General features: G+C 46.5%; 1 protein-coding gene across 4 annotated transcripts; it reads left to right on the top strand.

Annotated features, from left to right (window-relative positions):
* Positions 1-3,594: 3,594 nt before the first annotated feature.
* KDM5C (lysine demethylase 5C) lies at positions 3,595-34,474 on the top strand. Of its 4 annotated transcripts, none has more exons than XM_037061645.1 (26): positions 3,595-4,290; positions 8,425-8,502; positions 11,111-11,233; positions 11,546-11,716; positions 12,249-12,380; positions 13,144-13,267; positions 13,375-13,556; positions 14,546-14,704; positions 16,469-16,588; positions 16,720-16,878; positions 17,474-17,655; positions 17,748-17,910; positions 23,842-23,961; positions 24,072-24,266; positions 27,563-27,744; positions 27,834-27,958; positions 28,087-28,234; positions 28,865-28,970; positions 29,658-30,016; positions 30,595-30,733; positions 31,215-31,394; positions 31,558-31,695; positions 31,867-32,466; positions 32,746-32,824; positions 32,956-33,155; positions 33,262-34,474. In XM_037061645.1, exons 1-26 carry the CDS (start codon positions 4,141-4,143, stop codon positions 33,625-33,627), a joined length of 4,680 nt encoding a protein of 1,559 aa, XP_036917540.1. In that variant the 5' UTR covers positions 3,595-4,140; the 3' UTR covers positions 33,628-34,474. The 4 variants fall into 4 exon arrangements, with proteins under 4 accessions (XP_036917540.1, XP_036917542.1, XP_036917541.1 ...); XM_037061647.1 differs by having other exon boundaries at positions 3,596-4,290; positions 32,746-32,815; XM_037061646.1 differs by having other exon boundaries at positions 3,596-4,290; positions 12,246-12,380; positions 32,746-32,815.
* Positions 34,475-60,948: the final 26,474 nt, after the last annotated feature.

The raw sequence follows: 60,948 nt of genomic DNA, 5'->3' as shown, positions 1-60,948 counted from the left end.
AATTGAACCGTGATCCTCTGGTTCCCAGGTCTGCACTCAATCCACTGAGCTACACCAGCCAGGGCTGGTCATTCTTTATTTTGATGTTCAGATGCCTTATATTTGGCCATCCAGAGGCGCTCCAAGCTGATGCCTGTGCCCTTTTGTCAGGTCCCCATCTTTGAACGCTTGTTTTCAGGCACCACGAGGTGCTCCAGGTCTATCTTGTACTTTCTCTGCCCCAGGCCTGGCATCAGCCAGTTGTTCCAAGAACTCCTGGTTCTTTTGGATTGAGAATGGGACTCAGGAACCAAGACTTGGGCACTAAGTGTTATAGCTACTTTAAGAGTTTGCTTGTTTACTTGAAAAATGTTTAGGCATCTATAGATGATTTCCTAACTCCATCCTTCCTTTTAAGAAAAAGCTTTCCCTTTCCCATCATTTATTTCAACGTGGAGACACGGATTTTTATTTTTTCAATGAGTTATAATCCACTAATAATTCATTTAGAATTATGATGATGAAGATGAATGTGTTTTATTGTTATTTGTATTAAGCACATTATATACATCTATATTTCTCTATCTCTCTCCATTATATGGTTCCTGGGTTCACACAGATACCTTGACACCTTGCGGAACCTCTTTCAATAAAGGCCACAAATACTAAACGGTGCTCACAGGGGTAGAAGATTAGAAAATGGCATGCCAGGAGGGGCTGGATTCCAGAACTCTCTACAAGTCCGAACTCACAGCTCACACCTCCTTCAGAACTGGAAGGGACCCTATTTTACAGACCCAAAAAGTGAGGCACAAAATCACACTCATCCAGTTCCCCCAAGAAACATGGACGGGGTGAGTGTAGTCAGGAGCCCACCAAACCTTCCAGTGACGGCTCTGTACCAGCTCCAGGCCAGACCCTCTTTCCTGGGGGCTTGCCAGCCCCTTGTCCAAGGTGAGCTCCCTGGTGCTTCCCAGTTCTTAACCCTGCAGTGCCCAGACTACGGCAAGACCTGAGGCTTGAAAAAGGAATTCATCTCCTGGGCACCTTACTGTGTGTTAGGGAAGGAGCACCATCTGAGACTTTTATGGGCAGAATTGTATGGCTGTCAGACAATGGGTGTGAATTCTGGCTCTGCTGCTTCCTAGCCCTGGGACTTGAGGAAGCTAATACTTCCCAGAGCTTCAGTCTCCTCATCTGTAAAACATGGATAAAAATACCTATTTCATAGCACCTGGCTGTTTATTGAATGTCAGTCATTATTATCTCTAATCTTCATAACCATCCTCTCAGGAAGAGATTATAGTGCCTCATTGGATAAACGAGAAAAATCAAGGCTCAGGGAAGAGAGGTGAGGTAGTTGGCAGATGTCAGTAGATGAGTATCAGCTTCAGGAAAGCAGGAACAGTGACTGTCCTGGTCACCATCATATTCTCAGAGCCCAGAAAAATGCCTGGTGCATAGTATGAATTTAATAAATATTTGTCAATGAATGAACTGGATCAAACCTGGTCTCCCAACTCCTGATTCACGCATGCGCTTTGTCCTTCCCTGAGTTGCCTCCAGATGGAAATGCCCAGCTTCCCTCAGCCTAGGTTTTGGCATATTCCCCCACCTTCTTCATCCTCCTGCCCACTTGTATTCCCGATGAGAGCAAATGACAAGGAAGAGCATTTGACCAAGAGTCAGCAACTTCCTGTGTAACAGGAAGTTTTTCCTGTGTAGGCAAATTGTTTAATCTTTCTGGAACATGGTTCCTCATCTCAAAAATGGGTAAATTAACCTACATCTTTTCCAAGACTGTTGCAAAGATTAAGGCAGATAATTGGTATGAAAGAGCTGTGTGGACTGTCCGATTCTTACACATATGGGAGGCTAGTGATTTTGCTGTTATTAGCATCACCTCACCTAGCTTTCTGTTTCCCATCCAGACAGTTGTTCAATTGGTTCATTCACCTGTGTTCCTGGTGGAAAGGCACTGAGGTTTCTCCTGACACTTAGAAAACTAGAAAGAACTAGAAAGATGTCACTTACTATTTCTATTACTCGGGACAAGTTTCTTCACAAATGAAGTGAGGATAAAGATTCCAAGCATTTAAGGTAATATAAGGATTCAGGTGATAAAAAGTACAAAATCACAAGGCACAATCCCTAGAACAAAGGAGATTCTCAATGAGATTTGATATATTGGTTGTTGACTCTCCGAAATAAAGTAACGGTTAACATATACCAAGGTCCTTCTATGTGCCAGATAGCATATAGCAGTCCTGCGAGGTAGGTATTATAACCCGCACTTGTTTCAGAGGTTAGCGCTTGCCCAAGGTCGTATAATTAGAAAACTGCAGAGAGCTGGTGAAACTAGAAGTTGGGCCTCTCTGACCCCAGAGTGTAAGCTCCCACCAGTGTGCCCTGCTCCCGCAGACAGGTAGCCTTAGCTCAGTCCTGAAGCAGGCAAAATGATGTGCCGAACTACAACACAATATGTGATTAGGAGCAATTAACTGAATGAAGGAATAACACTCCATATCCCCTTCAAGCGTGTTCAAGCATATAGCAGATGCTTAATACAGTATACACAGAAAATGTTTGCAAAGAGTTTATATTCTTTTCAGTCAATATATACTAAGGCTGCTCAAAAATACACATTCATTTCTCTTTTATTTACTCAACATTAATTTACCATGCCAAAGTGTTAAGGATGTATAAAGCCACATTGTCCCCGCCTTAAAGAATATAATCTGATAAGTGAACACAAAATAAGCACTTAATCAGCGTGTATACAAGTATTGTAATATGTGCACAGTAGGTGTTCAAACTGTATGCAGTAAGCCCACAACTATTGAATAACAAAGACGATCCACAAATGCAGTAGATGCCTAATGTGTGGGCAAAGTACTGGTTTGATTCTTGAAGTAGTTGCGATAAACCTATACTCAATGAATACGTATATAATAGGAGTAGATGTACACATGGTAGGTACTCAAAAGCATATGATGGGCTATACACAATAAATATAACGCATGCACACAGATGTTCGTAAGTTCACTGTAGGCTCATAGATGCACAAATAGTGTTTCATATGGCAGGGACTAGTAGGCGATAGATAAATAAGATGTTGCTAAACATCCGATAGTTTTAAAAATATATACACTCAGGCTTATTTTGTAGGAGTATGTGCCACAAATGTGCATATAGAACAGTTGAAAGTGTTTATTAAAATGCTGATTCACAATGACACTTTGGGGGTAAGAATGGAAGCCCCATCTTTGAGAGGCCTGTACACATAACCTTGGACGAAATAAATACTTTCTTCCTTTCATTGGATCCCAGAATTCTAAAAATCCATAATCTCCTGGGAGTGAGCAGCCTCTTGCCTTCCTTCTTTCAAAGCTCCAGAGCAGAAAGGTTGGCTCGCAATTTCCCACAACGAAAAGACCCCAGGGCTAAGAATGTTGGGGCGGGGCTCCAGCCAGGGCTGAGGTCATCAGGGGAGGGAGGGGCGTCAGTTTCTCTGAACGCCCACCAACCCCTGCTTCTCTTCCGGTCTGCCTTCATAGCGCGCATGCGCACCACTGGCCTTTAAACGTGCACCGCTGGTCCATCCGGAAAAAGGATCCGGCGGGTTAAGTACAATTTTGCTCCTCCGCAGCTGAAGAGAACTATTTGATTTCTGTCTGGGAAGTACTTTTGAGTTCCACCTCCCAAACAGGGAACCCACACCTGCCAATTCTGCTCGCTCCTCAGGGGGTGAAAGCTTCCTAGGGCTTGACCTCACACAAGATACACGAGGCTCAGAGGAACAACCCGCGGAGGGATCCGGTTTGTTGTGGTGTGGGAAGGGGGAGGACGCTGACAAACCAAGATGGCGGCGGCGGCGGCGATGAAGGCCGTGGCGGTTGGGAGGTAACTGTGGTGGTGAAGGCTGCAGGAGTTGGGAGGCAGCGGCAGAGTTTGGAAGGAACGGAGCAGGGTTAAGAGACAGCAGCACTAGCGTCAGTCTGAGCCTTTCAGAGCGCGGCACTCAACACGCCCCCTTAGCCCTCGGCGGGTGGCGGCCGCCCCGCTTAGGGCCTAGTCTCCGAGCGGTGCCTCGGTTTCACACGGTGGTATCCGCCATGAGTTCTTAAGGGCTGTCTGAGCCCTCCAGTCCTAGGGTCCACCATGGAGCCGGGGTCTGACGACTTCCTACCGCCGCCGGAGTGCCCGGTGTTTGAACCTAGCTGGGCCGAGTTCCGAGACCCTCTTGGCTACATCGCGAAAATCAGGCCCATCGCCGAGAAGTCCGGCATTTGCAAGATCCGCCCACCCGCGGTAAGGCTGGGCGGCGAGGCCGGGAATGAGAAACTAGGGTAGCCGGTGGGGGAGTCTCGGGCGCAGGGCATCTCGAGATGTGGGGAAATGGGGTGTCTGGGGCCGTAGTGGGTGCGACGCGGGTGGGAGAAAGGATACTGGGGCCAGGGGTCTTCGTGATGTGAGGGCCCCAAGTGACCTGGGCTCAGAACCACCCCCCCACCACACACACACACACACACACTCACTCACTCACTCACACACACTCCCACCTCGCCTTTCAGGATCATCCCTGGTAAGGGTCCAGGCAGGGATGCCTAGTGGGCCAGGGAGAGTTCACAGATATGGACACGCATATCTCTTAGTTACCCCGGACCACCCAGGTCAAGGCTGAACTAAATAAGGCCTTTCTACCCTGTACTGTCATCACTTCTCTTAAGGCAGGCGGTGTGTTGTGCTGGGCGATCACAGCTCTCAAGGGAGACAGACCTGAGTTCAAAACCCCACTTTGCAGCTTCCCAGCTGTGTGACCTTGGACAAGTAACATAATCTGACCAAGCCTGTGAAATGAGTCCCCTGAGTAGTTATTTCAAAAATTCGATTAAACTAGGTAGCGCCTATGTGTAATAGGCACTAGATCAGTGGTAATTATTGTGACTGTGAAGGTGTTTGATGTAGTCATTGGTTTGCTCCTATGTGAGTTGACTCATTTACTCACACCCTGCCAGGCCAATCCATCTACGATAATATCCTAGCCCGGTAGATCAGATAGGAAAACAGTCGTACGGGGAATGCTCTATCTGGCTCCTCTGAGATGGGTTCAGGGAATTGTGCCCTTTTCTTTTTAAAGAAAATTTATTGTTACTCTGTTACAGTTGTCTCAATTTTTCCCCCTTTCCCTCCTCTGCCCAGGCGCCCCCGCCCCCACGTGTCCCGTTCTTTTCCTAGTTGAAGGCAGTATCTGGGCCTTTCCTGCACGTCACCCCTCCCCAGACTTGACTTCTGCGGAGAGGCTTGGACCACTTGGCTTGGGGGTGGGGTATGGGTCCTCAGAGGATTTCTACTCTGCCCTGTGTCCCAGGATGCAGGAGGTCCCAGAGGACAGTGTATTCTTGCACTCTAAAACAGAATGGAACTATGGAAGTCTGCCTTCTTTAGAACAATTGATTCCCAGAGGTCAACAACAAAGGGCATATCTTTATTCCTAGGCCTGGCTTCAGGCCAGGAGAAGTCCCCCAAGGGCTAGGGTAGGCTGGCATGGAGCAGAAATGATGGTCTGTGTGTTCACTCACCACTTGGAATTCGAAGGGCAGGAATTGAGTTTGTATGGAATAGGGTTTTTTTGAGTAGGTGTCGCTGGCTGAAATGGGTTGGGAAGCCTCACTGCCACCTGAGGAGGGCACCACAGGCCTTCTTATTCAACTTGGTGCTTTCTGGTGCTCTGCCACAGATCTAGGCTGGTTTCAAATGGATCCTCTGGGAGGTGTTGGGTAAGCTAATTTCTTCCTTGTTGGAGCCTGGCCACAGATCTCCGAGGTATCCTTGTCCGTGGTGAGGGAGTGGCAGTGGGTAGGGAAAGGTCAGGAAGGCAAGTAGAAAGGAGAAGCGGGAGTCCTGGGCAGCCTCAATGGAGGCAGCATCTGACACAGGATATAGTTTAGGTGTGAATTTTCATTTTTTTTGTCTTGGATTTATCTGGGCGGCCTGGCCTTGTGCAAGTGTTGTCACTCTTCCTTGGGGGAGGAGGACCAGGGAGGGGGAAAGTGACATGTCTCTAGTGTGTATGTGGGGGGGCTGTCCCTTGTTACCCGTCTCTTCTCTACCTCAACAGTGTACTTCTTCCAGTTCAGGAGATGTGGCTCTCTGATTTCATTCTGTTTTTCCCTCCTGTGGGGCTGTTCCTAGGCCGTCTTGGCAGCCAAGCCTTCTGGCTGGAATTTGAAGCACTCACCCAAGTGGTGCTTGGCCCAAGGTGGGAACCTGTGTGCGGGTGGGTGCTTGGAAATAGAAGTTTGCCCAAGGAAGGACGATTTGGGTTCTGAATTGCTAGACAGGAAACTACTACTCCTGGGGAAGATAGGTTGGAGGCGAGCGGTGGCACCCTGGAGTAGACCCAGGGAGCTTGAAAGGGCCTTGCTTTTTGCCTCAGGTAGCCAACCTTTTTAGCATCATCCTGATAACACTGACACCCTGAGGGTTTGGCATACAGGAGCACAGGAGCGAGGTGGTAGCATGAGGGGGCTCATAGGTCCCAGGAACAGCCAGGCAAGGCGGTTTGCTGGACCTCCCCCAGCTATCTGTTGCACCCACAGCTCCTGCTCTAGGATTTTGGTTCTGCCATTTCCTGTCAGTTTGCTTGATGTTGTGCTTATTCTTATCTAGAACTTGATTCAGCAGAAAAGAAGGGTGCCTGGAGTTTGGGGTCTGAGCACCTTTCTACCTGGGTTACCTGCGCTGAGGAAAATGCTCTACTAATGTGAGGCAAGAGGGTATAGGGAGTTTGTCTAGGCTTCAGGCATAAGGTTTTCTTCCCCCCCCCCCTTGCTTCGCTGAGTCCCAGGTGTTTCAACCTGCTTGGGGAATGGAGGGATTGTGTGTGGATGCAAGTGTGAGTGCTCTGGCCCCTTTTCCAAAAATGTGCATGTAGGAGAGACCAACATCCCTTTCTTTTACTGACCCCTCCCCCTTCCACATGTGTGCATGTGTGCGTGAACACTGGTAGCCTGGTGGAGTGCAGAAGCCTTGAGCTAACAATCAGAAGACATGGGTTCTAGTCTTGGGTCTCCTGCTAACTCAGCATGTGATTTTGGAGAAATCACATTTCTTTCCCATTTGTAAAATGAGGGCACTGGTCTAGGCTGCTGTAGATTCTTTTCACCACTGCAGCAGGACCCAGGGCTTTGGGGAGTGGAGGACTGCATGGGAGGGCACTGGGGAGCAGGTTCTTCACAGCCATTCTTTGCACAGGACACAACAAGCTCCAACTTGGCAGGACAGAGCCTTCCTCACTTTTATTACCTTTCTTTGACTTCCCTTCCCCTCCCCAAAACCTCCCGTTCTCAGCCACCAAGTTGGACATCCCTGCACTTACAGGGGCTTTCTCCCCTGCCTCTCCCTCTACTAGACAGGTGTTTGAGAGAGGGCCCAAGGAACCTGCTGGGTCAGTGATGTAGATTCTCGTTCCCTGTTCCTTGCAGTGTGCGTCCCGGGCCCTTTGAACTGAGAGAACAGACATGAAGGCCCAAACCTTTAAATCCTGCCAGAATTAGACCTGATCTACCCTGCATGTGTATGGGCCCCATGTCACATGGTGGGGTCAGCCTTAGGTGTCTTTTTTTTTAAAATCTTTACCTGAGGGTACATGTATTGATTTTAGAGGAAGGGGGGTGGGGGAGAGAGATGTCAATGTGAGAAACATCAATCAGGTACCTCCCGTATATGCCCTGATGGGGGGGGGCGCGAACTTGCAACCTAGCTATGTCCCCTGACTGGGAATTGATCCTGTGACCTTTCAGTATACAGGACGATGTGCTAACTGAGCCACACTGGCCAGGGCTAGAAGTTAAGTCTTAATGATGGCACCTTTGAAAAACATTTTAATTTGAAAGCCAGTTTAATTTTCCATATCTGTCTTGCGATGAAGCCAGGGCAAGAGTTCATATTCCTGCCTTATAGGGGCGAAAACAGATGCAGAAAGGCAAGATCCTATAGCCAGTAAGTAGTGGAGCTGGAACGTGAGCCTAGGTCTTCTGACCCCTACCCTGTGTGCTGTCCAGTACTTTCAGACCGTGCCCTACAGCACGTGCCTGGGGGCGAAGGGTTAATGTGGCTGTAGGGAAAGTTTGGGGCCAAATATTTTGGGCCCCATCTCTATTTCTTGAAATCCTAGCATACCATACTTTTGGGAGGGACTTAGGAGAAGCTTCCCAGGACCTGTCCATGGGGCACTCACTGGGTGTGGACTTGAGGGGCTGCTAAGGCCCTGTTGTGAGTTCTGCATGTGGCGTAGTGGGTTGGGTGTGTGCCAGGTTAAAAGGTCTGGGGTGGCTAAAGGTATGGGAAGGTGTAAAGAGGGTGCTGAGCTGCTTTGGGTGTCCTTTGGTCTTGCACTATGCTGGAATAACCCAACTCCCTTTCCCCTTTGTACCCCCTCAGGACTGGCAGCCGCCTTTTGCTGTGGAAGTGGACAACTTCAGATTTACTCCCCGAATCCAGAGGCTGAATGAACTAGAGGTGAGAAGACTGATAGCTGGTGGTGGGGTCTGGAGAATGGATACCTGAGCTCTGACCCCTCTTCCCTCATACCTTCTCTGGCTAAGGTACTTGACTGACTCGGCCCTTATTCTCTCTTCTGCAAAGTTGCGTGGAAGGCTTGGAGGAAACTTCAGGGCTCTGAATATAACCAAGAACATGGGCGTGTAGCATTTCTGATCTGGTAGCTGAAAGGCTGGGGGTATCCCTTTCTCATAAAAGTTTGCTACTTCTGAAGATCCCTTGTCAACTAACCTACCCTAGCTGGCCCAACAAAATGAAAGTCTGGGGCTGGCTGAGACCCTGTTGTGCTTGGCCGGCTGAATGTGGCCTCATTATGCAGTTCATCCACACAGTGCTCTGCTTCCTATCTCCGTTCCGTGGTACTTGATGAGGTAAATGGGCGGGAACAGTACAGAAACTTATCTGTGTGGAGGCTGGAATGTGGTTCCAAATTTGGGCAGAGGGTCAGGCAGGTAGACTTTTCCCTCTCCCTTTTGTTCTGTGCACGAAGTCCAGATCCTTCGCGTGGTAGCTGAGGGTTTCCACCAAGGGCTTTATGCTGTCCTGGGGTTCATGAGAATGGGTGCTCTGAAGCCAGTTCCAGGTAACATCCTGGAGTTTCCCATGGAACATGTAGGTTAGAAATATGCTACTACCTCTCTCCCTCATTATTATATGCCCACAGCCTCATCAGATGTCCTGGGGGGATATTAGACTCAACTGAATACCCACAACCTAAAAGCTTACTCGTCTCCTAGACCATGGTGTCTCCACCTTGGCACTATTGACATTTTGGACCAGATAATATTTTGTCATGGAGGGCTGTCTTGGGCTTTGCAAGATGTTTATCAGCATCCCTGGTGCCTACCCATTGACACCAGTAGTACCCTTTCCTAGTTATGGCAACCAAAATTATCTCCAGGCACTGCTGTATGTCCCTGGGGGCAAAATTGTCTCTCATTGAGAACTGCTGTTCTAGGGTCAGTCTAGGTTGTGTTTGAATTGGGACAAAAATCATCTTCTGTAAGGAGTACAAGTTTCTTAGAGAAATGGATCTGACCAGATCTGTAGGGTACAACTAGGGCAAAGTGTCACCTAATATGGGACAGGGACAGGTTTTCTAGAAAGATAGTGCTGTCTAATGAGGGGGAGGAACAGGGATGAGGCCAGGGTTGGAAATCTAAAAGGCTGAGGTGAGGGAGTAGAGTTCTCGGACCCTTAGGGGTGCTGACATCTAAGGAGCCATAGGTTGTTTCTTTCCACAAATAGATCTCAGTGTTCCTCGTCTATGAAGCAGGCCTGTCCCTGCTTCCCCTGATAGGGTCAGAGCAGGATAGTAAATGGTAGTGACTTATCTAGGTCTCCCTAGAATCATGCCCTCTGACCAGGGTGAGGTGGTCATAGACTTGGGCCACTGAGAGTTCAGGGAAGTGTGATACATGCTTTATTCCTAGAACCTTTGGCCCACGTTTGGCCCTGGGTTAGCCAGGTGCCAGCGCTGCTTTAGTACACCGTCTCTTAGTTCTTTAGGCCATTCTGTCATGCACTTTCACCCTTCAGCTGCCGAGGAACAAGTTTTGTGAAGCCTAAGAAGAGATGAATGAGGTCTCTCAGAGCCTTCATTCTCTGAAACATTCATAGAGCTTAGATGAAGTTCTGGAGTTTCTAGAGGGCCTTCATTGTCCCTCTCATAAGTCCACCCTTCTGGGGGAGGTGGACTGGACACTTATTTTATTTCCCTTTTATAATTAGAAAGTGAGAATCCAGAGAGTAAAACTGATTTGCTCAAGGCTGTTCAGCAGATGAGTAGCAGACAAAAAGCTGAAACTTACTTGACATTGAGATCCTGCTCTGTTTTTTTTTTAGATGATTTAAAAAAAATTTTATTTTATTTATTTATCTTTAGAGGGGAAGGGAAAGAGAGAGGGAGAGAAATATCAATGTATAGTTGCCTCTGGTGTGTCTCCTGCTGGGAACTGGCCTGCAACCCAGGCATGTGCCCTGACTGGGAATCGAACCGCAATCCTCTGGTTCACAGGCCTGCGCTCAATCCACTGAGCTACACCAGCCAGGGCCGCTCTGTTTTTTAATTGAATAAATTTGCCATGTAACCTTTTGTAAGTTTGTGTGTATACAGCATGGTGCACTTTACTTATACATTGTAATGTGATTGCTGATGTGGCAGCATTTATCACATTGTATTTTATAGTATTATATAACTGTATCATTATACTGACATTCAGATCTCTTGGTACCTGCTGTGTGACTTGAGGAAACAGAAGCTCTCTGTAAAAGACATAATGATACTCATCCAGCCCTGTCGGGGAAACTGAGAAAGGGTACAAGTAAAGCTTTGGCTGTTGTGACCTGACCCTCTCTGTTTTGGGACCTTGGGCTTATCCTATTGACTAGAAGGTGGCAGAGATCAGAGTGAGGGGGGCTCACCATTGCCTAGAGTTTGAGATCGGTTCACTGGGAGAGGCCCTGGATAGTGGTACACTCTGTACCCTTCCTCCTCCCCTAAGATTAGGCCAGAAGACCGGAGCCAAGTGGAAGGGTCAGCCTCTTTGAACTGTTTCTTTTCCAGGCCCAGACGAGAGTGAAACTGAACTACTTGGACCAGATTGCCAAATTCTGGGAAATCCAGGGCTCCTCCTTAAAGATTCCCAATGTTGAACGGCGGATCTTGGACCTCTACAGCCTCAGCAAAGTAAGAACAGGTTTTTCTCAAACTCCTTCCAACCCCACGCCTTAATAGCCTTGGTGTTCTGGAGGTTCCCTTGGCTTGGACGCTGGCTCTCTAGGCTGCGGTGGAAGGGGCACAGCCTGGTAGCACACAAGCCGTCATCAGAACTTCTGGGCGTCTCTTGCTGCAGTTTGCACCTTCGTGCTGGTGGTAGGAGGAGGGGCACCCCCCAGTGCAGTGAGGGGCTGGACTTGTCCTCATCGTGCTCTCTTCAGGCCTACTCCCTCATGTACATACACACAGCACATCCACGTCCCTTCCTGCTTGTCCTTGCAGATCGTGGTGGAGGAAGGTGGCTATGAAGCCATCTGCAAGGACCGTCGGTGGGCCCGGGTGGCCCAGCGCCTCAACTATCCACCAGGCAAAAACATTGGCTCCCTGCTACGCTCCCACTATGAACGCATCGTTTACCCCTATGAGATGTACCAGTCTGGAGCCAACCTGGTGGTAAGGATGCCAGGCCGGGGTGGAAGGAGGCTTCCTCTCCCAGACACAGATTTTCACACTTGCTCTTGTTGAGTCTGGTTCAGTGGACTGGAGGCCTGCGAGCTAGATTCCATTGTTTTCTAGCAGTGCTCATTCTCTTCCCACACTGCCCAGCGTCACTGATCCTGGAGTTACCAGCATGGCCAGCTGACCATCTGTTACGTGACAAGTTTTTAACCGGTAGAAGAATTCAGAGGAGGGAGAGGCCTTTGGGGCTGGAGAGGTCTGGGAAGAGATGGAATCTGATTTAGTTGGGGAAATCAGTGTAGGGGGAAGGTTGAAAGGAGGAATGGCATAAACAAAGGAATGAGAAGAATTCCCGAAGTATACGCTGGTGTCAGCGGTACAAACCAGTTGAGCAGGACCTGTCGGTGTAGGTCAGGAAGGCGCGACCACAGCTTTGGTTGCCACTGGGTGAGGGGAGACGGAAGTCCTTGCTGTTGGGGGCTGGGACCCCATGCCCTGACCTCTACCCCTTGTTTGTCCTCAGCAGTGCAACACACGTCCATTTGATAATGAGGAGAAGGACAAAGAGTACAAACCCCACAGCATCCCCCTTCGGCAGTCTGTGCAGCCTTCCAAGTTCAACAGCTATGGCCGGCGGGCCAAAAGACTGCAGCCCGATGTGAGTACTTCCCTTCTCCTGACTTAGGGCTGTAGGGTAGAGAGAGTGCACTCCCTCCCTCTGGCCAAGGCTCTGTTACCTGCTCTGCTCTCCTTTCTCCCAGTTCTCTAGTTCTGAACAGGAGTGGGCCTCTCTGAGTTCACTCTCGTTCTTCCCTCCACTCTCCACTGAGCTTCTGAGCTGGGTCTTGATCTGTCCATACAGTATCTTTTGTACGTGTTCCCTTTTTGCCTGCCTTGTTCTTTTCCTGACTCGCTCTGCTTATAGGGGCAGAACTCTTCTTTCTCTTTACATCTATATCCAAGCTTCAGGCAGAAAAGCTTACGTGCCAGGCATTCTTCTAGGCACTGGGAGTACAACAGGGAACAAGACAGACACTGTCCCTGGACTCACCAAAGCATGTCATTTAGCACATTGTATAAGTCACTGCCATTTATCGGTAGTGCCAGATACTGTTCGATTTCTTTTATTTATGTAATCACCAAACCCCCTAGTAACTTTAAGGTAGGAGTTAATATTCTCAATATCAGAGTTGGGGAAATGGGGATATTGTCTTAATTCATTTCTAAGAAAGGGCTGAGGAGGGAGTTCACTTACCCCCAGTATCCAAAAAGCAGCTCTGAATTCTTGCCCTGGCCCATCCATGCCTCGGCCCCTGGCGTAAGCTCAGGTGATACAGACTCTAAGCCATTGTCCTTTTAGGAGGGGAGGGGGCAGTCTGCCCAAGGTAGCGGTTTTGATTAATTTCTTTCTTTTTTTCCAGCCGGAACCCACGGAGGAAGACATAGAAAAGAATCCAGAGCTGAAGAAGCTACAGATCTATGGGGCAGGCCCCAAGATGATGGGCCTGGGCCTCATGGCCAAGGATAAGACTCTGCGGAAGAAAGGTGAGGCCTGCAAGGCTGGAGCAGCGTGAAGGATGGCCTCGCCTGGGGAGAGGAGGCGGGACCCTGATTGTTGGCCTGTATCTTAGCGCTCTGCTGCTCTCGCCCAGATAAGGAAGGGCCCGAGTGCCCCCCCACTGTAGTGGTGAAGGAGGAGACAAGCGGGGACATGAAGATGGAGTCAACCTCCCCCAAGACCTTCCTGGACAGCAAGGAGGAGCTGAGTCACAGCCCAGAGCCCTGCACCAAGATGACCATGAGGCTGCGGAGGAACCACAGCAATGCCCAGTTTGTAAGGACCCAGCCCTGACTTCCTCGTGCTTTGCTGCTTTTCCTTTCATCAGGCATTTCCCTAGCATGGCACTGGTTGCATTAAGTGCAAAAGTGGGCCTGGTGTGCCCTACCCTCAGGCCAACTCACACAGAAAAAAGAGCGAGAAAGGGTGGTCAAATACTGTCAACGTGAAGTGCAGAAAGGGTCCAGAGAAGACCAAGGGTCTAAAGAAGGAGACTACCTCTCTGTTGTTTCAGGATGAAGGCCAAGCTGCTTGTTACCATGCATGACGCAGCCCCTGCTGACCTCTAGCCTCATTCTCAGCACTGCCCCCTTCACTTCTCTGCCGTAGCCACACCGAACTACTCGTAGGTGTGTTCGTTGTTTCCTCGACACACCGTGCTCTTTGCTTCCCCATCCTTCGCACATGCGGTTTCTGCCCTGTGCACTCTGCCCCATTGCGTTTGCTTTCAGGTTTCAGTTTCAGGTGCTACCTTTTCAGTGGAATCCTTCCTTCCAGCTCTCCCTCTTCTCCAGCTGATTTGAGTGCTTTCTTTTCTAGGGCCCCATAGTACCCTTTATGGGCCACTGTTGGTAGTTTCTACCCTGCCTGATAATTTTTACAAACCCATGTCTCTGGTGTACTTGTGCCTTTAGAAGGCAGATGCCGTGTCACGTTCATCACTGTCCTGCAGAGTCCGTTACACTGTAGAACACATAAGTGTTCGGTAAGTGTTTATCGAACAAATAAAAATGGGAGATTCAAGATTGAATGCTAAAGACTCTGCTTTCACAACTCTACCAGTTCATTTGGGGAGACGGTGCGTGCATGCAGGTAAACTCCCGAGCTAGCATGAGCAGCCTACCCAGGGCTGAGAGTGATGGAGCTAGCAAGCACTGCAGGTTCCCAGTGGAAAGCTCTGCGGACCTGGGTCCTTTCCAGAGGGTCTGCTGTGTGAAGGCTGCATGGGGACTTGATGGGTAACTGCTGCCTCCCTCCCCTGGCAGATCGAGTCGTATGTATGTCGGATGTGTTCCCGAGGGGACGAGGATGACAAACTCCTGCTGTGTGATGGCTGTGATGACAATTACCATATCTTTTGCCTGCTGCCTCCTCTGCCTGAGATTCCCAAGGGTGTCTGGCGGTGCCCAAAGTGTGTCATGGCGGTAAGGCCTTCCCTAACCACAGTCTGTGTCTGCCTCATAGGGTGTCCTTGCCCTCCTTCATTTGGCATTACTGAGGGCAGCCACCCAGCTCAGCCACAGTTGTATGTTTCGGGCCCCTGGGATGGGGCTAGTCTGGGTAGAGCTTTGGGAAAAGGAGGAGGAAGAGGAGACTCAGCCTTTGCTGTGTCCTGTGGGAGCTCCCAGACTACCTGGGGAGGTGAGAGCCCCGATTAGACAGACTCTGTACTGAAATGCTGAATTGTGTGTTTGAAACTCAAAAATGTAGAAGTTCTGAGGAGAGAAAAATGACTAAGGGTAGGTGTCAGGATTGAGGTTTAGAGGATAGGAATAAGAAGAAAAAAATTGTTCTTTTGATTTCCGAGTTTTTTATTCTTTGTTTTTTTTAGAAAGCTTGGAAAATAGACAAATAATCTATCATCTCACCACCTAGAGACAACCATTGTTAATAGTCTGGTATATTTTCTTTTCATCTTTTTGTTGTCGCATATATACATATACATATATATATATCTTTAACAAGTTTGGAGTCTTACTACCTATTTTCATTTGTTATTTTATAATCATTTTCTATATTTTGAAGTTTATTCATGGGTATGGTTTTTCTTATAGGGGGTCCATCGTATGGGTAAAATATTTATTTGCTTTCCTTCTGTTGTGATAATTTAGTTGGTTTGCAGTGATGCAGTATCTTACTAGAAAAGGTAGGCAGGAGTTCTAGGCTGGGGAACAGTGGGACTGCGGAAGCAAGGGTATGTGGGGAGGGTGTTCCTAGTGCAAAGGGGGGCCGTAAGGAGAGGAGCTGAAGCAGCAGTGGGGGCTGAGAGGCCTGGAAGGTCTGCCAGGTCTGTTCCATGAGCTTCCAGCCTTCATCCAAATGCTCAGTGCGCATCTCTTTTTCTCTCTGGGTTTCTGGGAAACAGGTGTTGAGAGTCTCTCTAGCCTTAGGGATGCAGCGGTGGTTGTAGAGACCAGGTGTGCATGTGCACACACAGGCACGTGCACACAGATGAGGGAAGAGAGCAGGGCAGTGTGTAATGAATGGGCTCTGGATGGTGGAGATTCTTTTGGGGAAGTGTTTGAATAGCAACAGTATTGTGAGCAGCAAAGACTGTCACTTGTGCTTGGCTCTATAAGTAGTTGCGGGCCAGTGGACCAGTTAACATTTTCAGGCACGAGGAGAGTGTGTGTCTGACTCTGGGGCACATAACAGCTGTCATCTAAAACCATGAATGTAGGTACCAAGTTAGGTCAACCCACATCCAGTCTTCTGAGACAATCTGCAAAACAGTGTAGGGTTTGGCACCGTAAAAGCTAGTGCCTATGTTTCCCCTACTTCCAGATAGTACAGTATTCACTGCCCATTTCCCAGGCCCGTCATTCCAGTCTGAGCATAAAAGAGCTTTCCTAAACACCCTGTGTAAACTCATATTTTAGCTCAAGAGCAAAAATGGTGGCAGAAGACCATAGGGTAGTATATGTAAGTCAGAGCCCACGGTTTAGATAGTAAAGTCCTAAAGGAAGAGAAGAGCAAACGCATGGTAGCAAGCATGTGGGAAATGAAAAAACTAAGCTGAAGTCCTAGGAGAAAAGGTGGAGCTATTAAATGAGGCCTGCCTCAGGAGCCTTGAGTGCAGACCTAGGGCTATTTTCCCTCCCTGCTCCTACCCATATTCCAGCTCTGCTTTTGAGGCTTCTCCACCTCTTTGCCTCTGCCTTGGTGACATGTTCTCCTTTGGGTTTCAGGAGTGTAAGCGCCCCCCCGAAGCCTTTGGCTTTGAGCAGGCTACCCGGGAATACACTCTGCAGAGCTTTGGCGAGATGGCTGACTCCTTTAAAGCCGATTACTTCAACATGCCCGTGCACGTAGGTGATGGAGGGCTGGGGTAGTGTCAGGGCTAGGGTCGTAGGTGTTGGCGTCTTCTGGTCGTAGCTCTCCTGGGTCAGTGGGGCTAGGATATGATGGGCCACAGTCATTCGCTACCCCTGTTCCCCAGATGGTGCCCACAGAACTTGTGGAGAAGGAGTTCTGGCGGCTGGTGAATAGCATTGAGGAAGATGTGACGGTCGAGTATGGGGCTGACATCCATTCCAAAGAATTTGGCAGCGGTTTCCCTGTGAGCGACAGTAAGCGGCACCTAACCCCTGAGGAAGAGGTGAGTGGATAATTCAGGGTTATACGTCAGCCCTGCGAACCTAGGCAAGTCATTGAGTGTCTGGAGGACCCAGTGGCTCTGTTGGATGCAGATCATTATGCCTACCATTTGTGGTTGCGGAGGGGTTTAGGTGGGATGATGTGTGCGGAAAGAACACAGCATAGGACTGGCAGGGCATCTCCTGTCATGAGGTTGGCTGTTTGCTTGCCTGGAAAATGGGGATAGTATCTACCTTACACATTTGTTACATGGATGCAGTGAGAAGGTGTGTGAAATGCCTAGTAGCAGGGTGCTTGGCTTGTTCACAAGAGGTTCAGGGACTGAGATTGAGTGTGCAGGACAGAGTGGGAGCCTGGGCCTGCCTGAAGAGAATGGTGCCTTCTGGGCAAAGCAGGGTCTTTTAACTTGCCAGTAGTTTGGTGGGCAGGTATCTGCCAACCTCCCCGAAATTGAATTGAACTGAAATTTTGTGGGGAGAAGAATCCTTAGATGTTTCAGAAAGATCCGTGACCTCAAAATTAAGGTTTCCTGGGCTAAAGACCTCAGCTCCTTATCGAAAGCCTCATCTCCTTTCCGCAAATGCTTGGCTCGGCAGGAGTACGCTACCAGTGGCTGGAACCTGAATGTGATGCCGGTGTTGGAGCAGTCCGTGCTGTGCCACATCAACGCGGACATCTCCGGCATGAAGGTGCCCTGGCTCTATGTGGGCATGGTCTTCTCGGCCTTTTGCTGGCACATTGAGGATCACTGGAGTTACTCCATCAACTACCTCCACTGGTGAGTGGGACCCTGGGGAGCCAGGAAGCAGGGTGGACTCCTCCAGGACCACGGGTGTGACCACTCTATATGTCCCCTTTCCACTTGGACAGGGGTGAACCAAAGACTTGGTATGGGGTACCCTCGCTTGCAGCAGAACATTTGGAGGAGGTGATGAAGAAGTTGACACCTGAGCTCTTTGATAGCCAGCCTGACCTCCTGCACCAACTTGTCACCCTCATGAATCCCAATACCCTCATGTCCCATGGTGTGCCGGTGAGTGCCCAGGAAACAGGGACAAGGGGTAGGAATGATGTTAGTGACGTCCTTTGTAGTGGTGGTAGTGGTCCTTGTCTGGAACCCACCCCTCCCCGCTTTCTCATCCCCATTGTATCCTAACCGGGCTGTCAGTTTGACAACTCAAACAGAGACCCAAAATAACAGCAGTTAGAGGTGCAGCATGATGGTGAGCTGTCGGTCGTATGTTTGAAGGCCACACCTTAGGAACGGCTTCTTATCACATCTGCATTCCAGCCAGGGCAAGAGGGACATGACGGAAGGACAGAGCGAGACAGGTCTCCTTACTTGGAAGGGCAGACATCATTTCCAGTCATTTCCTGTTAGTCACAACTTACTCACATGGCCACATTTAGCTGCAGGGAAGATTGGAAAATGTCACTTTTGTTCTGGATGGTTACGTATCAGCTACAGATCGGAGGTCTTGTTGTTATGAAAGAAGGTGAGAGAATATTGGGATAACTAGCAGTCTCTGCCAGACTCCTCATACTGTAACCTCGGAGCAGTGGGTAGGTCTTTTTACTTAACAGGTCAGCAGTTGGTGGTAATTATTTTGCAGTGTGTAAGTCTGTCAAATCAAAATGTTGTATGCCTTAAACTTAACAATGCTTTATATCTCAGTAAAGCCACGGGGAGGAAAAAGTAACCTTTAAAAAAGTGCTAATATCTTTCAACGTTTAAAAAGAGTTGAACCCAGAGTCCTGGCTCATACTATCCTCCTCTGTGGCCCTCTCTTACCCTATAAAATGTTTTGGTGAGTGTATAACCTGGCTTACCTGTAAGATGCTTTATATTCCTGGGAATTTCCAGCATTGATTAGCATCAGCTAGTTTTCTAGGGTGAATCTTAAAATAGCCCAGTCAGCAGTCCTGTGGGAACAGGGATTAGTACATTCACCACCTCTGCTTTGAGTCTTATTCTGTACTCCACCCCCACCCTCACCTGCCCTGCCACTTAGTCTTATGCAGGGGCTATGATCGGCGGTGAGTACATGTGAACTGATGTCTCCTTGAGATCTCGGGACTTCTGTACAGTAAGGCTTTGGACTGGGTCAGTGGTTCTCACCTGAACGTTTTCTTGCCTTAACCTTCTTTTGATATACTGTATACTCTTTTGAGTAATATTTTTATTATGCATTTTAGTGGTATTTAACCAGGGGTTGAGATATTGAGGGAATTAGAGGAAACATTTTACACATTTTACAGCAGTTTGGGCAACCTTGTTCCACTTAGAGGTGGAGTGTCGTTTTCCATGGCCACCTCGTTCCATTTATGAGTTCCGGGAGTTGAGGTGTCGAGATGATCAAGGGCCCTTCCACTTCTCTGCTCAACTAGACATTGGGTCTGGCCTTTCCTTAAACCTGGCCTACAGTGTCAAGGTAAAGTGTGAGAGTAGAGGAGGGTTCTCCCTAAGGATTCAGGCAGCTAGGATGCATATATAGGTAGCTGTTTACTCTTGACCTCTTTTTGAAAAAACTTTATCATAGACTTTTAAACGTGTGCTCTTTGCTTCCACAGCATTTGTCTTGCTTGTGGCAGTATCCCTCAATGCAAGACATCTGTGATTTTCATAGTTTTGTGTTGGCAGGCTGCAGTTTAGCCAGTTGGAGGTCTCCCAGAGCTATCTTTAGCCTGGCCCCCCCTTCCTCTTTGGTGAGAAGAAGGCCATTTCTTTTTATAGATATATAGTATAAGTATTATTTTCGTTGTAAAAGAAACATGCCCCCTTCTCAAAAAATGGAAATAGGTATTTATTTCCTTCACATTTTATGTTTTGACCTGTTGTTTTTCTGTGTAAATTTTGACATAGCAATAATCAGTGTGTGGTCTAGAACAGCACTGCCCAGGTTGGTGGCCACCGAGCACGTGAAGCATGGCTGGTCCTAACTGAAATGCTAAAAGTGAAAGCACACGTTGAATTTCAAGACTTAGTACAAAACAAACAGAATAAAATACCTCACTAATACTTTTGTGTATCAAATACACATTGAAATGATAATATGCTATATTAAGTTAAATAAGATATGTTGGAATTAATTATACCTGTTTTACTTTTTAAATGTGGTTACTAAAGAATTTTAAAGAGCCTATGTGGCTGGCAGTATTGGAGAGTGCTAGTCTAGAATGATTTTCACTTTTTTGCTACTAACTATTTATAATCACCTTTAAAAAAAATACCAAGTCAGCCCTGGCTGGTGTAGCCCAGTGGGTTGAGCGCCGACCTGCAAACCAAGAGGTTGCCGGTTCATTTCCCAGCCTGGGTTGCGGGCCAGGTCCCCGGGGGTGGCTCACAAGAGGCAAACACACATTGATTTATCTCTCCCTCTCTTTCTCCTTCTCCTTGCTCTAAAAATAAATAGATAAAATCTTTTTAAAAAAGTCTTTTAAAATACAGCTTCATTGCAGTATAATTTACATACTGTAGACTTCACACATTTTAAATGTACAGTTCAGCAAATTTACAGAGTTGTGCTACCAGGGTCCAGTTTTAAAACATTTCCATAACCCCAAAAGTTACTTCATACCTTTTTGCAGTCACTCTCCATTCCAACCCCCTAGTTTCAGGCAACCACTAATTTGCCTTCTCTCTGTACAGATCTGCCTTTTGTAGATAGTTCGTATAAATGGAGTAACATGTGGTCTTTTGTGTCTGGCTTCTTTCACTTTGGTTACAGTTATCGAAGTTGGTCCATGTGTATCCTGCGTCAGAATTTCATTCCTTTTTATAATGGAATAATTTCCCATTGGATGGGTATACCAGATTTCGTTTATCCCGTCACTAATGGACATTTGAGTCATTTTTTTTGAACAGCTGCAGAAAGTGAGGAGAGCTTTTTAAAATGACTACATAGGAAACAGTAAAGGGACATTGCCAAATGAAGGGGCAGGTTGAGATAAAGAATCAGCAGCATTAGGTTCTGTTTCTGGCTCTGCTACTTGAGGCTTCTCTGGGACTTAGTTTTCACATCTATAAAATTAAGGCTAGAACTAGATCATTCAACAAGTATTTCTGGAACTCTGTCTATGTGCTGCAAGGCCTCTGGTCATCACCCTGAAGGTGAATAAACCAGCCCCTGCCTACGGGCGTGCACTGATGGGTGGAGGACAGAGGAGAGGCAGTGGGATAAAAGTCACCTCACCTCTTCTGCTAGAGGTGCTGCAGAAGAACAGGTTGGGTCGTTAGGAAGGGAGGTGAGGTGGTCGAGCGAGCCTTTGTAGCAGTGACTCTGGGAGGAAGAGGAAGAATTTGTTTGTCTGGCCATGGCTTCATCATGTGGCCATGGGGTTCAAGCGAGGGCTTCTCGATAGGGTCAGATTTGCAAACTAATTCTAGTGGTTGGTAATGGGGCCCAGTGCAATAATACAGGCAAGAAATGCTAATGTTAAAAAAAAAAAAGAAAGAAAGAAATGCTGATGTTGTCTCCAAGTAAGGATGTATTTGAGGAGAAAATGTATTGGAGGTGGGAATTGATGCATGAGCCAAATAAATGTTTAGAGGTTTTCACCAATGGAAAGATGCGGTATTGTTAGGATGTTCATGCTCTCCACATTAATCTAGAATCCTAGCAGGGGAATCATTGAGTTGAAGGGTATAAACATCTTAGGTTCTTGATAGGTATTGGCAGTTTTGTCTTCTAGAGAGTAAAGGTTATTGGTCCCCTTATTGACACTTGAACCTATTTCACTTTGTCTTTATCAGCATAGAATATTCGTCTTAGGAAACTTTGTGAGACTTCTTGGTAAAGATGGCGAATTAAACATATGCATGGATAGTTCCATTCTGTAGTGAAACTCCACTAAAATGGCACAAAAGGTTTTTTTAAGGTCAAAGAACAGAGATGGATAAATAAGAGAGAAGACAATGATAAACAAAATGCTCAGAATTAGAAAACAGATAAGAAAACTCATTGTTAAACCAGTACTGGTACATCTGAGGACCCACCTGATTTAAACCTCAGAATCCCCTCAGGGTTTAGTAGTTGGTGGCACCAGGCATTCTGGGGGTGAAGAAGAATGAGTGAAAATAAGGAGTGGTTCGTATCTATATAAGAAGCTGTGAGATACCCTCCCATGCTGGGCAGCTGGAAAGGTGACCCTCACTCTAGCAAAAGACTAGAAATTTACTTTTGAAGAGGTTAAAGTAGATCTCTGGGTTGAGGTCTTCTAGGTACAGTGGAAGGTGGGGGTACAGTGAAGATAGTGGAACTCGTTACTGTGTACATACGAGATGCTGAGGTTCCCAGCTGTATTCTTCCACTTGGCTCTCAGAACACTGACAGACCTTTTTCCTTCAGGCAAAAAATGGGAGATTTGGGGGAACCTGGCCCAAAAGGAAAGATCTAGAGTTTCCCACACTACATGGCTCAGCCAGATCGCCCTACAGTGAAGCTCACAGTTGACAGACTTCACCTATATATATTCAGAGTTTCTATTCCTTTTTTTTGTTTCTTAAATATAAGTAGCCACAAATTAACATAACCAAGAAAACTAGAAAATAGAACCAAACAGGGAAAGAAGCAACTTTGAGAAACAGCATAGGCAGGGAGAAGTAAACTTTAAAAAGTAAAGGAAAAGAAACCTCATTAATATATCTTCAGAGATGAATATATATTGTAAACATGAAGTAAGAACAAATACTATTTTCAAAGACCAGAGAGAAAAAGCTCTTGGAAATTAAAATTATGCTAACAAAACTAAAAAAAAGTTTTTTAGAAAGGTTAGAAGATGAATAATTAAGGAACTCCCCCCCCAAAAAAAAATAGAATAAAAAGATAAAAATGAGAAAATGCAGAAAAAAGGGAATTTGTTTAGGAGGCTTAATATTCAAATAGTAGGAGTTCTGAAAAGAAGATAGATAAAAACTGAAAGGATCAAATCATTAATGAAATTATTCAAGAAAATTTCCCAGAATTGACAGACTGTGTTTCTAGAAGCAAAGGGCCTACCCAGGACACGAATGAAAATAGATTCACACCAAGGTATATTCAGTGGATTTTTCATATCAAACACTGGGACCAGCAAACTCTACAAGCTTCCTGAGAGAGAAGACAGGTTTAATTCAAAGCATTAGAAATCAGAATGGCTTTAGACTTTGCCAAAGCAACACTGGAATCTAGAAGATTAGAGCCATGCTTTCAAAACTATTTTCAACTTAAAATTCTAAATGCAATCAAAAGGGGAAAAACAAGCTGTGTGCTCAAGCACAGCAAATGGATAAACAAGGGAGGAAAAACACGGGGTCTGGAACACAGGAGGTGCTTCGTGGGGGAGCAATGGTCCCGGGAGGACAGCTGGGCCAGACCAGGACAGATTGTAAGGCTGTATGACAGTCTGTTACAGAAAGGTGAAAACTGACAGTAGAGTTGGACACTTGTCCAAAAAGTGGGGGTTACATTACTAATACATGCATAGAAAAGCAAATTGAGAGGTAGGCTGTTACTACGGAGACATGTTATTTATTCAGTGTTAAGGTAAATGCCAAAATAATGGGAAGAGGTGAAAGTGATCGGCTCCGGGGAGTGGCAGGCCCTGCTGACTTTGTAACAAACCTTGTAGAGAACCCTTTGGCTTTCCAAATTTACATACAACTGATAAAAAAATAGTTATTAATGAAAAAAACCTTGGCTAGATTAATGAAAGCCGATATTCTAAATCTTTATAAAAATTACTAGTGAAGTTGAAATAGTTTGGTATGTGTGTTTTTTACTCAAATTTTCCTGTCACCTGTCAACTCAAAACTTTGACAGCAGAGACCAGTGGTACTTCCTTTCAGAGTTTGAGGGTCTGGGAATCTATTGTCAGACTGCGTTCCCTGGGGCTTTCTCTTGTCTCCTTAAGAACCCTGCACTTGCATCAGGTTTCTGCAGACTGGAAACCCTCTGTCTCAGTGACTTTGGCCTTCCTTCCTCAGGTGGTCCGCACAAACCAGTGCGCAGGAGAATTCGTCATCACCTTCCCTCGTGCTTACCACAGTGGCTTCAACCAAGGCTACAATTTTGCCGAGGCTGTCAACTTTTGCACTGCTGACTGGGTGAGTGTGGAGTGGGGTGGGCTGGAAGGGAAAGAGCAGGAGGGCTACAGGGGAGCTGAGGCACCGTGGCCTCCAAACTTGGCCCCACTCAACTTTGAACCTGTCCACAGTTGCCAGCTGGGCGCCAGTGCATAGAGCACTACCGCCGTCTCCGTAGATATTGCGTCTTCTCCCATGAGGAGCTCATATGCAAGATGGCTGCTTGCCCAGAGAAGCTGGACCTGAACCTGGCGGCAGCTGTGCATAAGGAGATGTTCATCATGGTGCAGGAGGAGCGGCGTCTCCGAAAGGCTCTGCTGGAGAAGGTGAGTGGTGGGGAAGGTGCCCTGGGTCAGGCACCCTAGCATGGCGGAGGTGGGGGAGGAAGGGGCCGCCTCAAGAAGTAGATGTAGCGTCTATTCTTGGGAAATAACTAAAATGACTAGATGCATTTGAATGGGGAACCACATTCCATTCTGCTCCACCACTTACCGACACCCGCAAGCAAGTTAATTTACTTCACTGAATGTCAGTATCCCTGCCTGAAAAATTGGGATTATAATAGTGCTTATGTTTTGAATAGTTGAGTGGATTTAGATGTTCATTAAGTAGTGGAGCTATAACAGGTGCTAGTATACTTGCTGTTATTATTTAAATAACCCAACAAAGCCAACTGACTTGTGGATTAACTGGACAACCTTTTCAAGTTACTTAACCTCTCGTGGTCTCATTTTCCCACTCTGTGAAATGGAAATAAATACTTAACTTGCAAGGCAGTAAAGCTTAAATAAGGTGATTTATGTCAAAGCATCTGTTACTGCACTAGCAGTGTAGCAGCCGCTGTTACTGGGAATGTTAGTATAGGAAGAAAATGAAGCGTGGAACATTTCCTTGGAAATGCCATTTTATTACATTCAGATGATGTAGCAGCTCGCACTAAGGGACTGTTACCAAGTAGAAGGCAGTCCTCCTTGAATAGATTTCTCATAAGCAGGTGTCCGTTGTGTGTGCAGATGAATGTAGTTCAGCTGCCTTCTTAAAGCTCCCCGCTTGCCCAGTTAGGGAATTATGTAAGTTAGAGCCCTCCATAGGATTACAAAGGAATGCTAGTCCTGAGGGATCCCTTGCTGCCCATTTAGGGAAACACTTTCTTATTTTAAAGCTCGGTTACAACTCTCCTATGAGCATGGGCTGTAATGAGAATTGCAGTAAGAATAAGTGTTGGAAGGCTGGGGCCTGTCAGTCTGTGGCATTCATTGGTGAGCCCCTGAGCATTTCCAGGCATCATTTTCTCTCTCTTCAGTACTGTTACTAAATGATGGCCCTGGGGCCATGCCAGCCTATAGAAAAAAGCCAAAGCAAGGTGGGAAGACTAGCCACTCTCATCCTGTCATTCAGGTTTCTCTACACTGGCCTTTACCTTAGAGAATGGTTCTGGATCCCCAATCTTGAAATTCTGTAAAAGACTGTGTGTGTGTGTACATGTGTACACTTTTCTGGGGAGAGGGCTCATAGTTGGCATCCGATTCTCAGGGGAGTCCACGGTCCGAAAATACTTCGGGGACGTCCTTGGAGCATTCTCTGCCTTCAGTCACAATCGACTGCAGTCAGACTCTCACACTGGGCTAAGTTAGGAACCCTCTCTCTGAGACTTAGTGTCCTCCATCCTCCTTAGTGAAATGAGATAGGCCTGTGAAATGGGGATTTGTATCTGAAAATCACAGCTAATAACAGTAAATACTTGATGAGTGCTTTTTTCCCCCTGTAGTCACTATACTGTACATTAGAGCCCCAAAACTTACTAATCTTATAACTTTGACCTAACGTATCTCCTCATTTCCTGTTCCTCCCAGGCCCCTGGCAATCACCAGTCTACTCTGTTTCTATGAGTTAAGCTTCTTTAAATTCTTCAAATAAGTGATATCCTACTAGTATTTCTCTGCTACTTTCATTTCGTATACTGCTCTCAATATCTATGTTGTCACAAATGGCAGGATTTTCTTCTTTTGCATAGCCGAATAGTATTCTATTGTGTATGTATCATCTTTTTTTCTTTTTAACAATTTATTTTTATTTATTTAATATTTTATTTATTAATTTTCAGAGAGAGGGCAAGGGAAGGAGAAAGAGGGAGAGAAATATCTATCTTCTGCCTCTCATGTGCTCCCTACTGGGGACCTGGCCCGCAACCCAGGCATGTGCTCTACCTGACAGGGAATTGAACCAGCAACCATTAGGTTCATAGGCCGGCACTCAGTCCACCGAGCCACACCAACCAGGGCTCTTATTATTATTTTTTTAATTTTATTTTAAAAAATAGTTGACATAACACGATTATATTAGTTTCAGATGTCTAACATAGTAGCAGTCATTTATACCTACATGTTAGGAAGTGATCACCTCGGGCAGTCTAGTGCCCATCTGTCACCATACATAGTCGTGGTGTTATTGACTGTCCAGGGCGGCCGAAAGTAGGTTTACAGTTGTGAGTGTGCAGAACACAGACTTTTTTCTTATATTACTATTTATTAATTATTGCATTATTTACTTGTGTTACGACTGTAGACCTACTTTTGCCCACCCTGGCTTTCCCTGTGCTGGACAGTGCGTCCCTGTGACTTACTCTGTACTTGGCAGTTCGCGCCCGTCCCCCACACGCGCTCCCATCTGGCAACCATCGCTTTGTTTTCTGTAGCTATGAGTTTGTTTCTGTTTTGTTTTGTTGATTTGGTTTGTTTTTTAGATTCCGCGTGTAAGCGAAATCATGTGCTATTAGTTTTTCTCTAACTCATAACAACCCAATGAGGATGATACCATTATCTCCATTTTACAAGATGGGGAAACTGAAACCTGGAGAGGTTTAAATAATTTATTCAAGATCACACAGCTAATAAACGGCCAAGTGGGATTTGTAACGGCACTGGACTCATATCGTATGCAGAGGTTAGGTGTTAAAGTCAAAATAGAAGATAAAAACTGTTAAGAATCAAAATGTCCTTTTAAGACCCCTAAAATTGCCTATAGTGGTAGCATTGTCTTTCGATTGCTCCCGCAAGCCAGTTGGTCCTCCATTTTTGAAATGGATTGTTTTTTCTTCGTCTGAGCAACAGATGAAGTCATCGTTTAGGTTTAGAAGCCATGTTAAAAAAAAAAAATATATATATATATATATATATATATATACACATATATATATATATATATATATATATATATATAGTATCTTTAACAGTGGACATGGGCACATAGTTTTATTTCTGTAACTTACGTATGTGTACGCGGTGTGGCCTGCCTCTAGCTGCTCTCACACCTTGCCACCTCTCTGGTGCCTTGGTCCACCACTTTCCTTACCTTCTCCTAGGCAAAAGGCCCTTTCAGCTGATCTGAATGTTACCTAATTTTTCTTCTGCTCTGCCCACACTGATTTTTCCCCTGGGTCATCTGATTCCCTCTGCTGTGAAAGTCTGGACTTCCTAGCGTCCGTGTGCTTCTCGAAGCTTGGTCTCCCCCACGGCTCTCAGGACAGATTTGTTTCTAACGTGGGGCTCAGTAGTGGCTGAGGTGTGGGTTTCCGCGGCCCTGTTCTGGTTCCGTATAATGTGAGTGGGTCGAATGCCCCCAGGGCATCACGGAAGCTGAGCGAGAAGCTTTTGAGCTGCTCCCGGATGATGAGCGCCAGTGCATCAAGTGTAAGACCACATGCTTCCTCTCGGCCCTGGCCTGCTACGACTGCCCAGACGGCCTTGTCTGCCTTTCTCACATCAATGACCTCTGCAAGTGCTCCAGTAGCCGGCAGTACCTGCGGTGAGCAGGGGGCCTACCTGGAGGAAGTGGGCTGAGGAGGGAGATGCAGAGCTGGGCCAGAGGTGCTCTTCCCTGCCCTCTTCCTCCAGGTATCGGTACACCTTGGATGAGCTCCCTGCCATGCTACATAAGCTGAAGGTTCGGGCTGAGTCCTTTGACACCTGGGCCAACAAAGTGCGAGTGGCCCTGGAGGTGGAGGATGGGCGGAAGCGCAGTGAGTGATGGGGGGGACAGAGGGACTCCACAGGCAAGTTCTACTCCCTTTTCTTCTGTGCCCCCCACCCTCTTCCTCTGCATTTACTCAATGCTGCCTACTCCTTGCTGCTCTCGTTCTCTCTCCAGGCCTGGAAGAGCTGAGAGCACTCGAGTCTGAAGCTCGTGAGCGGAGGTTTCCTAACAGTGAGCTGCTGCAGCGACTGAAGAATTGCCTGAGTGAGGCAGAGGCTTGCGTGTCCCGGGCTCTGGGACTGGTCAGCGGCCAAGAGGCAGGGTATGGCAGCACGAAGTGTCAGGCACAGGTAGCCTGTTGAGACAGCACCTAGGGAAAGTACTACAAGAGCGGACTTTGAGCGCCATTGGGCAGACACCGTCAGTAGGAAGCTGATCAGTACGGAAGCGCGAGGTGGCCTCGGAGGTGTTGGGGAGGGCAGAGAAACCAGGCAACGAGAATGGAGCGGAGTGTTTCGGTCCTAAAAAAGCTAGAAATGTTTCTTTTTATCAGTACCTGGAGCAGGTTTCGGACAGGCTGAGGGATTTGTGGGCAGGGAGGAGTTGTGGAAGGTTTAGGAGCAAGAAGAGGACAGAGAAAGAAGCACACACCTGACCCCACAGAGTTCACAGCAGAGGATGGATTGAAAAATCCAGCTTCTCTTACCATCAGTTAATTTCTTAGCGCCCCCTTTCTGAAATATATCCTATATTCTTCTCTGCTAATTCTTTCCCCTCATCGTATGACTGCGCTTGCATCTTAGAACTTCCCTCTCCCTGGGCAGCTGTAGGGGAGCTGTCCGGCATGAGAGATCAAGGAGGAAAGGTGTGAGCAGAGTGGGTCTTAGCACAGACATGGAAGGAGGAGGGGGACTGGGTTCCAACCCAAAATTCCACCTGTGAAACTTCATAGTCCCCACAGGGTAGCTGGTCTGCAGATGACCCTGGCTGAGCTCCGGGCCTTTCTGGAGCAGATGAACAACCTGCCTTGTGCCATGCACCAGATCGGGGATGTTAAGGTAAGTAGAGGCGGACTCAGAGTGCTGCTGAGTGACCAGGAGGGTGGAGGGACCCGAGCAGCAGGCCACCTTTGGCTCCCTTAAAAAGTGTCAAGTATTTAAGCAAGGCAGGTTGTGCATAGAAGGAAATAATGGGAGGTAGGAGGCAAAGGGTCTTGTGACTGCCTCCCAGAAATGGGGTTTGAGGGACGGGCGGCCAGGGTGTGAGTACAGGATGCAGAGTCAAGGGAAGGGTTCCTGGCGGCGGGGAGAGAGGGAAAGGGGGAAGTAATGAGGATGTGTGTGTGGGCCTGGGAAGCCGAGTCATGACGTTCGGAAAGGTAGAGAAATGGGACAGAGAAGGCTGTGGACACTGGTGGGAGTGAGGGGTTTGTGAGCAGGGAGGGTGTCCTGGTCCTGTCCGTCGGAGTTCTCTGGGGACACACGGCACAGACCACTGACCAGCCCCTATTAAGAATCTGAGGGGTGGGGCCCAGGAATCTGCATTTTTAACAGATTCCCCAGGGAATTTGTAGGCAGTGAGTGTTAGGAACCAGTGTTGGGGCATGGCAGAGGAGGAGAGCCCAGTCCATGTTAGGGTCTCCCCCCAAATACTCAAGGGTGAGAAGGTAGGTGGGGTAAGGGGGTCTGGTGGTGGGGGAGAGTGGGCGCAGCTGAAGACTTTGTTCTGCATCTGTGTCCTGGTAGGGTATTCTGGAACAGGTGGAGGCCTACCAGGCTGAGGCCCGTGAGGCCTTGGCCGCACTACCCTCCAGTCCAGGGCTACTGCAGTCCCTGTTGGAGAGGGGGCGGCAGCTGGGGGTGGAGGTGCCCGAGGCCCAGCAGCTCCAGCGGCAGGTGGAACAGGCGCGATGGCTGGATGAGGTGAAACGCACGTTGGCCCCCTCAGCCCGAAGGGGCACCCTGGCTGTCATGCGGGGACTGTTGGTCGCGGGTGCCAGTGTAGCCCCTAGTCCTGCTGTGGATAAGGCCCGGGCCGAGCTGCAGGAGTTGCTGACCATCGCTGAACGCTGGGAGGAAAAGGCCCACCTCTGCCTAGAGGCCAGGTAAGTGCAGCCTCTTCTCCTCCTGCCCCCCCCCCCTCCGGCCCTACTTCAACCTTCAGTCTTTCCTGGAGGAGCTGAAGATGATCCCCATGGGTGGCCTTGGACACCAAGATTCTCCTTCCCCTTTTTGTTCCCTAGCTCGTATTTTTTTTTTTTAACTCTACACACACAGAAACAGAGATGGACAGATACGGAAGTGTATGGGAGACTAGCTCTGCAGGCTGACGTGTCCCCACACATGAGCACAACCACCAACAGGCAGATGGACAGATGTCGGTAGACATTACTCACAGGGCAGCCTGACGAACTGCAGCACAGGATGACTGCTTCAGCTTGTGTGCGTAGGGCACTGCCAGCAGGCTGGCGGGCAAGCAGAGGCCCAGGGGCTCTGTCAGAAGTTGGGTGTGTGTGGTCTGGAGTGAGCAGTGACTGACTGGCAGCCACCCGTAGGCAGGATACGTGCAAGTAGGCCCATGTGGCGGCCCCAGGGGCTCATGCCGACGCATCTGAAGGTCAGGCCGGGTTTCTGCTCGGGCAGACTGCCCCAGACTGAGGCCTCTTTTTTCCCCAACTTTTAGGCAGAAGCATCCACCAGCCACCCTCGAGGCCATAATCCGTGAGGCAGAAAACATCCCTGTTCACCTGCCCAACATCCAAGCTCTCAAGGAGGCTCTTGCTAAGGCTCGGGCCTGGATTGCTGATGTGGATGAGATCCAAGTGAGGACCCTGTTGTTCCCTCCACCCTGGACCTTCAGTCCAACCAGGAGAGATGGCATACATCGGGTTGGGTTGGATTGGTTGGGATTGGCTAGAGAGAGGAACGGGGCATGGCACATTGTGAAGAGGCAAAATGTGCTTAGTGAGCAGCGTCAGGAGAGGTTAGGAGGCTGGTCTGAGGGAAGAGAGGATGCCGGTGAGGGCGAGAATGGCGGGGGCAGGGAGTAGAAGAAGCAGACCCCAACTAAATAACTTGTCTGGTGGTCCTAGAGACTGACAGGATACCTGGGGGCTGAGCCAGTGGATGTAGGAGCTGTGGGGTAGAGCCCAGTGGGTGCGCCCGTTGTAGGATGATCCCTGTTTTGTTTTGTTTTCCTCAACGCCACAAGTCCGTTTGATCTTCCCGGCTCAAGGCCGGGCATGGAGCAACGTCAGTAGGTGTTGGCGTGTTGAATTGAGCTTTCTATTGCCCCTGTCCCAGAATGGTGACCACTACCCCTGCTTGGATGACTTGGAGGGCCTGGTAGCCGTGGGCCGGGACCTACCTGTGGGGTTGGAGGAGCTGAGACAGCTAGAGCTGCAGGTACTGACAGCGCACTCCTGGAGGGAGAAGGCTTCTAAGACCTTCCTCAAGAAGAATTCATGCTACACGCTGCTGGAGGTGAGGCCGGGACCTGAGCCGCAGCTGCCCAGCCTCTGGCCTGGCTGTTGTGAGACAGCTCATATAAGAATACGAGGGGTTGGGGGCACTGGGGAGGGGAGGAGAGAAGGGTGACCAGCAGGGGAAGCCCATCATCCCTCCTCTGTCTGCCCACCTGCCTCAGGTTCTCTGCCCATGTGCAGACGCCGGCTCAGACAGCACCAAACGCAGCCGGTGGATGGAGAAGGAGCTGGGGTTGTACAAGTCCGACACGGAGCTGCTGGGGCTGTCTGCGCAGGACCTCAGGGACCCAGGCTCTGTGGTAAGGAGCTTGGGCTGAATGGGGGAAGAGCCTGCAGATAAGAATGTCTGGGCTGGGTGATCATGGGCAGACGGCTGCTCCCTAGACCTCGGCTCTCCCAAGAGCGGGATATTCACAGCATCAGATAAGGGAGGGGTGGGCTGCTGATCTTCCCTCTCCCTGGGCATGCAGATTGTGGCCTTCAAGGAGGGGGAGCAGAAGGAGAAGGAGGGAATCCTGCAGCTGCGACGCACCAACTCCGCCAAGCCCAGTCCACTGGCATCATCCACCATGGCCTCCTCTGCAACCTCTGTCTGTGTGTGTGGGCAGGTGCCGGCTGGGATGGGAGCTCTGCAGTGTGACTTGTGTCAGGACTGGTTCCATGGGCGGTGTGTGTCAGTACCTCGCCTCCTCAGCTCCCCGAGGGCCAGTCCCACCTCATCCCCACTGCTGGCTTGGTGGGAGTGGGACACCAAATTCTTATGTCCGCTGTGCATGCGCTCACGGCGTCCACGCCTGGAGACCATCCTGGCACTGCTGGTGGCCCTGCAGAGACTGCCTGTGCGGCTGCCCGAGGGCGAGGCCTTGCAGTGCCTCACAGAGAGGGCCATCAGCTGGCAAGGTCGTGCCAGGCAGGCACTGGCGTCTGAGGATGTGACTGCTCTGTTGGGACGGCTGGCTGAACTTCGCCAGCGGCTGCAGGCCGAACCCAGACCCGAGGAGCCCCCTACCTACCCTTCAGCCCCAGCCTCTGACCCTCTGAGAGAAGGCGGTGGCAAGGATATGCCGAAGGTGAGCTGCTCGGCCCAGCTCTTGTCCTCAAGTTCTTGTCCCAGCCCTCACCCCTACTTAGGCTCCAGCCCCATCCCTGATCTCTGGCCTTCTGTCTCCTTTAGCCCACCCTACCTGCCCCCTTCTGTATTCTGTCCAGATTCCTAGGCTGTTCCCTGCTGGCCGCCTGTGTCTGCCCTTCTCCTCCAGGAGGTGGGAAGTCCCAAGTCTTGGGGGGGGGTGGGGAGAACAGGGCCTGGTTCTTCGGTTACCACTCCCTGGTCTTGCCCTCTTCGGCAGGCCCAGGGGCTGCTGGAGAACGGAGACAGTGTGACCAGTCCCGAGAAGGTAGCCCCGGGGGAAGGCTCAGGTAAGAGAGGTAGGTGTAGGTGTGGGTGGGCTGTGCACTGGGCATTACCAGACTTGGCCCACATGGTCCTTGGCTCTGTTGCGGCAGTAGGGAGGCGGCCAGGGGCAGCCTCTAACCTCGCCCATCTCCACAACCCGCAGACCTGGAGCTGCTGTCCTCGCTGTTGCCACAGTTGACTGGCCCTGTGTTGGAGCTGCCTGAGGCCACCCGGGCCCCGCTGGAGGAGCTCATGTTGGAGGGGGACCTACTTGAGGTGACCCTGGATGAGAACCACAGCATCTGGCAGCTGCTCCAGGCTGGGCAGCCTCCAGACCTGGAGCGGATCCGCACACTTCTAGAGGTGAGGAAGGGATTGTGGGCAGAGCCAGGAGGTTGGGCCAAGCAGGTGGGGAGCCCAGGCCTGACCGCCCCGGCCCACACCTCTTTCTGCCTCTCTGTGATCACAGCTGGAGAAGGCAGAGCGCCATGGGAGCCGGGCCCGGGGCCGGGCATTGGAGAGGCGGCGGCGGCGGAAGGTGGATCGGGGTGGGGAGGGTGATGACCCAGCCCGAGAGGAGCTAGAGCCAAAGAGGGTCCGGAGCTCAGGGCCAGAGGCGGAGGAGGCCCAGGAGGAAGAAGAGCTGGAGGAGGAGACTGGGGCTGAGGGTCCTCCCCAACCCCTGCCTACCACTGGCAGCCCCAGCTCCCAGGAGAACGAGAATGGCTTGGAGCCGGCCCTAGGGGCCAGTTCAGGGCCCTCGGCCCCTTTCTCCACTCTGACTCCCCGGCTGCATGTGCCCTGCCCACAGCAGCCGCCTCACCAACAGTTGTGACAGTGGCTGAGCCTGGCACAGACCCCAACAGAGAACCCCCCCTTGGCCTCAAGGATCCTCTTTCTGACCATCAAGCCTGCTTCTTGGGAGGTGGGCAAGTAGGGGGGATGGCCACCCCCCCACCCCAGCCCACCCCTAAGTCCCTTGACTTTTATATTCTGACTCCAAGGTATTGTTCAGACCTCAGCTCCTGGGGGCCGGCCCCTGGAGTCCCCCTCCCTGGTAGCCTCTAACCAGCATTCCTAGACACCTGAGGCAGATAGACAGACGGGCAGGGGGGTGAGGGGGGCAGGCTGGAGCTGGGGCTGGGGCTGGGCCAGCACCATTCCAGAGACAAGGCCAGTGCATATGCAAGCCGGGGGAATCTCCTCTCCCTTGCCCCAGTTCCAGCCCTGGCCAGGCCAGGCTACACTAACATCACCTCTCCCCCTCACTCTCCTCCCTCACTCCTTGCCCTTCTTTTCTCTCCCCTTCCCCTCCCTCTCCCCTTCGCCCTTCTCCTTTCTCCTGACTGGTCCACCCAGGAGGAGGAAACTTCACATAGCTGTGCTCACAGTTTCTTTTAAAAATGATTCGGTCAGGGAGCTGACCAGGGCTCCCTGTAATCTGAAGAAAGCTTTTGGTGCTTGTCCTCACAACCACCTGGACCTTCCCTCCCTGTTCTGCCCTGTCTCCTTTCCTCCTCCTGGGTTCATGTTGTAATAAAACAAGATTGTTGGTGTGTAATTAATTTGTTCAAAAGAAAACAGAAGCAAAACAAACTTGGTTCCAACTGAAGCCTATTTTAATTTTATTTTATTATTTTCCTCTTGTTAGAAATAAAACCCTTAGCAACATTTTTTGGAAACATGTTTCTGAAGTGCATTTCTCTTTGAAGGGGGAAAACAGTGGGTGCCTCCAGCCCCCGCCAGTGGAGCAGCTGCCTGCTGGTGGGAGCGTGGCCCTTGAACTCTGGGCTCTGGAATGGGGTTCAGCCAGGTTCTCTTTATGGGGAGGCAGCACATTTCCAAATCTGCCCCACCCCCAAGCCAGTTTCCCCATCCCCCAGCACGTGGCCCTATACTTCTCACTCACCTCCTGCAGCAGCTGTTGTCTGGACTCCTCAAGCCCCCAGAGTGATTCTTGGCTTTATTGAGGTGTAATTCACATTCTGTAAAACTTGCCCGTTTTAAATGTATAATTCAGTAAATCAGGGATGTTTCTCAAGTGCAGATCTGGTCATGTCACTGTTGCTTAAAACTGCTCACGATGCTCCATTGCTCTAAAGACCAGGGTTACGTACACAATATACCTCTTACCCTTTCCAGAAAGTTTTCTGTCCAACCCACATGCCAATTGGGGACCCTTCTCTGATTTTTCTCCACCCTCAAGGGTTCTTTCTGACCCTGTAAATGAGGACTAAAGCTCAAATGTGTGGTGGTTTGCAACTAGAGTTTACTTTTTAAAAACAGCTTTATTGCAATATAATTTCCATACCATGCAATTCACTCACTTAAGTATGCATTTCAGTAGCTTTTAGTGTATTCTACTTGTGAGACCATCACTGCAAGATTTTAGAATTTTTTCTTCATTCTGAAAAGAAACCCTACACCTCTTAGGCTCCACTCCCCTCCCTGTTCTCCATTTCTAGGTCACTACGAATCTATGTGGATTTGCCTATTGTGAACATTTTATATAAAGGGAATCAATGTCCTTTTCAACTATTCTTTCACTTAGTATAATGGTTTCAAGATGAATTCACTTTTTAAAAAAATATTTAAGAGGAAGAAGTACATCAATGTGTGGTTGCCTCTCAAATGTGCCCCCAACTAGGAACCTGACCTGCAACCCAGGCACGTGTGGAAATCAAACCATTGACTCTCCAGTTTGCAGGCGGTGCTCAACCCACTGAGCCACACCATTCAGGGCCAAAGTCACCTTTTAATGCGGATGTTAATGTCTTCATACTGGGCGGGGTTTTGTTTCTCCTGGGGCCCCAAAGTGAAGGTCCTGGAGTAGATTAGAGGTCATTGCAGGAATGTGTGTACATATTTGGGGTGGGGGGTGGGTTTGCATGCATGTTTTTCTGGCAAGAAGACGAGCCAGCTTGTATCAGACTCAAAGGGATCCTTATCCCTCTAAAGGTAAACAAGAAACACTCCTAGTGTGTGGGAGGAACTCTGTCCAGCAGAATCCCCCCCCCCCCCCCCGTCTGCCGCAGATGGTCAAGAGGAAAACCATCCTGAGTTTTGTGTTCAGCCTGCCCATGCAGATAGGGTAGAGGAACCAAGAGCCCTGAAGCTGCTTCAAAGCTGGTCTGCCAGCTTCCCATCACGCCTGGTTCCTTAAGGGCTGTTCCTCAGGGGCTGGGCACTGTCCCAAGGCTCAAGTGTTAAAGGCCAGGCCCTGATGCCTGCCTAGCCCAGGAGCCTGGCCCACCGCTATGCCCTTTCTCATCTGAGCACTCAGTGGGTTCATTTTACTCCCCTGTGAAAGTCTGTTCTGGCATGGTCACGACGTCCAGAATCTCAGGTGTGAACAAGGCTCCTTGGGTGTATTTCTGAAGAATAGCTCCTTAAGTACTATTTTTCTCCACCTGTAGATTTATGAAACTTAGACAAATTACACCTCCCCAACACACCGAACATAAAATGGTGGGACAGGCCCTGGCTGGTGTAGCTCAGTGGATTGAGCGCGGACCTGCGAACCAGACGATTGCGGTTCAATTCCCAGTCAGGGCACATGCCTGGGTTGCAGGCCAGTTCCCTGCAGGCCAACTCCCAGCAGGGGACGCACGAAAGGCAACCATACATTGATGTTTCTCTCCCTCTCCCCTTCCCTTCCCCTCGAAAGATAAATAAATAAAATATTTTAAAATGGTGGGACAGGCACAGGATAGCTGCTACAGATTTCTGGTTCAAAAGGGACCCCCTGGTCCCTTTTGAAATGGGAGACACAATGGACTCACTGGTCTGTAGCAATTCCGAAATCCAGCAGGGCAAATGGATGTTCCTTCATTAGGTTTCAAGGCCTGGAAATCTCCACCGCTCTTGGTTCTGCTCTCTGGGCTCTCGGTTCCACTCTCCATGCCTTCCTTTCTTTTTCATAAAAGGTAGCACATGTTTGCAGCCGAGTAGTTTTCCCAGTCTGCTCCCTGCTAGTAGGGATTTGGAGGTCTCTGTAATCGGCTGTTACTAGGCAATTATTCCATAGAGGGGCCTTAGTGCCTCTGTGCTGTCATCAGGTTGGACACTTAGAAGAGGCTAGAGCCAGACTGGCCTTGATGAAAGTCCGTGTAGTGGGTGGAACCCATGCATCAGCTCCATGCCCGCCACCATGGCCATTCTGCTCAGGAGTCCGTTCAGTAAGGAAAAGGGTAACAGAGATAGAGGCGGACCGACATCCACAGAACGGGACATGTTTCCACCTGGTCGAGATCGTCCTCTACATGGATTCTCTGGTGCTCATTTACATGCCGTGTGAATATCCTCACACTCTGCGCCCATTGCATTCCAAGAGGGGTACCACATGCCTTTCCTCCCAGACCTTATCAATAATATTTCAGACCTGTTCTTTCCAAGTCCTTGCCCACCTAGCCAGATCATTAGAAACTACATGAGTCACTGGAGATCTATACCTCGGACCATCTTTGCAACCAGCCAGTCTTCCTACTGGGAGAATTTCCCTTCTCACTGTCCTTCAGGACCAACCCTGAGTGGGGCTATAATGCCCCGGCTGGCCACTTCCAGCGGATACCAGCATATCATGCAGAACCATTTGTAAGCCAAACTTAACTATGGGTTCCCTTAGTCGTCTGGTCACAGGACAAGCCCCACGAGGCCTCAGGTGTGACTGACAAGAGGGGTGGCAGTGCAGCCAGTGGGAGTACCATCCACCTGCCGAGGCAACTTCTGTCTCTCCGAGACCGGCTGGTACAAACCTGTTCTATTCAGCTGTGGAACGCTGCTGCACAGCGACCCCCTCAAGGCTTCACGCGACAGTTGAACACACAGCTCGGGCATTCCTTCACAAGATAGATCTGCTTTTCCATTTTTATTTTTCTCTTTCTGAAACTCCTATTTTCCCGATGTGGCCACTTAGAATTTTATCCTCCATTTCTTGTGCCTTCTGAAAAAAGACTTTAGCCTTTGCTGGTGTGGCTCAGTGGACTGAGCACCAGCCTGTGAACCAAAGGGTCACCAGTTGGATGCCCAGTCAGGGCGCATGCCTGGGTTGCAGGCCAGGTTCCCAGTAGGGGGCCATGTGAGAGGCAACCACACATTGCTGTTTCTCTCCCTCTCTTTCTCCCTCCCTCCCTCTCTATCTATACATAAATAAATAAAATCTTTAAAAAATACTTTACTTTTAGAGAGAGGAGAAGGGAGGGAGAGAAACATTGATCAGTTGCCTCTCTCATGCCCTCCACTGGGGACCTGGCTCGCAACTTAGGCATGAGCCCTTACTGGGACTCAAACCAGCAACCTTTTGGTTTGCAGGCTGGCGCTCTATCTGATGAGCCCCACCAGCCAGGGCTTTCCTTTAGCCTTTTAAAAATATTTTGTATCTCTTTATACTTTCCTGTTGATCGTTCTACACACTAATTTGTTCTCCAGCTGTAGCCTCACACACTGTATTCCATCTGTACAGTATACCCTGCACTAAGGTGTCCAGAAACTAGGGACATCACCACCGGATGGGATTTACGATTTCCTGAGCCAAATAAGAGAAGGACTTGGGCAGAAACTTGGGTGGACCACCGTGACAGGGAGGTCACTAGAGATTAACATTAACTCAGAACCAGTATCTAGTATCTCAGAACCTTTTGAAAGGTCTGGATAGTTCCTGGTCCCTAGGGCACAATTGTGCTGGCTGCAGGTCCCTCTGGGAAAAGCAAGGAGGGAGACTTTAGCATACACCCTTGTGAAAAGTGTAGCAAGGTCGCTGTTCAAATGCACCCTCCCCTTCATTCGAGGGGCTCTAGTCCGTGAACTGGGGGAGAGGCTAGGACTCTAGAACATAGATGTTTTGAAGACTTGATCAGGATTCCATTTGCTAGACTAAATTTTCTCTGGTTATGTAAATCAAGTGGGACCTCATTAGGCCGTTCATCTGTTTCGGAACTAGGGAAACCATGGTAATTAGCAACCACTACAGATCTCCACAAGTAGCCATTTTGATTACTGTTACGGCTCCGCTGGCCATCACAGGAATCCGCCCCAGTGTGTCCTGGGAGGTGGCCCTTCCATCTCCATTGAAATCAGGGGCCCCATGATCATGATCGCTCACCACGACCCCGATTTACAGAAACACACAAAAGCCAACAACACTGCAACGCTTTTTTAAGAATACTGACTCTCACTTGTGTTAAACTTAGCTTCTGAGACAAAACAACAACAACAACAAAAACTGTGATTTAAGAATAAAAGTTTACTTCTCGTTCCTGTAATATTCCAAAAGAGGTGTTACTAGTTGGGCTTTCTTTTTCTAAGTGATTCAGGGGCCTAGGCACCTTCTGGCTAGAAGGTCTGACGTGTTCAAATCATGCTCAGCATTGCACTTTTGCCGTCTCCATCCCAGGCAACCAGAAGAGGAAAAGACCGTGTGCGAGGTTTTAGTGAGCTAGACCTGGATGGAGCAGGGATTGCAGCTGCCCCCCTTCTATGAGCTAGAACTCAGACAGTGGTTATACCCAACTGCCAGGAACACTGGAAAACGTAGTCTGAATGTGCCCCAAGGAGAACAAGAAAACAGGCTTAATGAGCACCTAGCTAGTCTCGGTCACACCTCATAATGTATTTCTCAAAGCCCTTGAGAAAGAAACGTCCACATAGTTAGGGGGAGAGTGTACACGATGAACTGATTCATAACATTCTTCTCGCCCTAAACATTCGGCAGGCAGCTGTGCTCGCTGCTGTACCACCAACACCATCAGCATTTGGATTCGTCCCTCTACAGTACGTATGTGGCATTTCAACACAGGCTATTGTTGAGTCTAGGTTTCAATCAATAGAATACATCTTATAAACACTCCCTGCTGCTTCAGCTAACACAGTACCTCAAGGATTGCTGATAAGAGCACCCATAAGAGCAACCTTTTAAGGTTGGGACTTCCGCCAAGATGGAGGCATAGGTGGAAACAGTGCCTTCTCCCACAACCAAGTTTGAATACAACAAAGGTTTAGAGAAACAAAGACACAACCAAAGGACAGAAAATTGAATTATACGGAAGTCCGACTACATCTAACCGTTCGACGGGGACGTTAAGAGGGGCGGAGCCAGCAGTGAGCAGGGTCGGGCAGGACAGGGCCCCCGACCCAGGCGCACAGGCAGACGGGAACCAGTTGGGGTGCGGGGCAGACCGCGGGCACATATTCGCGCACAGTGAGACAGACCACGCAGGCCCCAGGGGGCGAGGGCTGACGGCGGTGGCACACTCGCGTGCAGTGGGACGAAACGCGTGGGCCCCGTGACGGCAGCAACTGCGGCACCGGTGAGGGCTGTGGCGGCAGGCGGCGGACAGGACGCCATAGTCCCTCTTTGACCCCGCCCCCACATACAGCGTCACAACCCGGAGACTTAGTTGCCCTGTTCTAGTGAACACTTTAGGGCTCTGATCCTGCTACGGAACAGGCACGAACAACCTGAAAGATGGCCCAAGAAGAACTCAAAGTCCCAGAGCCAATAACTCTAAGCGACCGAGAAATTGCCAGCCTCTCAGAAGCAGAATTCAAGACACTATTTATCAGGATGCTCACAGAACTGGTAGATTATAGTCACAAATTAGAGGAACAAAGTCACAAATTAGAGGAACATATAAAGGCTAAACTAATTGAAATGAAGGGAGATGTCCAGGAAACCAATAGTGATGGAAAGGAAACTGGGACTCAAATCAATGGAATGGACCAGAAGGAAGAACAAAACATCCCACCAGAAAGGAATGAAGAAATGAGAATTCAAAAAAATGAGGAGAGGCTTAGGAACCTCCAGGACATCTTTAAACGTTCCAACATCCGGATTATAGGGGTACCAGAAGGGGGAAAGAAACAGCCACGAGTGGAACACTTATTTGAACAAATAATAAAGGAGAACTTCCCCAGTCTGGCAAAGGAAATAGACTTCCAGGAAATCCAGGAAGCTCAGAGAGTCCCAAAGAAGTTGGACCCAAGAAGGAACACACCAAGGCACATCATAATTACATTAGCCAAGACCAAAATGAAGGAGAGAATCCTAGAAGCAGCAAGGGATAAGGGGACAGTCACCTACAAAGGAGTACCCATCAGACTGTCAGCGGATTTCTCAAAAGAGACCTTACAGGCAAGAAGGGGCTGGAAAGAAGTATTCCAAGTCATGAAATCCAAAGACCTACAGCCAAGATTGCTTTATCCAGCAAAACTTTCATTTAGAATGGAAGGACAGATAAAGTGCTTCTCAGATAAGGTCAAGTTCAAGGAGTTCATCATCACCAAGCCCTTATTATATGAAATGCTAAAGGGACTTATCTAAGAAAAAGAAGATGAAAAATATGAACAGTGAAAGGACAGCAAACACACAGTTATTAACAACCACACCTAAAACAAAAGCAAACCAAGAGGACAGCTAGATCAGGAGTGGAACCATAGAAATGAAGAACACATGGAGGGTTAGAAACAGGGGGGTGGGAGGGGGAGAAGGGGGGAGAAGGCACAGAAAATAGCATAGATGGTAGGTAGAAAATAGATAGGGGGGAGGGCGAGAATAGTGGGGGAAATATAGAATCCAAAGAACTTGAGACACGTGGTTATAAACTAAGGGGGGGAGAATGGTGGGGGAGGGAGGGTGCGGGTGGAGGGGAATGAAGGGGGGGAATAGAACAACTGTAATGGTATAATCAATAAAATATATTTAAAAAATAAAAATAAAATAAAAGGTTGGCCCTCCCAAAACCAGATAAAGACATCACAGGAAAAGAAAGTTACAGGCTAATATCCCTTATGGCTATAAATGTGAAATCCTCAACAAAATTCCAGCAAACTGAACCCAACAGTGTATTTTATAAGGATAATACACCATGATCAAATGGGATTTTTCTCAGAAATGCAAGAGTGGTTCACCATCAGAAAATAGATCAAGGTCATACATCACATTAATAGAACAATGGAAAAAACCTACATGGTCATCTCAATTGATGCAGAAAAGACATTTCAGACACAGAAGGGGCATGAAGCTAATAAATTCAACAACGTTGCAGGGTACAAGAGCAACAGATAAAAATCCCTTGTTTTTATATATTAGTGATGGGCAACTGAAAATGGAAAGAAAGCAATTCCATTTACAATGGCCTTTAAAAGAAATATCTAAGAATAAATTTAACTAAGGGGGTGAAAAGCTTGTTCAGTATGTTGAGAACTATAAAACATTGCTGAGAGAAATTAAAGGAGAACTAAATAAAGAGAAAGACATCCTGTGTTTGGGGATTGGTGGATTTTATCTTGTTAACATGTCAATACCACCCAGCACAATATAGAGATGAACACGATTGCCATCAGAATTCCAACAGCCTTTTTGCAGAAGTGTGGAAATGGCAATCCTCAAATTCATATGGAATTACAAGGGGCCCCGAACAGACAAAAGACTCTTGAAAAATAAGAACAAAGTGAAATAGCCAATTGATTTTTGACAAGAGTGCCAAGACCATTTAATGGGGACAGGATAGTCTCTTCAGCAGATGGTGCTGGTGCGACTGCATTTCCAGATGCAAAAGAAGGAAGTCGGACCCCCACCTCACACTACCTATATTAACTCCAAATGGGTCAACAATGTAAACACGAGCGCTAAAACTGTAAAATTCTTAGAAGAAAACGGGGGTCAATCTTCACGCCCTTGGATGTGGCAACAGATACTTAAGTATGACACTGAATCATGAGCAACAAGAGAAAAAAATAGGTCAGTTGGACTTCAAAAAATTAAAAACTGTGTATTCAAGGACATTATACAGAAAGACAACCCACAGAATGGAACATTGTAAATCATATATCTGATAAGGGTTTAAAATCCAAAGTGCATAAAGAACTCCTATGAGTCAATGACAAAAAGACTAACAACCCAATTAAAACATTAACAAAAATTTGAAAAGACATTTCTCCAAAGAAAGTATAGAAATGACCAACAAATGCAAGAAAAATGACTCAACATGATTAGTTATGAATTAAAAAAATCAAAACCACAATGAGATACCACTTTCTATCCACTAGATGGCAGTAAGAACAAGGACAACAGAAGAAAGGACGCTCAGAAATCGGATCCTTTTTCCATGGATGGTGGGAATGCAAAATGGTGTAGCTGCTGTGTCAAACATTTTGACAGTTTTCCAAAGTTAAACAGAGAAGTACCATATGATCCAGTAATTCCATTTCTAGGTATATACTCAAGAGAATTGAAAACAAGGGCTCAGACATATATATATTTGTACAGCAATGTTCGCTGCAGCATGATTTACGATAGCCAGAACTTGGGGAAAAAAACAAGTGTTCATCAACAGATGAATAAACAAAGTGTGGTGTATACATACACCGAAGTATTATTCAGCCATAAAATGGAATAAAGTTCGGACACATGTTACAACCTGGATGAAACTTGAAAACATTATTCTAAGTGAAATAATCCAAACACAAAAGGGCAAATACTATATGATCTCACTTACATGAACTCTCTGGAATAGGCAGATTCATGGATACTGAAAGTGGGACGGAAGTTCCTGGGAGTGGGGAGAATAGGGAGCTATTGCTTTCTGGGAACAGAGCATCTGTTTGGGGTGACATAAAGTGTTGGAACTAGACCGTGCTGATGGGTTTGTACAACGCTGTGAATGTAATTAATGTCACCTGATTGTACGAATTTTATGTTGTATACGTTACCACAATAAAAAAGTTTCCCCCATCTAAAGTTACATTTTATTTATTTTTTAAAAATTTTTATTTATTTATTTAAGATTTTATTTATTTATCTTAGAGGGGAAGGGAAGGAGAGAGAGAGAAATATCAATGTATGGTTGCCTCTCGTGCGCCCCCTGCCGGGAACCAGGAACTGGCCTGCAACCCAGGCATGTGCCCTGACTGGGAATCAAACCGAGATCCTGTGGTCCGCAGGCCTGTGCTCAATCCACTGAGCTACACCAGCCAGGGCAATAAAGTTACATTTTATTTCTCACTAATCTGTCATCTATAGAAGCAGCTCCCACACATATTACTGAGGGTTCTGTCAATATAAGTTAGTAACACCTTATCATTTTTGTGTATATGTAGGCTTTCTCCTCATAGATTCGACTCTACTTTCCCTGGGACATGCAGAAATCTGAATGAATCCAGTAATGGGTGTGGAAGCACAAAAGGGAGATACGTGTGGATTTTGGGAATGATTAGCCAGATCTTTAGAGAGTCCCCAAGTCATGCGGGTCCAGCCCCATTACACAGGGGAAGAAGGACTGCTTGGGCCACCAGGGAGGGCTCAGTGGGGCTAGGGTTTGAGGAACTCGGATCTGCCCAGCAATCCTGATGTTCCTATTCCAGTTCCCAGGAGCCCACTCTTCCCCTGATTAGTGGCATTCTGATTTCACATAAGAGATCTGGAGATCTGGGCAATTCAACCTGCGGGATTTGCCTTCATGCCTGATTTCAAGCTACATTAGTCCTATAAGTAAAAGAGACAAAGAGATGCTTTTTAAATACAGACTTTACTTTCTTAGAGCAATTTTAGCTTCAGGACAGTATAAAAGGCCCTATTGTCTCACATCCTTACCAAACCTTGGTACAGTCAATTTTGAACTTTTGCCAATCTGAGGAGTGTGAAATTGGATTTCGTGTAGATTAAATGGGCATTTCCCTGATAATTAATGAAGTTGAGAACCTTTGTGTATATTTACTGGCCATTTGGGTATTCTTTGGTGAAATGCTTGTTCAACTCTTTTTTCATATCTTTCTATTGATTACCTAAGTTTCTCTAGTTGAATTGTAGAATTGTAGGACTTAGTTTTATACTCTGCCTTTGCACTGTTTATGATGTTTCTGGATGAAAATAAGTTATTATTATTTTTATTGATTTGAAAGAGAGGAAAGGGGAAGAGAGAAAGAGAGAGAAAGATCAATCTGTTGTTCCACTTATTTATGCATTCATTGGTTGATTCTTTTTTTTAAAGATTTTATTTATTTATCTTTAGAGGGGAAGAGAAGGAGAGAAGGAGAGAAATATCAATGTATGGTTGCCTCTCATGAGTCCCCTGCTGGGAACTGGCCTGCAACCCGGGCATGTGCCCTGACTGGGAATTGAACCAGTGACTCTTTGGTTCCCAGATGGGCCCTCAATCCACTGAGTCACACCAGCTAGAGTAATTTTGGCTTCTTATTTAAGAAATATTTTACTATCTTCAAGTCAAAAATATATTACCTATGTTATCTTCTTAGCTTTTCAAATTAGGTTTCTATTCTACATGTCAATTATTTGATTTTTTAGGTATACAGTGTGAGGCAGACATCCAATTAAGGTTTTTTTTCTATTTGGACACCCAATTATCCCAACGTCGTTTATTTATTTGTTTATTTATTTAATTTTTTTAAAAGAGAGGGAGAGAAACATCAATGTGGGGGTTGCCTTTCACGTGGTCCCAGTGGGGACCTGGCCCGCAACCCAGATATGTGCCCTAACTGGGAATCAAACCAGTGACCATTTGGTTTGCAACCTGTACTCAATCCACTGAGCTACACCAGCCAGGGCCCAACATCATTTATTGAAAAGACTGCCCTAGTGCCATTGCTCTCCACTGCCAGTTTCCTTAAATCAAGCATGCAACTATGTGCATGGGTATTTTCCTGAGCTGTCTGTTCCTCAAGGCTAGTTTTCCATTCTTGTGCCAATGCTACAGTCCTACGTACTACGGCTTTATCAAAGAACTGGAACATCTGAGAGATCAAGTCTCCCACACTGTTCTTCTTTAGGAGTCATGGCTATTTTGGGCCTTTTTTATTTCTGTAAAAATGTTGGGATCAGTCAAGTTGCATAAAACAACAACTCTGTAACTGGAATTGTGTCTTCCACACACAACTGTATTGAGTCTGTAGATCAATTTAGGGAGAACTGATATCCGTGAAATACTGAGTCCACCACACTATGAATATGATATATCACCCCGTTTATTCACATCTTCATTAATCTCTCCATTAGAAATTATGTAGTTTTCCTTATAAAGGACTTACATGTCCTCAGCTAGATGTATTTCTAGAACTTCTAAATAATTGATTTTTAATGCCACTGAAATGGTCATTTAAATTTTTTATTTTCTGATTATATCTACTTGCATGCAGAAATATAGTCATGTTTGTATATTGATTTTGTACACAGTAAACTTTAATCTTGGGATATTTATCTCCAGTCTTCAAATATTTTCTCCTCTCATTTATTTATTTGTTTATTCCTATGCTTTGAGAATATTATCAAGATACTGGCACTTTTACTTTCCATTTCTCTTGGTTCTTTAAATTAATATTTTCTATATTCTTTCCTGCTGCTTTCTAGGAGAATGCTTCAGTATAATCTTCCAACTCACTTATTCAATTCTTCATCGGTATTCAACCTACTATTTATCCCATCTACTGTGTCCTCTATTTCAATTATATATATATGTATATATATACATATATATATGTATGTATGTATGTGTGTATGTGTGTATATATGTGTATATATATAAATTATATATATAAAATTTGAGCCCTGGCTGGTGTAGCTCAGTGGATTGAGCACGGGCCTGCAAACCACACGATTGCAGTTCGATTCCCAGTCAGGGCACATGCCTGGGTTGCAGGCCAGTTCCTGGTTCCCGGCAGGGGGCGCACGAGAGGCAACCATACATTGATATTTCTCTCCTTCTCTTCCCCTCTAAAGATAAATAAATAAAATCTTTAAAAAATAAATAAAATTTGAAATAGAGAACACAATAGCATATATATATAGGAGATATATATATAGGATATATATATCTCCTATATATAGCATATATATATAGTTACTATATATATGTAGTAGCTAATATTTATAGTTACTATATATATGTAGCAGCTAATAGCATATATATATAGTTACTATATATATTTAGTTACTATTTATTTATTTACTTATTTATTTATTATTTAGTTAGTTAGTAACTATATATATTTAGTTACTATTTAGCTAATGTTTATAGTTACTATATATATGTAGTAGCTAATAGCATATATATATATAGTTACTATATATATGTAGTAGCTAATATTTCCACTTTTCTGTGCCTGTGGGACTGGGTAGTGGAAGATCTCACAAAGAAGGTGGTGAAACAAACACAGGCAGGCAGCCAAAATGAGGAGACAGAGAAACATGTTACAAATGAAAGAACAACAAAACTCCAGAAAAAGAACTGAACAAAACAAACACAAGCAATCTACCAGATGTGGAGTTCAAAACACTGGTTATAAGGGTGGTCAATGAGCTCAGGGGAACAAGAGATCAACTCAGTGAGAACTTCAGCAAAAAGATAGAAAACAAAAATGAAGATAGAAAACATAAACAAGGGCAAGTCAGAAATAAAGAACACAGTAACAGAAATGAATAACACACTGGAAGGAATGACAACAGTAGATTAGATGAAGCATAGGATCAAATCAGCAATTTGTAAGACAAGGTAGGAGAAAACTCCCAAACAGAGTAGCAAAAAAGCAAAAAGTATCCAAAAAGTGAGGATAGTTTAAGGAACCTCTGGGACAACATCAAGTGTACCAACATTTGCATCACTGGGTTGCCATTAAAAGAGAGAGAGCAAGAAATTGAAAACCTATTTGAAAAAAATGACAGAAAACTTCCCTAAACTGGTGAAGAAAAATAGATACACAAGACCAGGAAGTGCAGAGTCCCAAACAAGAAGAACCCAAAGAGGCCCACACCAAGACACATCATAATTAAAATGCAAAAGATTAAAAACAAAGAGAATCTTAAAAGCGGTTAGTTACCTACAAGAGAGCCCCCATAACACTGTCAGCTGCTTTCTCAGCAGAAACTTTGCAGGCCAGAAGGACTGGCAAGAAATACTCAAAGTAGCCCTGGCTGGTGTAGCTCAGTGGATTGAGTGCGGGCCTGTGAACCAGACAATCGCGGTTCGATTCCCAGTCAGGGCACAAGCCTGGGTTGCGGGCCAGTTCCCAGCAAGGGACCCATGAGAGGCAACCATACATTGATGTTTCTCTCCCTCTCTCCTTTCCCCTCTAAAGATAAATAAATAAATAAAATCTTAAAAAAAATTTATATCCGACAAAATAGACTTTAAAACAAAGGCTAGAGACAAAGAAGGACGCAGCAATTCTGCTTCTGGGCGTCAATTCTGCGTCAATTCTGCTTCTGGGTATTTATCCAAAGAAATCCAAAACAATTATTTGAAAAAAACATATGCATGTATATGTTCATTACAATCCGACAAAATAGACTTTAAAACAAAGGCTAGAGACAAAGAAGGACGCAGCAATTCTGCTTCTGGGCGTCAATTCTGCTTCTGGGTATTTATCCAAAGAAATCCAAAACAATTATTTGAAAAAAACATATGCATGTATATGTTCATTACAATCGCCAAGATATGGAAGATAAGTGTCCATCAATAGACAAATGGATGTGGCACATATTCACAATGGCCATCTAAAAGAATGAACTCTGGCCCTGGCTGGTGTAGCTCAGTGGATTGAGTGCGGGCCTGCGAACCAGACAATCGCGGTTCGATTCCCAGTCAGGGCACATGCCTGGGTTGCAGGACAGTTCCCAGCAAGGGACTCACGAGAGGCAACCATACATTGGTATTTCTCTCCTCTCCTTCCCTTCCCCTCTAAAGATAAATAATACATAAATAAAATATTTTAAAAAAAGAATGAACTCTGCCATTTGCGACAGCATGGAGGGACTTACAGGGTATTGTGCTGAGTGAAATAAGTCAGAGAGAGACAATACCATATGATTTCAGTCATATGCAGAATATGGACAATAAAATCAACAAACAAAACAGAAACAGACTTATAGATACAGAGAACAAAATGGTTCCCAGGGGGGAGAAAGGTTGGCAGACTGGGTGATAAAAGTGAAGGGATTAAAAAGCAAAAAGCACAAATTGAGCCCTGGCTGGTGTAGTTCAGTGGATTGAGCGCGGGCCTGCGAACCATGTGATCGCCGTTCAATTCCCAGTCAGGCCACATGCCTGGGTTGCAGGCCAGTTCCCAGCAGGGGACTCATGAGAGGCAACCATACATTGATATTTCTCTCCTTCTCTCCTTCCCTTCCCCTCTAAAGATAAATAAAATCTTAAAATAAATAAATAAAAAGCACAAATTGGTGGTCACAGACCAGTCCCAGGGACGCAGGACAGCATAGGGAATACAGTCAATAATATCACAATCACTCTGTGTGGTGTCAGGTGAGTACTAGATTTACTGGACTGATTACTTCATAGTTTATATGATAACTGGGTTGGGCAGCTGAAACTAATATAATATTGTACATCAACTGTAATTGAAAAGTTAAAAAAATATTTTTAAAAATTTCATGGCAAAGAACTGGAAGCAATCTGGGTGGTTATCCAGACTTTGCACACCAGTTGAGGGTGATGGAAGACAGCCTCTTGAATGCATCTTACAATATATTGCTGCCATTATTCATGACAGGCAAAAAGTGGGAACAACCCAAACGTCCATAACTGGTGAATGGATAAATAAAAGGTGGTGTATCCATACAATGAACTGTTATTTAGCAGTAAAAAGGGTGAAGTACTGACCCACACTACAACATGGATGACACTTGAAAGCATTACACTAAATGAGGGGAACCAGACACCAAAGGCCACATATTGTATGATTCCGTTTATATAAAGGGTCCAGAATAGGCAAATCTATAGACGCATAAAGTAGATTAGAGGTTGTCTAGGGAGGCAGTGGGGGAGGTTGTAGGGAAATTGAACATGGCTGCTAACAGGTACAGATTTCCAGTTTGGGGTGATGAAAATATTTTAAACTTAAATTGTGATAATGGTTGAACAACTCTGTGAGTATGCTAGAAGAGACTGAATTGTATATATATATATATATTAGATTTTATTTATTTGTCTTTAGAAGGGAAGGGAAGGAGAGAGGGAGAAAAATATCAATGTGTGGTTGACTCTCGTGAGTCCCCTGCCGGGAACTGGCCCGCAACCCAGGCATGTGCCCTGACTGGGAATTGAACCGCGATTGTGTGGTTCGCAGGCCCGCGCTCAGTCCACTGAGCTACACCAGCCAGTGCTGAATTGTATACTTTAAATGGGTGAATTGCGTGACATATGAATTATATTTCAACAAAGCTGGTATATACTATGTATATATTTGGAGATAATTAATTATATCTCAATAAAGCTATACACGTTATATAAACATATTGCTGATATATGAAACATCTATCGATCATCTATCTAAACATATTGCTGCCTCTTTGAAAAAATATTTGATTACAAGGATAGGACCAGAGTTAGGAAATGCTTGCAAATGAAAAGAACCTGTCAAAAGCATACAGAAGCCAACTTACAGGAACTCCCAATGGCCAGATCTGGGGTAATTTGAGTGACAAAATAAATAATAGATATAATAAATTATAATCCATAAAACAAAATAAGAATTCATGAGTACATACATCTATAAACAAATGAATGGATGAATGAGAAGGTAAAGTCTTCCTTATAGTCAAAGTCTAACTAATAAAGTCGAATAAATGTAGGAGGAATGATGGAAAAAGAAAATCAGCCCTGGCTGGTGTAGCTAGTTGGATTGAGCACGGGCCTGTGAAGCAAAGGGTTATCAGTTCGATCCCCAGTGCAGGGCACATGCCTGGGTTGCAGGCAGGGTGCCCAGTGGGGGGAGTGCAAGAGACAACCACACATTGATGTTTCTGTCCCTCTCTTTCTCCTTCCCTTCCCCTCTCTCTGAAAATAAATAAATAAAATCTTTTTTAAAAAAAGCATATATTGCAGTGTGAACAATAAGGAAACAGAACAAAATATACAAAATAACACCATTAGATACATTACAAACACGTGCAAACAAAATGATATATTTTACCAGAGCACGTACAAACAGAGGTTATACATTTTAAAATTAGCTTGATTCTTCCCGGGCTGGTGTAGCTAAGTGGACTGATCTCTGGCCAGGGAGCCAAGGTCACTCGTTCAAGTCTCAGTCAGGACACATGCCTGGTTGCGGGCTAGGTCCCCAATTGGGGATGTGGGAGATGCAACAAATCAATGTATTTCTCGCACATCAATGTTTCTCTCCCTCTCTTTCTCCATCCCTTCCCTTCTCTCTAAAAATAAATAAATAAAATCTTAAAAAAATAAAATTAGCTTCATTTCCTGAGAATGGCAAACAGATACCAAAGGGAATCAACCAACCAGTCAATTCATCAAAAGAGGAAATCTCAATTGGACGTTTTCTGGAGGGGGTGAGGTTGGATTTGGATGTTGCAGGTTGGGTGGAGGGACCTGGAAGTGTTAAGGGGTGGTCTGAAGCCATGAAAGTGGCAAAATGTGGGAGAGAGAGCTAGATGGGGCTGGGGGGGGGGGTGCCAAGAGTCTGCCTCGGTCTGAGCAGAAGGAACCGACTGGTCCAGAGGGGTTGGGAGTTGAGGCTGGCTGTAGGGGAACTCATCAAGCCCTCGAGATGCCTTCGGGGCCAGTCTCCTCTCTGGTCTTTTTACCCCCTCAACTACTTCCACAGGCACTGCTGGGATTGAGCCCTTTCCAGCCCATTAACTGGTTTGGACGCCTCATTTTCTTCTAAGGACCACCCTTTCAGCACTCCCTTGACCCCTGGACCAAGGCATCCGCTGTGTTGTCCCGTGGTCAGCTCTGGACAGGAGGGTAGGTAGAAGGCCAGGCCTTTCCTCTAGACTCAGCTTAGTTTCAGGCTGGACCAGGGGGTGATGTGCCCATTACTTTCTGTTTTCCCCAAATGGAGACTTCAGCATTCCCATCCGGGCCTGTCCTGCTATGTGGCTTGTGTGGTCACCTGTCCAACCTGTAGTTTGGCCTGGGACAGCCTGGAGAGTCCCCACACAACCTACCAGTGCAGAGGAAAAGCAGGGGCCCAAGGAGAGCAGAAAGGGGTCCTGGAAGTAGCGGTCACGTTGAGGGTACTCAGGGGGGAGGAGCTACACCCCTCCGGGGGGCTGCTGAACTGCCTGGGTGCAAATCCTGCACCCGTCAATTACTCACTCTAGTTTTTTGGCAGATTACTTAATCTTCTATAGTCTCAGTTCCCACCACTTCATATGGAAGGATAATAGTACCCACCACAGAGAGTTGCTCTGAGAATTAAATGAGATGACATATTCAGTGTCTGTCATAAATTGAATTCTCAATAAATGTCAGTTGCTATTTTTAAAAAAGATTTTATTTATTTATCTTTAGAGGGGAAGGGAAGGAGAGAGGGAGAGAAATAACAATATATGGTTGCCTCTCGTGTGTCCCCTGCTGGGAACTGGCCTGCAACCCAGGCATGTGCCCTGACTGGGAATCGAACCGCGATCCTTTGGTTCGCAGGCCCTCGCTCAGTCCACTGAGCTACACCAGCCAGGGCAGTTGCCATTTTTATTATTACTGGTTCTCGGTCCTGGTCCTGGTCCTTGGGCTCCAGGAACTGGAGCAAAAGTACCTACAGCGCAGAGGAGGGAAGGAGAGCCGGGCTGTCACTCCGCCTCTGACTTGGAGGTGTGGGGGTATGGAGAGGGTGATGGAAAGATAGTAAATCTCTAATATGTGTAATGAAAGAAACTATTTTCATGTTTTTAATGACATACGTGAGCATCTTCTCTGAATATACATTTTACATAAGGTTTTATGCTGGAAACAGCTATACACAACTCCTGATCCAGACTTTTCATTAATGATCTCTTCAAAATTCTGGTGGTTGCTATTAAAGAGAAATGCTTTTTTCCCCCCTCAAATAGGTGGTGGTAAATAGATAAGGAGAAATTATGTTTTTTTTCCTCATTAGCCAGAATTTCTATTTCACTCTTTGTATCATTTAAATCCAGTTGAACATTCTATGTTTTTAGGTGATTATTCTTTTCTTCAGGTTATTCACAGATGATACCCTACTTCTTCTTTTTAAAAAAATATTTATTTATTTATTTATCTTTAGAGGGGAAGTGAAGGAGAGAGGGAGAGAAATATCAATGTGTGGTTGCTTCTGGTGCATCCCCTGCTGGGAACTGGCCCCTGCTGGGAACTGGTCTGCAACCCAGGCATGTGCCCTGACTGGGAATCGAACCGTGATCGTCTGGTTCACAGGCCTGCACTCAATCCACTGAGCTACAGCAGCCAGGCCGATACCCTACTTTTTTAATGTTTGGTGATCCAAATCATAACAGCAACATTATAGAGAACAAAAGCAACGGTGAAAGCTGACCAAACCAAAGCTAGTCTTTGAAAAGACTAAAAAGGGAGACACACCTCCGACAAGAGTGATCAAGAAAAACAAACCAGAGAAAACTTAAAAACAAATATGCAGAGTGCAGAGGGGGTAATAACCATGGACAAAATAGACTTTTCAAAAGAGAATTATAAATGACATGCTAATGAATTAAAAAACCTAGGTGACAAGCATACAGTCTAAAGAAACATGTGCTAAAATTTTCATGAAATGAGGTGTCTTGAATATTCCAGTGAGTCTTAAGGAAACTGCAATGATAGTCAAAGAACTCCCTCCTTCAAAACGCCAGCTGGTTTTCTAGATGAGTTGTAGCAAACTTTCAAGTTCCGATCTTACACATAGTAACAAATGAGCAAAGCCCATCCATTTCATGTTTTGAACCTAGTGTCCCCTAGATTGCAAAAGCAGAGGAGAACTCATGAAAAATAATCCTGTGGCCATTTCATTTATGAAACAACAATCCCAAAGAAAATGTTAGCTAACAGACATTAACAGTGTATACAAAAGTATAGCTGATGACCAGGAATATAAGGATGTTATGGTTCAACATCAAAATTTACCCTATAGGCCTGGCTGGTGTAGCTCAGTGGGTTGCGCGCAGGCCTGCGAACCACACGATTGTGGTTCGATTCCCAGTCAGGGCACATGCCTGGGTTGCAGGCCAGTTCCCAGCAGGGGACTCACAAGAGGCAATCATACATTGATATTTCTCTCCTTCTCTCCTTCCCTTCCTCTCTAAAGACAAATAAATAAATCTTTAAAAAAAATTTACCATATAAATGGTGTAAATGGCAAAAGCCAGAAGATTAGCACAATTGATGCAGGAAAAGCAATTATTTTGTGAAATTGCTCTCTAGTACCATGGGATATTCCCTTGGTATATTCCCTTTATATTGAAATTAGTGCATTATCTTGATTTTTAAGAATTGTGTGTGCAGGTGGGTTCCATCAATACTGAATTCCATTTCAGGGTAGGAAAAGATACATCGTCTCTTTTGTATAAAGTGGCTGATAAGTTGATTTACTGCCCTCAGGTGACACTGAATCACACATGGAGGACCAACAGAACACTGTCTACTTTCCCTAGAGAGGGTGGGACCCAGGAAGGGACAGTCCAAATGATCTGTTGCTGATGGTGGGAGAGGGCAGATTGTGGGGGAGCTGGGGATGTCCTGAACAGAGAGACAAAGTGTTGGTCTGATTAACTGCAAAGAAGCCCGATGACAGTGGGTTCAGAACTCTGGCCTGAAAGAAGCGACACACTCACTAACATGGTGTGGTTCCTGCATGTGGGGACAGACCTGTCTTGCTCTTAGAAAGAAATTTGCCTGACCTTCTTCCCAGGAGTATGGGGCTACCTATTGAACTGGCATTAAGATATCCTGCCTCAGGAGGTCATGATGAGAGTCTCTTCTGTCTCCTGCCAATTTTTTTCAAAGATTTTGTTTATTTATCTTTAGAGGGAAAGGGAAGGAGGGAAGGAGAGAAGTATCAATGTGTGGTTGCCTCTCGTGCATCCCCTGCTGGGAACTGGCCTGCAACCCAGGCATGTGCCCTGACTGGAAATTGAACCGTGATCCTTTGGTTCACAGGCCCTCGCTCAGTCCACTGAGCCACACCAGCCAGGGCTTCTGCTGCCAATTTTTAAAGTGCACACTGGGACAGCAAGGTGGCGACATGTGCCGTGTAATTTTGATTTTAACAGGAGTGTCGGAAGCAGCTGGCCTCCCTTGTTTAAAGTCAGCCGTGCATGAGCTGAGTGGGACTTCTGCAAGGGCCCAACTCAGAAAGCTGGCTGTTGTGGGTCAGACCAGGTTGTCACAGACAGGCCTGGGGAGGTCCAGCTATCGTCCACCTGGCTACAACATGCTTAATCAGCAAGGAATATTTCTACCTGAGGTGTGAGTAGACACGTTGGATTTAGGTGAGAAGGCACATACCTCAGTGAGGCATCTCATGGTAATAGAGAACCATTTACAAAATAGAATATTTGGCTTGATAACGATTTAACATGGTAGCAAAGAGCTGATCTGATGAGGTAAACAGCCTGGGGAGACAGGGTGGAATAGGCAGCCTTAGTGTTGAAGGGCACATGTCCATTCGCTCATCAATACAGACAGGGACGCCAGGATTGGGGGACAAAAGGAGGCACAGTGTGGCTACGGGTGATCTGAGTAAACTCAGTATAAGCCCCCTGATTCTTTTCAAGGCCAAGGATCGCTGAGCTTTGCTCAAGAACTCATTTTTCCAACAGTCAGTTTTCCCCTCGTTTTTAAACCAGAGGCAATTTCTGAGACACAGTCCCACACGGGACTATACTTCTTCTGAGCTATGAGGGTTTGGCCTTTTCCTCTGGTGAGGACATCAGTTTATTCTCCTGCTTTCTCTGCTGTTATTTTCAAATTAAAGTTATCAGGGTGACACTTGTTAATGACATGCTTCAAGTGTACAAGTTACCTGTGCATTGCACTGTGTGCCCATCACCCAGAGTCTGACCCCCTTTCATCACCACATATTCGACCCCCTTGACCTTCTTCAACCTCCCCAACTCCATTTCCCTCTCTGCTGTTTTTTTTTTTTTGCGTTTTGTTGTGAAATGGGATGGTAGGCCGAGGGCTGCATTTGGAATCCTTCAGGAACCCCGGGCAGCAGTCCACAGATGACACTTAGGGAAAAGACCACTCAGAGGGGCCTTTGAAAAGCTCCACCTTGCAAAGCCTTCTGTAGCAACCACTCATAATCATCTTTGGAGTATTTTGTGATTTGACTTTATAGCTGTTGGTTTTGGACTAATCGGATTTAATAAGGCTCTGCTTCTGTATCGCATTCGATATTCAGGTGCATGAAGTAGAAGAAACTGTAGTCCATGGTCACATTATTGTCTTTCACAGGTACAATGTGGATGTTTTGTTTATTTATTCATATATTCCGTTTTGTCATTTTCCACTCCCATTTCCAACCCTCGCCCCCCACAGGCAGATATTCTGATACGTTTATTGCGATTCTCTTTGATTCCATGTGTTCAGTCAGCTGTACATGTTAGGTTTAGAAACTGTGTTTCTTTTACAATTTTAAATGCATTCCACATATGGAACAGTTTCTGAAACTTGCACAGTTGAAGGAAGAATAATATAATGCCCGTATATCTACCAAGCAGGTTAAGAACTAGAATGTTACAGTATTTTAGAAGCCTCCTGTTTCTCTTCACATACCTCCTTCCCCTGCCCCACAGGAAGCCATTACCATGACATTGATGTTCTCTCTTTTTTTTTTTTGGTCTTCTTGAGAGTTTTTCCTCCTGTGTATGTATCCCTAAACAATACATTGTTTTCTTTCGAAAACCTGATGGTTACTGAAGTTACTCACCCTGTTGGTTACTGAAGTTACTCTTAGGTGAAGATACCCAGGAGAGAATGAGCTGAACAGAGTCTCTCAGTCACAGACTGACTTCAGCTTCCGGAAGGGTTTGCAAGAGACGCTTCTGAGGAAGTCAGTGGGGGAGGTCACGTGGGGGAGGTCACGTGGGGGAGGTCACGTGCGCGTCTGGGGAATGAAACACCTGGCTCACCAGTCAGCGCATCGGCGGGGCTCCCATGTGGACCAGAGATGCGTTGTCTGGTAGCAGTAGGGTTCGACAGGGAGCAGGCCCCTGGAACCTCTTCTAACCTCCCCATGACCCACTCTCCCCCAAGAGTAGATGGCAGCAGAGAACTTCGGTGGGGTGGAATGCGTGTCCACCCCTGATCCAGGCTGTGGCGGTGCTCAAAGGGAGGGCTTGCGGGAGCTTCGTCAGCATGTGGTCAAGTTGAGCCCAGTAAGGGCACTGTGAAGCAGGCTCGCCTGGGAATTCTGTCCTGAGGTTAACACAACAGTTGTGGGTATTTCCTCTTTAGGGAAGAGCAGATACTAAGGCAGAGGTGGCAAACACGAGGCCCACGAGCCGAATCTGGCCCTCCACCTTGTTTTATATGGCCTAGCACCTTTTTCTGCCCAGCGGCAACGCAGAGCTCCTTGCCCCTAGTTAAGGAGTAGTTCCATTTACACAGTCCTAAAGTTACATTCAGCCCTTTGAAGGCAACCACGAGGCTGATGTGGCCCATAGTGAAAATGAGTTTGACACCCCTGTTCCAAAAGGATGAATGCCATGGAGTGGGTGACCTAAGACAAGGGAATATCCACTTTATTTTTTCTTTATCCCTTTCTTGTTTTGTTTGTTGCAAACTCCCAATCCTCCCCGAGCCCTGCCATGTATTTGAATGTATTTAACCCATACCCTTTTTTTAACTCCTCGCCTTAGGATATGTTGTTTTTCAAATTTGATTTTAGAGAGGAGGGGAGAGGGAGAGACATAGATTGACTGCCTCCTGCACACGCCCTAACCAGAGATTGAACTCACAACCTAGGTATGTGCTCTGACCAGGAATCAAGCCCCCAACCTTTTGGTGCGTGGGATGATGCTCCAACCAAATGAGCAACCCTGCCAGGGGCTTATATCCTCTTGTTTTGAGTTCTTGTAAGATGTATATTTGGTGTGTATATGCATGCATTTGTAACTTCTTTTTTTAAAAGATTTTATTTATGTATCTTTAGAGGGGAAGGGAAGGAGAGAGGGAGAGAAATATCAGTGTATGGTTGCCTCTGGTGTGTCCCCTGCTGGGAACTGGCCTGCAACCCAGGCATGTGCCCTGACTGGGAATCAAACCGCGATCGTGTGGTTCGCAGGCCCGTGCTCAATCCACTGAGCTATACTAGCCAGAGCTGCAACTTCTGTGAATAGTGTTTTGTTATGTGGCTTATTCTTTCTGGCTCAGTGCTATCTATGTACTGAAGATCACCAGTGTTACTCCGTGTACATTCCACTCTAATCCGAAAGGCCGACTGTAGAGTGCATCCCTCACTATTTTCTTGTGTTCATCCCCAGTGATGGGCAACCAAAATGTCTCAAACTCCCCATTGTTGCAAACCACACCACAGTCAACACTCTCCTACGTGGCCCTTTCTGGATCTGTGTGAGAATTTCTTCACAGGGCCCGTGGGAATACTGAGTTTGACTGCGCACTGCCACATTCATCCCTGGGATGGCTGCCAAAGCCCCCACTATCTCTAGGATTCCATGAGGCTCCCTATGCCCCCCACATTCTCACTACAGCGCTTGACATGATTCAACTTTTAAAAATTTTGCTCATCTATGAGATCTAAACTGAAACTTTGTGGGATACCCCATCCTGTGGAGTTCTCCCAGCCACCTTGGATGAGAATACGTGGTCCTGGACATAATCTGTTGCTCCAGTTGGGAAGGGGGTGGCGATTCCCTCTAATGGAAAATGCCCCAAGCACTTCTCTGAAACAGCTTTTATTGGGATAGCTATGTGCAGGGGTATGCAGTTTGCATGCAAAGCTCATCAATCAATGTCTAAATGCCACAGTTACAGAAAACAGATACTGTTTATAGGTAACAGTTGAAGGAACACAGAGATTGCCTCAGGACAGGGTCTGTTAGACACACTGACGCCAGATGGTCCTTAAGGTGTGGTTCATGAGTTTAGGAATTCACTCCTTCTGTTCTGGGTTCAGATAACTCATGGCAACAGGACCATACAAAGCAAAGCAAGCCTTAAGGGGTATAATGCATTCTTTAGGCCTGGTTTCCCACGGGAACCCTTGATACTAGTATGTGGTCTTGCCCACCTCCAGCATTCCCAGCATTCCTCAAGACTTACAGGCATCTGTCAAGGTCTTGCGTGGGGCTACAGTTTCCGAAACCACACAAAGTGGTCCCCAACCAAATCTTTTTTTTTAAAGCATACTTTTTTTTAAAGATTTTATTTATTTAGATTTATTTATTTATCTTTAGAGGGGAAGGAGAGGGAGAGAAACATCAATGTATGGTTGCCTTTCATGCATCCCCTGCTGGGAGTTGGCCTGCAGGGAACTGGCCTGCAACCCAGGCATGTGACCTGACTGGGAATCGAACCTCGATCCTCTGGTTCGCAGGCCCGTGCTCAATCCACTGAGCTACACCAGCCAGGGCCCAACCAAATCTTATTGTAGGTTTATTTTGTATTTTTCTGATAACTAATGCATTTGAGCATCTTTAGTATGCCTGTTAGCTTTTTGGGTTTTCCACTTCAGGAAATTGTTTGTTCATATCTTTTTTTTACATTTTTAAAAATGTTATTGAATTTACCAGGGTGACATTGATCAATAAATTATATGGTTTCAGGTGCACAATTCTATAACACACCCTCTGTACATAGTATTGTGTTCACTACTCCAAGTCAAGTCTCTTTTCATTACCATTTATCCTCCCTTTACTTTCTTCTGCCTCTCCCTACCTGCCCCCATCCCCCACTTTTGCTCTGTGAAAACAGTATTCACCATATTGTTTTCTATGTCTATGATGTTTTTTTTCTTTGCTTAATCTCTTCAACTTTTTCATCCAGCCTCCAAATGCCACCGCACTCTGACAGTTGTCAGTCTTTTCTCTGTATCTATGAGTCTGTCTCTATTTTGCTTGTTAGTTTATTTTGTCTTTTTAAATATATTTTACTGATTATGCCATTAGTTGTCCCATTTCCCCCCTCATTCCCCTCCCCCCTGCACACCCCTCCCCCCACAGTCCCCCCTTTAGTTCATGTCCATGTGTCATAAGTTCTTTAGCTTCTACATTTCCCACACTACTCTTGCCCTCCTCCTGTCTATTTTCTACCTACCATCTATGCTACTTATTCTCTGTACCTTTTCCCCCTCTTTCCTCCTCCCACCCCCCTGTTGCTAACCCTCCATGTGATCTCCATCTCTGTAGTTCTGTTCCTGTTTTAGCTGTCTGCTTAGTTTGCTTTTGTCTTAGGTGTGGTTGTTAATAACTGTGAGTTTGCTTTCCTTTCACTGTTCCTATTTTTTATCTTCTTTTTCTTAGATAAGTCCCTTCTACATTTCATGGAATAAGGGCTTGGTGATGATGAACTCCTTGAACTTGACCTTTTCTGAGAAGCGCTTTATCTACCCTTCTATTCTCCATGAAAGCCTTGCTGGATAGAGCAATCTTGGATGTAGGTCTTTGGATTTCATGACTTGGAATACTCCTTTCCAGCCCCTTCTTGCCTGTAAGGTCTCTTTTGAGAAATCCGCTGACAGTGTAATGGGAACTCCTGTGTAGGTGACTGTCCCCTTATCTCTTGCTGCTTCTAGGATTCTCTCCTTCATTTTCACCTTGGCTAATGTAATTATGATGTGCCTTGGTGTGTTCCTTCTTGGGTCCACCTTCTTTGGGACTCTCTGAGCTTCCTGGACTTCCTGGAAGTCTATTTCCTTTGCCAGATTGGGGAAGTTCTCCTTTATTATTTATTCAGATAATTTTTCCACTTGTTGCTCCTGCTCTTTCCCTCTGGTACCCCTATAATTCAGATGCTGGAATGTTTAAAGACGTCCTGGAGGTTCCTAAGCCTCTCCTCATTGTTTTGCATTCTTGTTTCTTCATTCTTTTCTGTTTGGTTGTTTCTTTCTTCCTTCTGGTCCACTCCATTGATGTGAGTCCCAGTTTTCTTTCCATCACTACTGGTTCCCCGTGCATCTTCCTTCATTTCACTTAGTTTAGCCTTCATTTTTTCATCTAATTTGCGACCAAAATCAACCAGTTCTATGAGCATTCTGATCACCAGTATTTTGAACTGTGCATCTGATAGGTTGGCTATCTCTTGGTCACTTAGAAGTATTGGCTCTGGAGCTTTTAGCTCTTCTTCTGCTTGAGTCATAATGTTTCGGTCTGTTCACACCTATTATGTATGAGGGGCGAAGGCTTAGGTGTTCACCAGGGCGCGTCAACCCAGTTGCTGGGTCGTGACACTGTATA

Source organism: Sturnira hondurensis, unplaced genomic scaffold (genome assembly GCF_014824575.4).
Source record: "Sturnira hondurensis isolate 20B ecotype Veracruz unplaced genomic scaffold, ASM1482457v3 Scaffold0013511, whole genome shotgun sequence".
In the NCBI taxonomy this organism is placed as follows: Eukaryota; Metazoa; Chordata; class Mammalia; order Chiroptera; family Phyllostomidae; genus Sturnira; species Sturnira hondurensis.
Note: the sequence above shows the minus strand (reverse complement) of the source record. Positions and strands in the feature narration are given on the sequence as shown.

Excerpts from the sequence above, each read along its gene's own strand:
- KDM5C (XM_037061644.1), top strand. The coding sequence starts at position 4,141 with ATGGAGCCGGGGTCTGACGACTTCCTACCGCCGCCGGAGTGCCCGGTG. Across the intron at positions 27,745-27,833 it reads AGTAGCCGGCAGTACCTGCG|GTATCGGTACACCTTGGATG; the intron begins GTGAGCAGGGGG and ends CTCTTCCTCCAG. Across the intron at positions 33,156-33,261 it reads GGATCCGCACACTTCTAGAG|CTGGAGAAGGCAGAGCGCCA; the intron begins GTGAGGAAGGGA and ends CTGTGATCACAG.